This window comes from Natator depressus, chromosome 6 (genome assembly GCF_965152275.1).
Source record: "Natator depressus isolate rNatDep1 chromosome 6, rNatDep2.hap1, whole genome shotgun sequence".
Lineage (NCBI taxonomy): Eukaryota > Metazoa > Chordata > Testudines > Cheloniidae > Natator > Natator depressus.
The window spans coordinates 116196063-116268151 of NC_134239.1; the positions used below are offsets into that span (position 1 = coordinate 116196063).

A 72089-nucleotide genomic window follows, 5' to 3' on the forward strand; every position below is an offset into this window, starting at 1 on the left:
AGGCATGTCCAGCACAAGAGAAATCCTGCTGCACCAGGCAGGAAGGAGCACCATGTGCCAGCTTAGCACACTCTGAGGTTCCCCCCTGTAAGCACAACAAAGTTATTATTGGTCATAGGGTAGCATGTCTGCTCAGATTTTGAATATACCCTGTTGTTTTTGATTACAGTGCACCTCTTGTTATGGAAGTCAGATGGACCTGCTAGTGCACTTTTGTAAATCATGGCAGGATACCTTCAGGTTTTCACATACTGCTGCTGCTTGAACATAATGAGCTGTGGCTGCAGACAGACATCAGAGAAGGGATGGAACCCAAATCCTTTCCCACCAAAACCACAAGCCTTTGCTACCTGAACTAAAGGAGAACTTGTTGAAATGTGACTAAGCAGGATGCTGTTGTAGTTGCTGGAACCCGCCACTAGAGAGAGACATGATCACACAAACTAGGTGTAGTCATGTATTACACAAAGATTTGTGGTTGTTTATACATTTTTTCCTCTTTGAGCTCCTTCAGAGAGGTGGGCAGGATTTAGCCCTGAATATGAAATTGATACATTTGTAAACAAGCAGTTTGGTCCCATTGTTGCACAACACCATTTAGAAGGAAGATCTTTGCCTGTGTTGAAGTGACAGGTAACTATAACAGTTAGGAATTCAGTACAGTGTATTTGTGGTCTCTTTAGAAACAAGTCACACCCTGTCCATAATATCACAGGGTCAGTGCACCTCTAACAGTTTCTCTAAGAAACTTGGTAGGCAGTGACAATCTGGCAGAAGACCATACAGCAAAATGTATATAAAGCTGTTGTTCCTCTAGACATTGCTTGAAAACTTGCACACTTTGAGTTGCCAGAAGAATGTAACTTGTATTATCACAAATTTAGTTTAGTGCTTCCTGAGTCATGTCAGATCTTCTCGAGTTTGTAAACCACTCAAATTCAGGATACCTCCTGAATGCCAATGAAGGCAAAAAGCTACGTGAGGATGGCCAACCAGCAAATGGATCTCTGTCTTTTTGTCAAAGTATTTCAGAGGTGAGAGACTCCAGGGATTTATGTGTGAGTACCAGAATGACTAAGAATCCTTTCCCAGTTTTATAGTTATATCAGTGGCTGCTTTAGAATCATAAGTTTTGTAACACTGTATTTTCATGACATGCTAAAGTGGTCTTTGCATTGCTTTTAGTTTGTTGTGCTGTGTTCCGACGAGGGTGAGAAATGGAAAAAGACAAGAGGATAGAGCCACCCTACTTCCCAAGCCATTTTATTTTTAATGAATAATTTGCCAAAAAAAAAAAAAAAAAACATAGCAGGGGCCTCTCAAATGCTCAGGGCAAAGTGGGACCTGAGGTTGTTCTTGGTAGGAATAGTGCTCTGTCAAGTAGGATTATGCGCTGGCAGGTCAGAAGAAGGTATTTGAACTTTCATGATGGCATAGGGTAAAAGTGCTCGGTAACTACGCTACAACCACAAAATTGTGTGCTCTACCCAGGAAGTAGTGGGCCTTGAATAGCTGTTTAATGAAGGGTCAAGAAGTCAACAAGTGGAAGGAGGGGCTGGGCATTATAAAGAGTGTCAACTGTAGGGTTGCTACCCATTCTGAAATCGACATTGGGTCCAAAATGACAGGACAAACAGAGTCCATAATTTGTTCTCAGTGTCACAATGTCATGCCACTGTGTCACAATGCAGTGTCCTGGTGCAGTGCTGTTATGCCTTGATGCTGTGACTTTGCCTCGGTACAGTATGGCTGAAATCTTGGCCCATTGAAGCCAATGGGAGCTTTGCCATTGACTTCAACAAGACTAGGATTTTGCCCTGTGATTTTGTGTCAGCATCCAATGTTGTCACAGTTGATGCAACACTGTGGCATGAAGCACAAATGTCACAGTGTGGATATTTGGCCACCGCTATGAAAGCAAACAGCAACCCTAGCAGCCAGCCAAGAAAAACAAAGAGTTGGCAGAAGATGACAGGGTGCGCCTAACTTTTTACAACTGTTCAAAATGCTTTGAATACAAACTAAATTTTTGTGCTTATGGATGATCGTCTCATGGCCTGGAAGTGGAATCTGAAAATACTTTTAAAAGATTGAAAGGCTATGTCGGGCACAGCAATAGCCCTCAGTAAATCACAGCGGATATCCGTACAACTCCAACAGTGAGTGGTGTGGGAGAGACTATGTTTCCTTTCTTCTTCAGAAGTGTAGGAACACCAGTGGTACAAAGGGGTCTTGTAAATCAAACATAGGCTCTGCATCAGATATTACACGTAGCGATACTGGAGTATCAGAAACTATGGGAATGGGTGCAGCAAAACAAAATGTATAGAATAGAACAGACATCTCACAAACAAACTGCATTTAATAAGAGTCATTCTCTCCACCCCACAAAAACAACAACAACCCTACATTTAAATAATCCTGATTGAATGACTTGATCCGGCATCATCACTGTTGCTAGCTTCCCCATATGGGGGTGTGGAGTGGAGCTTGGGGATGAAGTCTTGCCCCTCCCACATCAGTGAGAGCACATGCTGTACCCATCTACAGAGCTTCAGTTGAATCGTGCACTCCTGTGAGCCTCAAGAGAGTGGCTAAGTGAGTCAGAATTTCTCCTAGGTCTTCAGCTGCAGCACAGGCCTCTCTGCATTCCCTGGTTGTGGGGCTCACTCCCTTTTAGCCACGCCATCAGGGGCTCATTCACCTACACATCTACCAAGGTGACATATGCCATCATGTGCCAGCAATGCCCCTCTGCCATGTACATGGGCCAAACCAGACAGTCTCTACACAAAAGAATAAATGGACACAAATCTGACATCAGGAATCATAACATTCAAAAACCGGTTGGAGAACACTTCAACCTCTCTGGCCATTCAGTAAAAGATTTAAGGGTGACAATTTTGCAACAGAAAAGCTTCAAAAACAGACTCCAACGAGAAACTGCTGAGCTTGAATTAATATGAAACTGGATACCATTAACTTGGGTTTGAATAGAGACTGGGAGTGGCTGGGTCATTACACATATTGAATCTATTTCCTTAAATTAAGTATCCTCACACCTTCTTGTCAACTGTCTAAATGGGCCATCTTGATTATCACTACAAAAGGTTTTTTCTCCTGCTGATAAAAGCTCATCTAACTAATTAGCCTCTCACAGTTTGTATGGTAACTTCCAACTTATCTGTATATATATAAATATATATATATATGTTCCATTCTATGCATCGGATGAAGTGGGCTGTACCCCATGAAAGCTTATGCTCTAATAAATTTGTTAGTCTCTAAGGTGCCACAAGTACTCCTGTTCTTTTTGCAGATACAGACTAACACAGCTGCTACTCTGAAATATGACATCACTGTTGCACAAGATCTCTTGCGCCCCTGCCTGTCAAGAAACATGACCTATCAAGGCACTTTTGCATCTCGACACCAAGGGTGCCAGATCCCACAAGTGGGAATAGACAGAGGCATCTCTAGAAGAAGAATCCTAGATTTTGTAACCTCACTGGATATATGAACCATCAAAAGTTTTCATTAGCAGCTGGAAAAATTCAGGACTATATATCAGGCTAAACTGTGCGGCCCTATTACATGTCAGTGAGCACTTTCCCCAGGTACAGTCCTACGGAGATCTATGATGTTCACTAACATGGGTACAAGTTGCACAGTCTAACATTTTGAGTTCTAACACTTATGACTTTGGAGCCCTGGGATCAAAACTTTCCTGGTATAACCCAAACAGAAATAAATGGCAGTAATGGGAATTTGTCTCCTATGATTAATGCATCTTTCAATGGTCATTTAGGCTACACATGTAGACTATATGTCTCCATATTATTATTAAATCTGCATTTATATTTCTCTTCAGAATGTATGGTATAGTTGTAAAATCAGAAAATATGCTACACGCTATGGACTCACTTCTCATCTAAGTTATCCCAGCTTTACAATGTTGTAACACCATTGACTTCAATGGGTATACTGACAGGTTTCAGAGTAGCAGCCATGTTAGTCTGTATCCACAAAAAGAAAAGGAGTACTTGTGGCACCTTAGAGACTTACAAATTTATTTGATACTCTTGATTTACATTAGCGTGAGGAGAACCAGGCCCAGAGTCTGCAGAATATACTCAGATTTACCGCTAAAGCAGTGCTACTCTCAACTTGAACAACAGAGGGAGCTTTGTACCAAAGAAAAAGAAGCTGAGACTTGTTTGTGTTTTTATGAAAGGAGTCAGGGCAGGAGAGACAATAAGGCAGGGAATGGTTTAAGGTTAGACTCATGCGCTTAAGCCACAAACCTCACCTATGTTTGATTAATTTGGCTGAAGAAAGAACACTTGCTGAAGAGTCAACTAAAGTTCATGCAATCAGCAAAATAATAGGAAATAGGTGTTTATTACTGACTTTCAGCCTGCTAAACTGCTAATCTGTGTGGGTTTTCCTGATCATGAAATTACAGCCACAGTTATGTTTGGATTGGTAAGAATCATTTTCACTTCAACATGCACACAGCTGCCTTCATGCATGTACAACGAATAACAGTTAAAAGAGAGATAATCGTGCCTTTGCATGAATAAAAAACACTCATATGTTTTCACCTTGCATTTTACTTGTATATAGAAGAGGGAACTAAACTATAGAGCCACTCATTCCATCCAATTGTCCTGTGAGCAGGGATGAAAGGAGAGGAAAAGTTACAGCTTTGGCCCAAATTTTGTTATGGGGAGAGTCACTCAATACAGGATCATTCACCACTTTGTCCAACCCTGTACAAGACCTTCCTTGTGCTCTATTACCAGGGGCATGAGCAGGAATTTAAATTTGACCCTTTTTGGAGGTGCATATTCTGTGCCCCCGCCACAGCCTTGGGGCCAGAAGAGCTCTTTGAAACCTTGCTGCAGCCCTGGGGCTGGAGGAGCTTACTCTTCTCACAGTGGGCCTGGGGGCCGGAGGAGCTCTCTTTCCCTGCTATGACCCCAGGGCCAGAGAAGCTTGCTCTCTCCACCACAGCCCCAAGGGCCAGAGAAGTTCTGTGTCCCCCTGATTATTGGGGAGGCCCAGCTGTGCCCATGCTTGCCCCTCCTTGTAGACACCCCTGTCTATCACATTTGGGACTATGCAGTTTTGGCAGACCATAGCTGAGGCAGAGAACGGTAGGGCTTAGGTACAGCCATTTCTCATGTCATCATCCTCCTCTGAACGCATGGAAATTTCCTCATGTAAAATAATTCTGATGTTCTCATGTGGGCTCCCACTATAGACCCTCAACTGTCCAACCCTCAAAAGTGGTTTTGGCCCAGAAACAGAAAGCCATTGAAACCACAGCTTTCCCTTAACCAGGCCACTATGGAGGAAGTGGCAAATGGGGAAGTAGCACAGAAGACCCCCTTCTGTGAATTCTTTCAGAGCCAGAATATTCTCCCATTTATGAGTCAGGTGCACTACATCTCCTGTACAATCCCTATGCTTCAACTCTTTGCCACAGTGCCATGATTTGTAAGAAATTCCCTGACCTTGAAGCTGTGGAAATTTCCATCTAGCTTTTGCTCTCCTGGAAGTTTTCACATGGAATGGCATCATTTGTCTTATAGCTTGTTTCTGTAAAAAAAAAATCCTTGGCGCTTTTGTACCGGACTTGCGTGGTGTAGTCAATTGCAATAAACCTGTGGACTGCCAATAATTTTGTAAAGGGAACATTATATTTACACATGGAATCATCCAGTGCTTAGTGCACTTTTATTGTATGCCTAATCTGCTCAGTTTTCCTCCATATAATAACTATGCAGCAATCAAGCCTTTCTCTTGAATAATTTTCACTAAGATTGCAAGTGATAAAGTACATTATATGCCTTTCCAGGTTTCTCTGGGCCCAGTGCTAGAATAAGATGCCTCCAGATACCAGCTGATTCGCTACAGAAAAGCACCTAATATAGCACATTGTGAATATGCAGCTCTGCTGGTGAAAAACAGCAGCCTCCAAACTGAGGTGCAGAATAAATAAACTGTATTACTGTATCCTGCGGCTTACTGATGCTTTGTTTCAGTCACTGTGAAAAACAAAACAGTATTAACCTAGGGTTTTGTGATTTTAGTTCTATTGCTGACAGCTAAAGTGCTGATCACTAATAGTTGTTCATTTGGATTGGTCTAAATCAGTGGTTCTCAAACTTATTTGATCGGGCCCCCCTTCTTTGTCTCTCTAGTAATTTACGCCCCCTCCACAAGTACATATACCGCCACCCAGCTCTGAAGGCAGAGTGGAGAGCAGCAGCTGCTGGCTGGCGCCCAGCTCTGAAGGCAGCACCAGGCCAGCAGTAGCACAGAAGTAAGGGTGTCAATGTGAAAAGTGATAGCAGACTTAGCACCCCACTGCCACACTTACTTCTGCACTGCTGCAGCCATCCCGGGGCTGACAGTCAGAGCCCCGCTGCCTCCAGGTGAGGGATTGGGGAGCGGGGGAAGGAGACCCTGAGCCTGGGTGGCAGGGCTCCAGCTTTCATCTTTATCCCCATCTCCTGGGTGTGCATGGCCCTTCTGGATGAGCCGCAGTCACACAGGGCTGACAGCCAGAGCTCTTAAAACAAGACAAAACAAAACAAAACAAAAAACACAACTCCTGTTTCCCTTGACACATTCCTGTTCCTCCCTTGGGAGACCAACCCCATAGCTTGAGAACCGCTGGTCTAAATTGTTCTGCCAAAGAAGGGCTTTTTAAAGCACGCATGCTGAATGGTGGCCTTCATCTGATTCTGGGATAAAAAGCAGCATGGTGAAATTGTTTGCTTGCTTGCAGCCAAAATTATAATTTACTAACTTAATATTTCATGTTTGTATTTAGCAAGAAGAGCACAATCAATAAAAAAGCAGCCTATTAGCTTCCGTGGATATAAAAGCCAATCTTGTACAAAAAGCATTTTATCATCAATTAAGGTACTTTCATGCCCTTTCTCTAGAGTTGGGGAAATGTATGGTTTGGACAAAGAGCGATATGTAGGACATGAACACAAGGTTAGGCACAGCTAGATGGCTGTTCACTTGCAGGTTTCTCAACTGCTGTCTTCTTGATAGTAGAGCAGGCTCAAGTTTTAAGAAAACCCCCCCACAATTTGTATCCATTGCCTTCAGAGTCTTTTTCTGGCTGTAGTTATCAATTTTCTCCCTGCATCTGAGAATCAAAACTTCTTAGTGTCTAGCCTCTCAGCTGAGTTAGAATTTTGTCATTACTTGCTCTGTCAGACCACGAGCTTTCTTATACTCTGATATTTCTAATATTCCAAAGGTAGCTTGTGAAACCTTTATTAATGTCCAGAAACACCTTAATCCTCTGTTGTCCCACTGAAATCAGTGGGACTACTCTAGGAATGAGGTATTACTCAATGTGAGTAAGGGTATCACAATCTGGGCCAAAGTTTTCTGGCTCTAGAAAACACGTCCAGGACCTGTAATCAGCAATTAGTCATGACTGTGTTATGAGCTAGTGAAAGCTTGTTATGTGTTGAGTTAAAACCTCACTGAAACCGGTAGGTGTGAACTCACCCTTCAGTTAACATAACTGTAAGAATAAGTCCCGCCCAAGACAAAAGAGGGGGGTGGGGATGTGTGTGGAGAGAGATCTCCCAAACTTAGGTCAGACAAGAACAGATGGAGTAAGAGAGGCAGCCTGAAGGAGCAGCTAAAAGCATGAGGCTAACCCTGAGGAAATCTAGAGGGGAGGTTTTTTTGTCACAGGTGCAGGCTGAAAACAGTGCTCTTGGTGCTGTGAGCAAAAGAATCTGTTTCCTGCTATTTTGTGCCTTCTGTGTTCAGAGACACAGTACTTTGTACATTCTTTAAAAATGAGCAAAATTGCATCAAAGAAATACCTAATTACCACCAATTTCTACACCCCAATGGAACACCCACAGAGCCCCAAACTTTGACTAGCCACTCAAGTCAAAAGGGGGCAACAACTCCTTGTTTAACTAGCACTTTTTCACTGTAGGAATCTTTCCCATCATTTTGCTTTGGGCATAGTACCTTTTTTCCAAATATGCCTCCACAGTGTATTGTGCAGCAGCTAGGGCATTGATTTACATGGTAAGTGCATCAGAACTTCCCCTTTGGGTACAGTTCCTTGCCTTTTGTCCATTTTAGCTCCCTGCATTTCGAGTAATTTACAGACACAGAACTCCTGTGTCCTGAGACAATACTGAGGAGTCAGGGTCCTCTGGCTCCTTTTACAGAGAGTGGAAGAATATTTAGGGAGTTAGATACTCATTTCCCTTCCCTACCCCCCAGGACTCTTTGGTATTATTGCACTATTGATATTGACTAGGAGTTATTTTGGGGAAGTTTTATGGCCTGTGTTATACAGGAGGTCAGACTAGATGATCACAATGGATACTTCTGGCCTTGGAATCTATTAGTCTATATACTCTTGATAGTTAAGAAGCTGTAGTAAAATCAAATAGCCCATTTCAAATCACTAGGTCTCATATAATAAGTTTATATGTCAGTGCTGGAATCAGAGCTTCACAGGTTTTCAATGTTGCTGCTAGATAGTGGTTAGATTGCACCATCATCTGATCTATTTATTTTTAAGTGACCAATTACAGTAGCAGATTTCTTTTAAAAATTGTAAGCCTGAGAGGCCACTGATTACTCTTCATGCCAGAGTTAACATGGGTCACTTGTAGCTACTTGTCATTCCTGTAATGAGCACGATATTTTGACAGTGACTGTACCGAGCTTGGCTACAGTCTTTTTCAGTTGACTCACACATGACTCAAAAGTACTAGATAATCTATTACTTCTAATAGAAAGTGTTTCATACTCTGCTTATATATGACAATGATTAATGCTATATAAATACCTTAGACAGATAGAAAATAATTGGAAAGACCAGGTGGGTGAGGTAATATCTAACAGAAGCTGGTCCAATAAAATATATTACCTCACCCACCTGGTCTCTCTAATATCCTGGGACCAACATGGCTACAACAACAAAAAATAATTAGTAACATAGCTGATTAGTTTTTGGATTCAGTACATGTAACAGATTATGTCATAAATATAAAGGGAAGGGTAACTACCTTTCTGTATACAGTGCTATAAAATCCCTCCTGACCAGAGGCAACATTCTGTTACCTGTAAAGGGTGAAGAAGCTCAGCTAACCTGGCTGGCATCTGACTCAAAGGACCAATAAGGGGACAAGATACTTTCAAATCTTGGGGGAATGTGTGGGGGGGTGCCTTTTGTTGTGCTTTTTGTTTACGTGGTGGTTCTCTCTTGGGACTGAGGGAGGCCAGACAGAAATCCATCTTTTCCAACCCATCCTAATCCAAGTCTCCAATATTGCAACCAGTATAGGTAAGCCAGGCAACGCGGATTAGTTTATCTTTTGTTTTATGTAAATTTTCCCTGTTTTAAGAGGGAGGTTTATTCTTGTTCTCTGTAACTTTAAGGTTTTGCCCAGAGGGGGATCCTCTGTGTTTTGAATCTGAATACCCTGTAAAGTTTTTTCCATCCTGATTTTACAGAGATGACTTTTACCTTTCTTTTTTTTAATAAAATCCTTCTTTTAAGAACCTGACTGCTTTTTCCATTTTCCAAGATCCAGGGGTTTGGGTCTTTGATGATTTTGTAACAAATTGGTTAGGTTATTATTCTCAAGCCTCCCCAGGAAAGGGGGTGTGTAGGGCTTGGGGGGATATTTTGGGGGAAGATGTCTCCAAGTGGTCTCTTTCCCTCTTCTTTGTTTAAAATGCTTGGTGGTGGCAGCATACTGTTGAAGAACAAGGCAAAGTTTGTACCTTGGGGAAGTTTTTAACCTAAGATGGTAAGAATAAGCTTAGGGGGTCTTTCATGCGGGTCCCCACATCTGTAACCTAGAGTTCAGAATGGGGAAGGAACCCTGACAGATTACATGTTCAAAGTCATTTTAATAATTCTGACTGGCACACAAAATTTCATTTATAGAATGGGTATTGGGAAAGCAGGCATCTTGGTATTTGGGGCAGGTAACAAGCATGCAAAACAGATTGGGTCTTGTTGGACGTTACCTAAATTACTGCACTGACAAAAGGGCAAAGAAATAATAGGAGGTAAAACATCTGCCAGAAGCTGGATTGCCAAAAAAAAGGTCTCATGAGTATAAATAATCCCTGTTAACAAAGGTGGTTTTTTTTTGAAACCGTGATTAGTTTAAGGCACAGACACCTGTTTCCATGAGAACAGGAACAGTATCCAGAAACCAAGTCCTTAGAGCTCTTGTCAATTGCACAGAGCTAATGCAGGAGGCTGCAAATACGTATTGCACATATGGATGTTAGGACCAGACAGAAGTCAACAATGGGTTATCTGGGGTGCGGGGGGAAGGGGGAGAGACAGATTTTATGATAACATTTTAAAATCTCTTACTATTTTTGAAAGATGAGGAACCTTTTAGTTTATGCTGATTTTTAAAAATAGAATGTTAATAGTTATTTCTTTTAAACATTTTAAAATGTTCATCAAGAAGTGAATTTATTCTGGAAAACTGCATCTTTTGAGTGGCTAAAGACATGAGGCCAAACCTCAAGCACACGGATATTCAGGATAACTCCTCATTAGCTTAGTCCTGTAGAATTGTTCCCACAATTGATTTACATTCACATATCTTTTCCTTTAGGATCTTCCACATTTGAGACTCTATCACATACTGTTTTAGTATATGGTAGCACAAGTTCTTTGTAACTGCTGATGAGTTGTATATTTTGGGTAAGTTATACATAGGGCCCTACCAATTTCACATCCATGAAAAACACGTCATGGACCTTGAAATAAGCCCTTCCCCTTGAAATTGATGTTCCCTTGTTCCTAGGAGCGTCCCAGTAAAGGGGGATCCTAGCTCCGGCTGGGTTGGAGACGGACAGGACTTGTCCATCCCCTGCACAGCTGCTTGGGGAGGGGAGAGGGGAGGAAGAGGAGACCAGACCCACCTCCGGGTGCCCCTCCCCGCTGCAGGACACTCTGGGACTGGGCAGCAGCCCCAGAGGTTCCTGCAGCTGGAGGAAGCTTGTGGAGTTAGATTCGATCTTTCCTGTGCTGCTGGGAGCACCCCAGCAAAGGGGGCTCCTAGCTGCTAGTCCGAGGAGGGCTGGGGCAGGACAGGACTTGTTCTTTCCCTGCAGGGCTGCTCTTGGGTATCTCTCCTTGCTGCAGATAGCTCTGCACACTCTTATCCCCACTCTGTCCAGCTCTGAAGGCAGGACAGAAGTGAGGGTAGCAATCCCCTATGACCCCGCTACAACAGATTTACGACACCCCCCCCCGCACACACACAAATAAATCCCTTTTGGGTCAGGACCCCCACAGTTACAACACAGTGAAATTTCAGATTTAAACATCTGAAAATGTGAAATTTACCAATTTTCAAATCCTATGGCTGTGAAATTGTCCATAAGGGACCGTGAATTTGGTAGGGCCCTAGTTATACAGGAAAGTCTTTTTATATCAGGTTTCCATATAATTTGCACAAATATTACCCAGGACTTAATAGAAAGCTGAGGGTTCATGTTTTCTAGAGTAAAAATAAATGTCCTTAATTGACACATTATACGTTCACTATCCATTTATATATTTCTAATGTGACCATCATCATAGCATGTGGCTCCATTAGTTTGAAAATACAGTAAATAGCCCTAGCTTGATATACATGGGGAACTATACATGCTGCATGGGGAATTATGTGCATGTATGAGTGGGAGACCTCTAGGGAAACAGAGGAGCTGAAGAAATTGATGCTTGCAGTTCAGTGAGTGACATTCTTCATGCTGAATAAAGCCCCTGATGTTATGTAGCACTGTACTCCTTTAGAAGCTCTCTTTCAGATGAGATGTAAAAGTCAGGACTGAACACTTGTGTGGTGATTTTAAAAAAATCAATTTTGGTTAAAGTAGCAATCTAACCCTAATTCCAATGGTGGCAATTACCAGAGATTGGAACAATTTTTGCATCAAAATCCCACACCAGACAAAACTAATCTGATTTAAAGTTTCATTGTGAAAGATGAACTAAATGGCTCACACAAACTCTACCCCAGGTTTGCAAAACTTTTAGAATACCTGGGCAGCCCTGGACTACCTAGGAAACCCCCCCTCCCCAACCATGTCCCTTCTTTCCCACACATAGTCTCCTTTCTCCTGAAGGATCTAGGGCCCTTCTTTCACCCAGGAGTTGGCTCAACAGGGCCCTGCCCCCTAACTTCATCTTTTATGTGTCATCTGGTGGCTTCATGGCCTCTATTCATTCCTGTCTCAAAGTCTTTATGAAACATAGGGATGATCTGCTCTCTGCAGATCAGCTGTCTCCTGGCTGCCATGTTAGAAAGGAAAACCATTCAATTCCTGATACTGCATCTGAACTCAAGCAGGGGCCTGAGACATCACACACAGCTCTACTACAAAAGTTTAGACAGTGTTTTAACAAGAACAACGAGGAGTCCGGTGGCATCTTAAAGACTAACAGATTTATCTGAGCATAAGCTTTCATGGGTAAAAAACTCCACTTCCATCTGAAGCAGTGGGTTTTTTTACCCTTGTGCCCAAATAAATCTGTTAGTCTTTAAGGTGCCACCGGACCGCTTGTTGTTTTTGTGGATACAGACTAACACAGCTATCCCTCTGATACTTGTTTTAACAAGATTGCTTGGCACTGCAGGGTTAAATAAACCCCAAACTCCAGGCAAACTTCAATTATAAATCCTTAATATTTATTATGTAAGTCACCGTGCAGTAAAATAACTGCCCAAGAACCATCACACCATGTCTCTCCCTAGATGTGGCTGTACTGTAAATATAATACTCAATTGTGCAGTCCTTACTCATGGGACTAGTCCTGCTGAAGTCAATGCTTTTACACATGTGAGCAAGGGATACAGGTTCAAGTTTAAAAAGCCCTTTGCTGCTGGAAGAAAGGTGCTGTATAATGTAAAATCAATACCCTTAACCCTCTTGCAGAGCAAGTTAACAATAAATTATACCCAATGCAAAATATTCTGCTAATTGTATTAATGTTACCTCATGGCAACTTTGGAAAAAATATTTTGTTAAAAAAGGAAAAATCCACAATGAAACTAGAAGCAAAAAACTCAGGCTGCAGGTAACTGGTGTGCATGATGCTTTTGCAGGATGATCATAGGGCTTGTAATTGATGCAATTTCTTGCAATAACAAAATGTTCCTGATCTTTTGCTGGTCACAAAGCAAATGTACTTTTACTATGTCAAGTAAAATCAAATATCTCTCCTTTCCACTTCCTGCTAGTTCTCAAGGATGCAGTTATATTCTATCCAGCTTAATAAGAAATTTGAACTAAATCGATTAGATTAGAACATAATAGTTTAAGATGTTGATGGCCACCAAAATGCTACCTCAATTTTCCTTCTTCAGTACTTTTCCTACATCTATTCAGATACAAGGAGCAGAGAGTGAGTGAGTAAGAGAGAGAGAGAGGGATTTGAGTATGGCACTAAAGAATCTAGTGGTTTTATTAAATGTAAAGTCAGGAAATAAAATGTGGGTCACAGTCATTTCCCCCTGCTGATCGGTAGGTAGTTCCTGCATCAGGCACTGATGATCCCTATCAAAATATCATGCTGCCATAGAAAGAATTCAGTATATTATGCCGTACGTTGGAGCCACAGGCAGGCAGGCAGGCAGATGGGCTCTTGTCCTTCTTGGAAGTATTAGCTTAGCAAAGTCCCACTCTACTGTACAGAATGCAGAGGGCTGAATCCTCATCTGCAATAGAGCAGAGCTCAGCATAGCTGAGGGAAGAGGGAAGTGGCTCTAAGGCACTTCGCTGTTGTTCCGTGCACCTTAAAGCTGGCTGTGGACCAACCTACCCCCGCAGTGTGTGGCCCCCTACAGGCCACTACACTGACAAACAAGGATCACCAGAGTGCAGTGTTCTCCTAACTTTCCCCTGAAATGCCCCCAACATGCCCATTATGTCGGAGAGGAGGGACAGGAAAGATCTGCCATGGAGCTGGCCCTATAGGATATCTTTATGCTGGACAGGGATTCCTTAACATGGATCTGGCCCACAGTATTTTACTTTCTTTGCAGAGATTCCAGAATTAATTAATTCATGTTTATAAAACACTTTGTGAAAAGTGCTATATGAATACAAGGTATTTTTATTTTTATATCTCATATTAGCCAACGGTGTGGTGTGCAGCTTGGGGCCCTGTGACAAGCTTTTGAGGGCCCTGAAAACCCCTAGATTTTGCTTGCTAACTTATTCAGGTCACTAAATTTTAGCCAACATAGAAGAGGGTATCATATACCATCATGGGTTGTTTTTACTTCTGACGTATGCAGTTAACATTACAACAAACATTACAGCAAAATCCAGCAGAAAACACTTTCACTTCTGAGTATAAAATCTTCACTTTTCCCAAGTTACTAATAACTTGTACTGTGCCAGGTCTCTTGCTAGTACAGGTGCTATTATCTTTCTATTCTTCTTCTTAAGAGCCAGCAGCTCCAAAGCCAACTGGTAACAAAAGAAGCTTCTTTGCAAGAGATGAAATCAGAGTTGGAAATCTACAAAGAAAATAATACTAGACCGTCCTCCAAAATTCAGACCCTAAAAGCTCAGGTCAAGGAGCTGGAAGAAATCGCTACATCTGTAACCCGTGTAAAGTCACAGTCAGGGGCCTATATTTATACTCTCAAAAGGAAGAACCAAGAGTTAAGTGAAAGAATCTCAGAATTAGAAAAACATCTGAGGTAAGGTTCCAAGTCCCTTTCAAAAGTGTCAGTTTTACCAGACACCAGGTGTGTTAACAATTTGACTGTAATAGACTAATGCATGATAAAACTCAAAAAAAGAGAAACATTATTGTCTCCCAATATCCAATGCACCTCTGTTACTCACCACAATGAGTATCTATGTACTGAATGAAAAGAGGGCATTTAGGAGCCATTGGGTCAGATTCTGACTTGAGTTACATCAGTGTTAGTCCTGAGTAGCTACATTGAATCAGTGGAATTACTCAGGAATTACATTAATATGAGTTCAGAATTTTGCTCAAAATACTATGTTTAAGTTATTACTTTGCTTGCTGTTTCCTTTATTTTAATTCACGCCCCTCACTCCTGGGGCTCGCTAGATTAAAGAGTTTATCTAGGCCTGCTTCTACAATCCCATTTGAAGTCTTAAACTTCAATCATATTCCATTCTTCAGCTGTATTGTGGGAGGGTCAAGGGCCTTGTTATAAGTGTTGAATGGGAGGGTCTGGAAACTGGGAGAGATCTTATCTGCATAGTCCCTCCTGTCACTCTACTATCTTATCTTGCAGTGATCTCTGGTCTCCTTCTAACCTTAAAATACATCGGGGGCCTGATTGTGCCCATACCTGTTTTGGGTCCCATTGGTTGTTTGTACGCTCTGGTGTACAATGGAATCTGGAATACTTGTAGCCCTGGAGATCTGGATCTGATCTAGCCAGGGCCTTGTCTACATTAAGATGGTTCCCATGGTTGCTACCACTGATTCAGCTCCACTGGTGGCAATAATAGGGGGAGTACTAAAATACACATAGTGACCACCACATCCTCTACAGCTGCTCTCAGGAGATTTAGACAATACAATGGTTAAAATGCTGGCAGCTGCCTGAAGCCCTGTCTATAGTAGCACTTCCAATTATTTTAATGAAAAGTAATTAGTGTCTTCAGTAATATATAGCATATAGGGCCATCACTATAAAAGTCTATCTTTGGGGGTGTTCCTCTATCACTGATATTCAGGCTGCTCTTTAGTTAGTGAATTTTTTTTTTAAATGAATCTCCCTCAATAAAGAAGGTGGGTTGAAATCACGGGGCAAAATGTTTTCCTAACTTGAACCTGCTTTGAGTCCAGAGAATCCAAAATATACTCTGAGAGATATGTGAGTCCTCAAGCTCTGTGACATTTGCTTATCCCTAGCTATTGCTTTTGACCGTGAGATTTTGGTTTATGGAATGTTAATATGTTTTATACAGGATGCTTCTGGTGAGGAGAGAAAAAGCAGAGCAAAAAGCAGCTAGCTTGGATAAGAAGTTGGCAGAAGTCACAGACAAGTTATCCTCTTCCATGAATATAGATATCAAAGGACAAGAAGATCCTTTGGGATTTTTAGTAATAAAGGTAAGATTACCCAACTCTTCATTTATTTGCAGAGATTATGGGGATCGTTGCAGTGACAGTTTCTATTGCAAGTTCAATTTTGACTGCCCTGCTTTTCTGAGCACTCTGAGAAACGAAGCTACTGCCTAACATTTTCAATGGTTAGTCTCTGGCCAAGTGAGGAAGTGCTTTTGTCCCAGGTCAAATCCAAAACTGGAAGGGACCTTTCCAACTCTCACACAACAGTGTAAATCTCATGAGAACAGCTGTGTTTGTGGAATCTCTGTCATGCTTGGCACCTCTCTATCAAATGGCTACCAGAGCTCCTACCTCAAGTACCTGAAGTGCAGCATCTTCCCCCTTGCCCCAACCACGCTATTGGAAGTGGTATAGGCAACAGTGGAATCTACACCCATGGCACACTTCCCATGGAATCCTACTCTCAGCATCAGCAGCTCCACTAAGCGAAACAAACAGCATCTCTTCCACAGGCCTGGAGCCCCCACTGTTTCCCTCTATTCATATCCATGGAGATGGAGTTTGGCTGACTGAGGTATTGTGGAAGGGGTGTCTCCTGCAGGTACTCCCGTGTGCTGAAAACAAAGGACTCCAAAAAGATGTGCCATCCCACCTGCAGCCCTCAGCATGTTGCGGGAGGGGAATGACAAGATCACCACTGAGCTCCAGAGATCTCCAACTGGTGGAGAGCCCTTGGGAGTCACAGCCAGCTGATGTACATTAGAGCAACCAAAGCCTTCTCAGATGCAATAATACTACTTGCAGGAATTGCAGTGCATTACTTGTCCATGAGACTGCATGCCTGGTTGGGGACTCCAGGGGTATATTAATGAGCAGAAGGGATGGAGTAAATAAAGAAATGAGGCTGCTAAATTTTTCTGTTGAATGAAACTCATGTTCCAACACCACATTTTAAATTTGTCTCTCTTCAGTATTGGTTTTTATTCCCCGGTTAAAAGCATAACAATGGCATAAAATGTTGAAGCTGTGTCTGTAGATGATTTGCTTTTATTATGCAGTTTCCAACGCTCTTGAAGGAACATTCACTAGAAAAGACAAGAATTGCACTTCTTGAAAAAGCCTTGGCTACTCAAGAAATGGAGCTTAAAGCTAGTAGGGAAACAATAGTGAATCTTGTTTCAGAAATGAAAAAGGATAAAAAAACAGCAGCTGGTCACACTGAACAACTGGCAATACTAAAGAAGGTAAGGGCAATACTTTCCATTAATCTCTTTTCCCAACTATCAGTGATATAGCATAGTGGATAAGGGCCAGATTGCCTGGTCATACAAGGGAGAGCAAGATGCTCCCTTATTCCTTTGCATTGGCTGCCTGTGTTGTGAGTAACAGTGCAGGGTGCGGCTGCTATATGTCTTCATTGTTCCAGCTAGCATAGACATGCAGGTGTGCTGGGGGAAGTACCCTGCACCCCTTGTTGACCTGGTGCAGAGTAGTTTCTACGTTGAGCAAGGTGGAAGGCAGATTGTGACTCTCATTGTCAACAATAGATAATTTTCCTAGAGTAAACAGGCTCTTTGGTGTTGGGCCTTACTACAGAGGCTGACCCATATTAATTTGGGGGCCTAATGGATGACTCAGAGAGGGTCCCAAAGCAGACACCACAATGACGAGGGCAGTGATCATGCACCATGCTGGTGTGAGGCTCAAGTAAACAATTCGAGTGGTGGCCTGACAAAAGACACTCCTTTCCCTATTTTGGGATGAACAACTAAGGAGAAAAGGTATGACTTCTTTGCATTATGGAAATATTGGCAGGATTGAAATATTTCATTTGCACAACTGCACCTGGCAAAATTGTATCCATCCCAATAAGAAAACAATAACCCTCTTGGAATGCTTTAGCAGCACAGATATTATTTAAAGAGGTTGAAAAACCTATCCTGGATTCTTGTCTGAATGAAACAGAAGCCCCCCCCAAAGAGGCCGTGCTGACAGACTGAGAAATATTGCGTTACTGTAATTTTCTTGCCTTTAGGAGAAGGATGAGGCTGTATTGACCAAGAACACTGTAGGATTCATACAAGGTTTATGCGCTTGGCAACATTCAGGGCACACCCGGAGTGTTGTGCTGGACCTGTGCACACACAGCTCCTCTCAAGGGCATCAACCTTGGAATCTCGCCCAAATGACATGAACCGTGGGAAGCCTCCCAGGACTGGGCTCAAGGCCCGAGAGCAAGGAATGCGGTAGATAGAAATTGGTAAATAAGAATGTTAAACAAAGCCAGTGTATTCCTTTTATCTGTTGGAGAATGTAATGCGCGGGGGGAGAGAGAGAATAAAGGGGAAGGTGGAAAGCTGACAGGCAGAAGCCTGTTAGCAGACCAGCCTGTTTGCTCGCTAAAAGCTGTGTTCTGTCTTGTCATTGAACCGCCACAAACACCTTTGAAAGGAATAACACCATTCTCTTAGAAAGATTGAAAGACAAGCAAATAGCTTGGGATAACTGTTGCCAAGAATTGCTCCATAAAGAGAAAAAAATCACTGAGTTAGATAGAGCTCTGCATGCCTCCATGTATGAGACTAAAACTACACAGATTCTATATCAAACCTTCATCAGTCAACTGGCTACACTTCTGAGCAACACCTTCATAACTGTGGCTGGGACAGAGGAAGCTATTAAAGAAAGGATACAAGAAATCCGTGGCAGTGAATATTCTTGGAAATCTGTGAGTACAGTACTATCAAACCTAGCCTTTATGACTACAATTTTGGTAAATCTGTTCTGAGAACTGTGCTGTTCAACATATTCATAATTGATCTGAAAAAGGGGGTAAACCATGAGGTGGCAAAGTTTGCAGACAATACAAAATTACTCAAGATAGTTAAGTCCAAAGCTGACTGCGAAGAGTTACAAAGGGGTCTCACAAAATTGGGTGACTGGGCAGGAAAATGTCAGATGAAATTCACTGTTGATAAGTATAAAGTAATGCACATTGGAAAACATAAGCCCAACTATACATACAAAATGAAGGGATTTGAATTAGCTGTTACTACTAAAGAAAAATTTTTTGGCATCATCGTGAATCGTTCGTTCTCTGAAAACATACACTCAACGTGCAGCAGCAGTCAAAAAAGCTAACAGAATGTTAGGAACCATTAGGGAAAGGATCGATAATAAAACAGAAAAGTATCATAATGCCACTCTATAAATCCATGGTACACCCATACCTAGAATACCGTATGCAGTTCTGGCCATCCCATCCTCCCAACCCTCGCAAAATATTAGAATTTGAAATTGAACAGAGAAGGGCAAAAAAAATGATTATGGGTATGGAACAGCTTCCATATTATGAGAGATTAGAAAGACTGGGACTATTCATTTTAGAAAAGAGATGACTGACTGCCAGAAGCTGGGACTGGATGACAGGAGATGGACCACTTGATAATTGCCCTGTTCTGCTCATTCCCTCTGAAGCATCTGGCATCAGTCATTATTGGAAGACTGGATACTGGGCTAGATGGACCATTGGTTTGACCCAGTGGTATGGCCGTTCTTATGGTCTTATTTTATTTTGTGACTAAAAACAATGGGACAAATTCATCCCTACTGAAACTTTGCTGACTTTAGTGGGATGACAGCAGGGATGGATTTGGCCTATTATTACAACAAAACAATATTATAAAGAAATATACTTATATTTCTTATATTTTAGGAACAGTTCAAGAAAGCAAACAAATGGATTTCATTATGTAAAATGGAAGGCTGAGAGGTAACATAGTGTTTCAACAATTTTTTACAGCTAGAACAAAATGTTTACCTGTACACTAATTTTGATTCCCACAAATAGTGTATTGAAGACTTGTAGAATGCAGAAAACCCCATTTAATTTTTTTGTAAAAGGAGAGAAGATCTCATTTGAAAAGCATTCTCTCCTCCACCATGTGATCACTGCAGGAAGACAGAAAGTTGTACAATTCCTACATACACAAAAGTGAAATTGTCTCCCTTTGTGCTCAGTGAGGGGTGAAAATCTATAGCCTTTGTTTTCAGGAGGTCATACTAGATTGTCATAATGGTCTTAAAAATCTATCATTTTTTTCCTATGTTGGAGCTTTGCTCAGTGTTTGTGGGGGGGCAGAAGGGAATCAGGGAGACAGTTATGAAAAGAAGTGGGGAGCCTAACTCCAGTAGCTTCTGTAGAGTTACTCCAGATTTATGCCAGCATAGCAGAGGATAAATTTGGCCCATTGTGTCTCTTTACTACTAGAACTTATTTTTAGGCCAGAGCTAACTAAAAAATAATGCACGTTAGCAGAAATGCAAGAATTAATTTTATACAAATAGCTTAGCAACACTAACAGTATGATATGCATAAATAAGAATGGAAAGAAAATAGCCTTTGACAACATAAACTCACTCTTACTGAAGCAACAGAGAATCATATGACCTTGCTTTAAATTACAGATGGATTAATATTTTTATTTTGTGACTAACCCTATAACTACAATGGGCCCATTTCATTCCTAGTGAAACTTCACTGACTTTAGTTTAATCTGTAGATCACAGATGTACTGAATTTGAAAAGTCAGCCTTAAAACAGCTTGAAGCACTTACCTGTTAACACTTTGGTGTGCTGCTACAGCCACCGTGGTCTCCCTCTTACAATATGTACTGCGTATTGAGACTGGGGATTGTCTCACTCATTGTGGCATTGAATAAGATGAGAAAATAATGAACTGCCAATGCTATATCTGATCTGGGAGAAGATCCATCCATTTCTAAATTAAGAGAAAAAATTGGAAGCAACATTTGCAGTAAGTTTTAAATATTTCCCCCCACTACATTGTAAAAGAAAGGTAAATGAATAATTTTGTAAACAAATATTAATGAAACGGCCAGTAAATGTAATGATATATTTAGCAACATGTTTGCCATTAGGTCTGTAATATTTAGTCTCTTCCTCAAAAATTTCAAACTAGAAACAAACTCTTAGCCAAGATTCTTCTGTGAAATTGTGAAGTAAAATACTCTCCAATATGAATTAGAATAGCATCTGCTGTCACACTATGTAGCTAAATATTATAAGGTTTTTTTCATACATCATGGCATAAGCAATTGGTTTCAAGAAAGATATTTGGCATACTATTGCTCTATGGCATAATGTTTATTCCTGGGGGAATTGTGCATCACTGCGCGTGTGCAGAATTCATGGCCCCCACAGATTTCTTTGCTTACCGACAGAAAAATGACTTCTGATGGGGAAGCAAAGGGAAGCTGCAAGAATGGTCATGTGCCCACTCCCTGTCAGTGCAGACTGGTCAGTTTGGGTACCCAGAGCAGCTGGTAGAGACGTAAATCACCACCTGTGTGTGTGTATGGGCGGGGGGGAACTTGGTAGTCATGTGTGAGAGAGAGAGAGACACTCTTTCTCTCTTGCTCGCTATTGCAGCATTCTCAATGTGGCGGGGCAGGGCTTTGGGGTATTTCTGAAGAGGTAGGTGTGGGGCAGGCTCTGTTCCCACAGGCAAGGGAGAATGTAGCAACCTGCATGCTTAGTGAATTGTTCCCATTGTTCTTAGTGAATTTCCCCAGGAGTATAAAACAGGTGTAAACATTTTTAGGCTCCTTTACATTGCCAGAGTGGGTTAAAGGAGCCTTATTGTAAAGGACAGTATGGCCTTATAAAGGTTTATGGTGTTTTAGTGATTAGAACTGGTCTAAAGTTTTGGACTGAAAAAAATTTCCTATCAAAATGTGCTCTATGACCTGTTTGTGACTGACCTTTCTGGAGATGGTCCGTAGCCAGTATAAATTGTGAGTTTGAGTCCCCAGCCCTCACTTGCTCTTCAGTTGTCAATGATGTAACACTGAGCATATGGCTGCATATATTTGTTGACTAATAATTAGAAGTAAAGGGTCAATACTAGTTACATTACTGTTAAACAGAGAGGGTTTGGTGATTTCCTCCAATGCTCCCCATTCCCATTCTCCATGCATTGTATTGTAGTTTAAATAAATTACCAAAATAATTGAAACGAGCTGGATTATATTGCATTATTTTGACATAAAATATGCAGAATTTTAAAATATTGTGTGCAGAATTTTTATTTTTTTCTGGTGCAGAATTCCCCCAGGAGTAAATGTTGCACAATTGGCCTGAAACATTATGGAGGATTTCATCTCCTCAAATACATCACATATTGGCTATTGCTGGATGTGGGATACTACACTAGATGGACCATTGATGCCTTCCAATATGGCAGTCCAATGTTCTTAAACTACCTTGGATTGTAATCCTCTGGGACAAAATAGCATTGGCTTTATTATGATGTTTGTGACAATATATAGTCCAAATTCTGCACTGTTCTGCATGGGTACATTAGGAGAGGTAACCTCTTTCTTCCAGTTCTTTAGCAGGGTGGCATTCCTAACTAGCCCACAATAGAGGGCTTGGGAGGGGGATGGACTCCTATGATGAAACATGGCCCAAAATGGGGCATGATTGGCTGACTAGGGGGTATGGACAGTCCCTCAGCCATCAGTGCACATTCTGCCATTGGAAGCATGCATTAGCCTCAGATACACATTGGTCCTTTTCAAAAGAGCAGCCTGCATCCTGGAATGTTGCATAGGATGGCAGAGCGCACACTGGGCTGTATTTCTGGTTATCCTCACAGTGCTGGCAGGGATTTGGCCCCAAGAAGAGTAGTTCTGAAACTCTCTTGAAGGTGGATTTATCAGAACATAAGGATGCCAGGAAGTAACAAGTATGTCAAAGTGCCAAATTGCTGTCTTTTACCCATAGAAAACTGATGAACTGCAGCAGAAAGTTGTGTCACTAACCAGTCAGCTAGAACAGCAGCATGATCTATATCATGAGGCTCTGAGTAAATCCTATAAAGCTGAAGAAGTGCTTCAGAAACAAAAGGGATCCCTAAAGCGCGTGGGGAAAAAAAGCTTGCTGCAGAAGATTTGTTCTTAGAGAGATTTATCTCCGAAAGGAAGAAAGTAAGGAGACTTCTTTAAAGTTCACACCGACGTCTCGCAACAGAAACACTGACACTGCAGAGTCAAACTGCATTTAGCTCTGATGGGGCAGAGGAACTGGGTAGAAAGCAGGAAGGGCCCAGTCCTGCAAGGTGCTGACACAGCCCTCAACTTTCATTGACTTCATTGGCATTGAGGGTGCTCAGCACTCTGAAGGAGGCACTCACAGGTTCTGCAAGGGCAGACTCCAGGAAAAAGGCCCAGTGTGTAAATGTATTGGCAGGTTTCCAGTGGTAGTGGCCAGTGAGGAATTAGGGTCCTGCGAGAGATACAAACAACATACACTTCTAATCTTACAACTGTACATCATTTCTTTTCTTTTTACCTTCCATGTTATCCCATTCTCTTCTTCACTCTCTTCCTCTCCTCATCGTTCTCCTTTTTACATTCTCATCTCTTCCTGTCTGTCCCCCTATCATTTGCTCTCATGCTTTCTCAGATGGATCTCTACATTTTCCTCCTCCTCTATCTTCTATCTCTCTTTTCTTCCCATTATCCCTGCATAGCTTCTTCCCTTCCCCAGCTTTCTAATTTTGTGGGTGGCAGCACCCCCTGTTTTGAAGTGGTTTCCATTATATGCAGGGTTTACTATTTTGTTCAATGGCTTTCAGCATTCCCACTCTAAAAATTGTTCCAGTGCCATTGCAACCATGCGGTGTTTGTATGGAAGGTCTGCCCTAGGGGAAAGGGAAGCAAACAGCACAACTTCTCTGCTTTTCGCTGGTTTCAGGGCCTTCCATCCTTTCTCCCCGATTTTGCTCCTCCTGCTGCTAGGTAGCATCTAGCTTATAATACATCTAGGCAGATGATTCTCTAACCTGCTTTACCTGATTGTGACTAACAAACACTCCCATAATGCACCAGCTGAACAAGTAAGGGGAGAAACTTAAAAATTGGAGCAGTAGGTATGTCATTTTGTAATATGCGTTTCAAAGCACTGGAATACAATTTAAAGAGTCTTTATGGACTGTAGCAGGGCGCACTTTGCTCCTGGTCTAGCACCACAGATGCTGTTCAGACTTCACTGGTTAGGTATTCACGCTGTGCAGTTTATTTAAATTCCTTCCATCAATATCTATACAGGTTTCAGAGTAGCAACCGTGTTAGTCTGTATCCGCAAAAAGAACAGGAGTACTTGTGGCACCTTAGAGACTAACAAATTTATTTGAGTATAAGCTTTCATGGGCTACAGCCCACTTCATCAGATGCATAGAATGGAACATATAGTGAGAAGATATACATACATACAGAGAACATGAAAAGGTGGAAGTTGCCATACCAACTCTAAGAGGCTAATTAATTAAGATGAGCTAATATCTTTACAGTTCATGCAGCAATACTATTTACAACATCCCTTGTACCATCAGCCCTTTCACCCAGAGCCCAAGAGGAGGAGAAGTCTCCCTTCCTTGTGTGCTCTCTAGGGCCTGGTCTACACTAGAAAATTAGGTCAGTATACCTATATTGCTTAGGGGTATCCCTGAATGACACAGTTAAACCGACCTAACCCAGTGAAGACAGCACCTAGCTTCTGCCTCTTGGGGAGGTGGATTACCTACACTGACAGAAGAACCCTGCCTGTCAGCATAGGTAGCATCTTCACTGAAGTACTGCATTCGTGCCACAGTAGCAGTTCATGCGTAGACAAGCCCTAAGCCTGAGCTCAGGCAACCCTGCTCCTCTCTTCCTGCACTTGCTTCCTGTGCCTTTTTATCAGCACTCAGCTGATGGGCTAATGAATCCTTAGTGCAGGAGCCTGCCAGCCTGATTAGATAGTTCAATCAGACCTCTCTGGGGAAACAATTAGTGCCAGAGTGATCAGAGTTCTGGCTCAATTCCTAGCTTACAGCACTCTGTCACATGAACATTTTTTTATACTTATACAGAAAAATGTATAAATGTCTTTGTAGAAAATGTATTTCTAATAACAAGGATGTGAAGTAATAAAAGAGGGGGGAAAACAAGTAAAAAGACACTAAAAAGAAAATGACTCTTAAATGACCTGTTTGTAACCTTGACTAGAATCATGCTAAAGATTGTTTAATACATTTTACTCGCTTGCTTCTTATGTAGCACATGGGGTTTCTGCAAGAGCTGACAGAGAAGCTACAGATTAATCAGGTTAGCTCACCAGAAAGTCTGCACTGCCAATATGAAATGCTCTTGGACAAAGCAGAACAGCTTAGTAAACTGGATACAGAATATCTCATTGCGAACAAGAACTGCATCTTTAATTTGCAGAAGGTCAGTGTAAATTCTCATTTTCACATTTTAAAGACCATTTCTCTTGTTGAGAATGGCTGATCAACATTACTAAGCTGCATGAGTCTTGTAGTAATGTCTGCACTTCTGTCATAAACCCCTGTAGGAACTGGATGAATGACAATGTCCACTGAAAAATACATAGATAAGTAGATTTTCATTCAAATGAAATCAAAATTAAGCCTAATCAAAAACAGAAAATATATTCTTCTTCCAATTGACCTGTAAACCTTGGTAACTGATACAGAATTTGTTATTTTCACCTGAAAATGCCAAAGATATCATATTTCAAATAACTTGCTTTATGATTTCAGTACTTGGTTATAAATAGGAATTCTGGGCAAGTTTTACACCTAATGAATGTTTGTTCCCTGAAGTCTGTATATATTAATGTATAAACTTACTAAATAAAACTGCTTACGCAAACTTAATAATTAATCCAAAGTAACATTTTGCATGGGGTTTAACACTTTAACTCCAGAAAACACTTTGGGTTAAATTCAGGGACAAGCACTCAGCCCAAGTAATGGGTACTTTTTTGGAGAGAGAAGGAAGGAAGAGGGAATTTCATGGATGAAGTAGCCATCTGTGGTACAACATATCCTGACTGCTGGGATGTGTAAAAAGGAGGGGAACTGAAGATATGTGCAGTGATGGGTTTGTCCCAATCTTTCCTCCTCCTTCAGCCTACTCCTGCCCCACCCTCTCTGGTCTTCTGCTTTAAAGGGTGCCCCCACAGAGTTGGGCTCCATGTCACACAGAGCAATGCAATACAAAGGACAAGCCATGGTTGTAATGTTTCAGTATTCGGTCTTCTTCAAGTAGGAGATGGGATGAAACAAGAATAATATTTTTAAAGGCTACAGCCAACAATGTTCCAGTACATATTTAGGGGTTCTTCTGAAGCAAATACTGGATGAAAAACTCTGGTCGGCACTGTTTAAAATAGGGTTTATCCTTGGCAGTCATGATAAAGTGCAGTGGCTAAACATGTTAAGTGCATCACACACAGATGTTTTATGATGATTTTTTTTTTGGTAAGTTTTATTAAACAAAGCTGGGTCTTTTCCCTGCTTCACAAGTGAAGAGGAAGGGTCTGTGATTTAAAAAAACCCAAAACTATTAGAAAACTGGAATATTTTCAGTGCTTAAAGAATCTTAATAGACTTCCCAAACATCAGCTAAAGCATTAAGTCACCCTATTAAAATGATAACCTAATACATGCATGAAAGACTTCCCGAATAGCAATATACATGCTTAAAGGCAACCGTGGCTTAGACAAATCAGGTACTATGTCAGCCTGACCTCTCACTCAAAGCTACTCACCAGAGTATTTTTGTTTTAGGTAAGAAGAACTGTCAAATGTCAACAGCAGGAATTCAAATCTTTTATAGCATATCCTGTAAAAAAACCCAGCCCTCTCTTAATGCAGGTAAATTCTCAAAGGGAAAAAATCAAAATGAAGACTTGGCAGATAGAACAACTGACAGAGAAGATCAAACAGTTTGAAAAAGGAAAAGAGCAACAGGTCTGCTTGAATACTGGGCAGGATCCACAGAGCCTGAAAGCCCAGAAAGAATCTGAGAAACTTCAGGAACTGCTTAGTGAAATGAAAATGTCAAATCAAACTCTCCAGGCAAAATTTGTGAGTGTAAATGATCTCAAAGTAAGTATAGCTATCTGTAAAATCAGATGAGAAATGGCTACTAATTAAATTCTGGGAATTCAGCCTTTTCTCTTCTATTTCTAAAATTTTTAGGCTTTTTAAAAAACATTTTTTTTGCAGAACAAAACCATAGAAGAACTCAGTAAATCTTTGGAAAAATTTGAAAAGATTAAGGAGAAAGCAGCTAGAAAGGTGGTCAGTTTGAAAACAGAACTAGACTACACAGAACATGAGGCAAGGAAGGAGAAAGAGAGGGCCCATCATATGTTGGAAGCAGTCACTAATGAGCTCCACATAGCAAAAAGAGCACTTGAAAAAGTAGCAAGAAGAGAAAAACAGGTACTTTCCTCCCATTGCTATTAAAGCAAATTATTAATGTCTTTTTTGCAACTCTTAAAAAGCTGATTAAATAGTTTTTAGTGGCTCTGGCCCATATTAGTTGCAACTCAGTTCACACAGTGGTAGCTCAAGGAGTTTTTAAGAGACTTATTCAACAACCTGAAAAAAAAGATTTTTATCCCAAAGATATCATGAACTGTGTTGCAGAAGAGAATAGGAATATCACAAGCACCATATTATTCCCTAAAAGGTCATTAGACGTTATCTCATCCAGATTTTTTAAAAGAGGGGGGAAAAGGAAAAAATTTCTAGGGCTTTAATTAATTAAAAATTTGTCTAGGTGTAGATTTTTTTTTACCCTAAAACTGATTCTAGCAACATTCTTATCACATCCACTGCCTTATTACAATTATTGTGTAAAAGTAAGTGATATTTTTTGCTTTTCTTATTGTGGTTCTTTGTAGCTTGTTGACTTTAGAGAAGCCATTACAAAAATTATGGGATTTTGCATAAATACATTGGCTATATCAGACAAGGAGGTCATCAGACAACTAAAGCAATTTATACAAGCCTATGAATTTTCTAAAGTTACTTCTAACAATGAATCAAAACTTTTGTGTGGTTTTACAACTGGATTTGAGAATCAGTAATGTGTATTTTGCTTCTTCTCAACACAACCTAGATTTTAGTGAGGATTTCTAGATTTCTGTAATATCATAGGTATAATCTAGTAATCAGTGCACAAGACTGGAAGTCTGGATTATATTCCTGGTTCTGTCACTTAATTGCAATGATACCTTGGGCACTCGCTGGCTCGTGTTCCCTAGACAATACTTATCTGCCATAAAGTAGTATTCTGAGCCTTAATTATTTGTTTAATGCTTTGAAATCCATGGACGAAAGACACCATGTAAGGATTATATAGGCTTGAATAGAGACTGGGAGTGGCTAAGTCATTATGCAAGATAATCTATTTCCCCTTGTTTTTTCCTACCTACATCCCCCCCCCCCCCACCCCGTTCCTTAGACGTTCTTGTTAAATCCTGGATTTGTGCTGGAAATGGCCCACCTTGATTATCATACATATTGTAAGGAGAGTGATCACTTTAGATAAACTATTACCAACAGAAGAGTGGGTTTGTGTGTGTGGGAAAAAAGGAGGGGGGGAGAAAACCTGGATTTGTGCTGGAAATGGCCCAACTTGATTATCATACACATTGTAAGGAGAGGTTTCAGAGTAACAGCCATGTTAGTCTGTATTCGCAAAAAGAAAAGGAGTACTTGTGGCACCTTAGAGACTAACTAATTTATTTGAGCATAAGCTTTTGTAAGCTACAGCTCACTTCATTGGATGCATACTGTGGAAAGTATAGAAGATCTTTTTATACACACAAAGCATGAAAAAATGGGTGTTTACCACTACAAAAGGTTTTCTCTCCCCCTACCCCACTCTCCTGCTGGTAATAGCTTATCTAAAGTGATCACTCACCATCACAGGGCCTAATAACATCAGCCACACTATCAGAGGCTCATTCACCTGCACATCCACCAATGTGATATATGCCATCATGTGCCAGCAATGCCCCTCTGCCATGTACATTGGTCAAACTGGACAGTCTCTACGTAAAAGAATTAATGGACACAAATCAGATGTCAAGAATTATAACATTCATAAACCAGTCAGAGAACACTTCAATCTCTCTGGTCACGCGATTACAGACATGAAAGTTGCGATATTACAACAAAAAATCTTCGAAACCAGACTCCAGCGAGAGACTGTTGAATTGGAATTCATTTGCAAATTTGATACAATTAACTTAGGCTTGAATAGAGACTGGGGGTGGCTAAGTCATTATGCAAGGTAACCTATTTCCCCTTGTTTTTTCCCACCCCCCGCCCCCAGACGTTCTTGTTAAACCCTGGATTTGTACTGGAAATGGCCCACCTTGATTATCATACACATTGTAAGGAGAGTGATCACTTTAGGTAAGCTATTACCAACAGGAGAGTGGGTTTGTGTGTGGGGGTGGGGTGGGGGGGGGAGAAAACCTGGATTTGTGCTGGAAATGGCCCAACTTGATTATCATACATATTGTAAGGAGAGTGATCACTTTAGATAAGCTATTACCAGCAGGAGAGTGGGGTGGGGGGAGAGAAAACGTTTTGTAGTGGTAAACATCCATTTTTCCATGGTTTGTGTGTATAAAAAGATCTTCTATACTTTCCACAGTATGCATCCGATGAAGTGAGCTGTAGCTCACTGAAGCTTATGCTCAAATAAATTGGTTAGTCTCTAAGGTGCCCCAAGTACTCCTTTTCTTTTTGCGAATACAGACTAACATGGCTGTTACTCTGAAACCTGTCATATAAGGATAAAGTATCGTTATATTAACCTTCACAAATCATCAAACGGTTGTTGAAGAGTACCACCTACTAAATAATTTAAGTGTATTATTTTCACCATGATCTATAGTACTTAATAAAAAAAAAGGCATGCACTATATCCTCAGCTGCCGTAATTCATGGCCCCATGAATTTTTTGTAGATTAGCCTGGATTTGTCAGAAGTTAGAAATAAATATCAAGGGCCACAAATTTTTAAAGGGGAGGCAAAGCTCTGCGAATTAATCCAAAAACTGTACATGCAAGTTGTGGGCCATGAGCAAAATTATAACATGTGAACTACCAGTAAAAACATTTTCTGATTTAGTATATTTCCAAAAGCATGGCCTGAATTTTACAAGTGTTATGCAAACACAACTCCATATGAAATCAATGGGAGCTATACATGCTCAATACCTCTGAAAATTAGGCTTTTGCCTTTTAACCCACTCTTAGTATTTTTATATAAATTTTACTGTTCTTAGTTATTACTGTTGTTTTTACACCATTGTATTTTATTTAATCTCTCATGACAGTATTTCTGTTATTTGTCTCTCAATTGTTGATTTTATTTTTATAAATGTTATGTTAGATTCTCTTTCATATATTCCTTTACTCCCCATTATTTATTATTGTTATTTAGATAGTGGCAGTATTCCAAATGAGCTAGGGGTTCTCCAAACATCTGAGGTCCCATTTCTTGCCCTTAAGAGTCTACAGTGTAAAAAGACAAAGACAGACAAAAGTTGTGGAAAACAGACATGACATACAAGTAGAGCAAGCAGAGTGATAATAAGAACGAGTATTTTAGTTTGTTTAATTTAAATAACTCCATTCCCCCCTATAATTCAGCTATTTTATCTTCTTCTCACACAAGTCCCAGCTTCATTTCCCGTGTCCCATGCCCTTCCCCCTAACATTCAACCTCCTCTCTACATATAGATGAGCAGTTCATTCATGAGGTAAAATAATAATTAATAATAATAAGAGAAGGTTACTCACCTTGTGCGGTAACTGAGGTTCTTTGAGATGAGTGTCCCTGTGGGTGCTCCGCTCTTGGTGGGACGTACCAACACCTGGAGTGGAGCACCCACAGGGACATTGCTCGAAGAAGAATAAAAAATACAAGAGATGAATTACTCAGCTAATTTCTTGTAAGGATTACTGAGAAAATGGGAATACAGGAGGGATTTAAATGAGGAGAGGTTGGTGACATTGTAGACTAGCTCAAGCAGGGTGTTCAATGTGTAGGGTGTAGCATGAGAAGGAACCCTGAAGACAGTTGTGCATGAACCAGGCAAATGGCATAACTCTTACATATCATTAGGTCTTATCTTTTCATTTTGTCTTGCTGCCTTATTTCCCATGTTTATAAGATACCTCTGACTGTTATAGATACTGTGTTCCAGTGACATCTTCTTCCACAAATCCACTAGTGTTCATTCAAAACTGCAGGGATCCAATGAAGATGGAGACAGACATCTGGATTTTTGGCACACCTCAATTTGCCTTTTAAAATATTTAACTTGAGCCCATGTGTTCTTCTTATTAAAGAAATTAATGTGGGAATATTGGTAATTTATGGTGAATCCTAGAGACTCTAGCATTCTAATCAGAAGATTTCTCTTCTTCTCCTCTGGTAGTATTCTTCATCAACCAACCATCTCATGAGTTCCCAACTCTGCAGTGCCACAACACTGTAATCACAGATATGTATTTTAGGTGGGTGTGACATTCCCCAGGATACAATCTGGACTGTTGAACAGCTCAATTCTCAATTGTCCCCTCAATTCTCCAACCTGGGGTGCCTTTTATGTTGCTTTGCTATGAGAGCAGCCATTCCTGGCTTGTTCACACACAGCCTCTCATGATATCAGTGCTCTAGCCAGTCACTCCTGAATTATATTGCAGGATGATCAGTGAATTTGCAGTCCCAGACTTGTCCCCAGAAATGTGCATCTTGTATTGCCTAGCAACCTCCTGGACAATACAATGCTTATAGAAAGTTTGTAATTTCATTAACAGAAAATGGTATGCACAAACCCTGTTATCGCAAATGGAGGTTCCCAAACGCTTCAGTTCAAACGCACACTGGTTTAGTTAAAACAATAGAGCAGGTTTATTAACTATGGAAAAATAGATTTAAGTGATTACAAGTAACGATGCTTAAAAGTCAGAATTGGTTACAAAGAAATAAAAGGTAAAGGGAAACTAATTCCTAATTTAACAAGCTAAGTGAATTTAAAAGCAGAAGGTTTCTCTCACCAAATGCTTACAGCAGTCTGGCTGGATTCCTTCAGCCAGGACCACTCCCCGAGTTCATTGATGCTTCTTTTGTCTTTCAAATGTTTATCTGTGAGTAGATATGAGGGAAGAGAGGTGATTTGTGTCCTCTGTTCCTCATTTTTATATCTTTTCGTCCTCTTTGAGAATAATTTCCAGCTGGGGTTCAGGCAACAGCCATTCTGTTTACACGGGAACCCTCCAGCTTTTCCATTGTCAAGATGTAAATTTCTCACTCACACCCTTTTTCCTGCCAAAGAATGGCTGCTTACCCAGATGATAGTCCATTTGATTGTTTTGACACATGGATGAGGCATCAGTTTGCCTTTTGTCTCTGAGGAACTGGTCTGGACTGCTTCCTCAGATTTGGAGTATGCCTTAGTAACATCATAAAGTAGAATCTTATAGTTTACACATATATTATACTTGCCACACATATTTTACCAGGACAATAATGATCAGTGAATTAGGAGTTTTCATAGAATCATAGAAGATAAGGGTTGGAAGAGACCTCAGGAGGTCATCTAGTCCAACCCCCTGCTCAACTCAGGACAAACCCCAACTAAATCATCCCAGTCAAGGCTTTGTCAAGCCTGACCTTAAAAACCTCTAAGGAAGAAGATTCCACCACCTCCCTAGTAACCCATTCCGGTGCTTTACCACTCTCCTAGGGAAAAGTTTTTCCTAATGTCCAACCTAAACCTCCTCCACTGCAACTTGAGACCATTACTCCTTGTTCTGTCATCTGCTACCACTGAGAACAGTTTAGATCCATCCTCTTTGGAACCCCCTTTCAGGTAGTTGAAAGCAGTTATCAAATCCCCCTTCATTCTTCTCTTCCGCATACTAAACAATCCCAGTTTCCTCAGCCTCTCCTCATAAGTCACGTGATCCAGCCCCCTACTTATTTTTGTTGCCCTCCCCTGGATTCTTTCCAATTTTTCCACATCCTTCTTGTAGTGTGGGGCCCAAAACTGGACACAGTATTCCAGATGAGGCCTCACCAACACTGAGTATTTACAAGGCAATTGTCCAGTTAAGATCATATAAATCATGTCCTAGTAACACAGATGTAATGGGCCTAAATTCTCCTTTCACACTAGGGTAAATCAGAAGTAACTCAGTTGAAGTCAGTGGAATTACAACACTCTAAAATTGGTATGAAAAGAGAATTAGGTCAAATGTGCATAGTTTAAAATACAATAACAGTTTTTGCTAAAAATGTATCTTTTAGCAAGAGGTAGGTCAAACCAATATCAAGAGGTGTGGTAAGGCATGGTATTACAACATTGTGTTGCCCCAAAGACAAGTATTGTGGCATCTGTGGCACTTTGCTAAATTTTTGCTCATGTGCAAACTTAAAAGGCCTGTTTTTTTCTCTGTTTTCTAGCAGTTCATACCAACCCCAGAACTACTATTTCACTGATAATATGACACTATTTATTACACTAAATCTCAGCATTAAGATAAAAAGCTAACAGCTTTTTTGAACATGTTTGGCTTTGCTAGTGGTCTGCTTAAAATGATCTAAAACTTCTAGAGCCTGATTTTCAGGTTTGACCTGGCTCTTTTGTGCTGGTGGAATGGCAAAAAGGGTCATATAGCCAGAGGATCTGACTACCTGGGAAATCTACAGATCTCCACCAACCCACTCCTGCAATTCCTGGCATATGGGGTACATTCAGGAGAAAGAGGAAGTGGCATCATTGTCTTTGATTATTCCTGACTGTTGGAATGGTACCTTTAGGATGTAGGTTAGAGAAACACTAAGACTGCTCTAATTTATGCCAAGCACTGAACTGGCCCCCCAGCCAGCCTCCAAATCGTGTTCCTGGTAAGGTGGCATAAAGTCTCCTGTGCCCCATCCTTAGGTCCTGTAGTGAGCACAACTAAACAGATTCCACTGTTGGGATCCTAAGGTACTGTATTCCAGCATGTTTTGTTTTTGTTTTATTATTTTCAGCACCGTGTGCTAGTGAAACCTGTTTAGTGAAAAATCGAGTGTATTAAAGGTTTGGATACTAACTTTCCTACAGCTTCTTCATAGATCAATACAGAAGGTGCAATCCTGATTCCTAGCCTCACTGAAGTCAATGGCAAAACTTTCATTGACTTCAACCAGGCCAAGATCTCACTTAGAGTCCAAGCATGTCGACAGTCCTCAGTTTATACAGCTAAGAGTTTAGAAACTATACATAAAAATATCCAGAAAGGAGGTTCCTTTCCCAGGGAAATCAGTGAAGTAGTTTTGAAGATGAATTTCTAATACTAATAAAGAAAATGTAATAGGCCATTGTATGGACCTGTTGTTAGATTGTACCTTGTATCATGATCAACATAAAAGAAAATGATATTTTCTTGATTACTCATTCAAGCAGGAAATGAGGTCTCTTACCTGCAAATTGAGATGTTTCCTAAGTAATTGGATAGCGTTTGTACATCTTCAATTTTTGATGTTATTGAGTAGTTTATGGCATTTACTAAGATGTTTTATCCTAATCATTTTTTGATGGGATAAAATACCACTATTACAAGATGGAACATTTTCCTGAAAGAAGAAACCATTTAACAAAATAGATTCTGAATTACAATTACTGGTCAGTGATACATATACTGTACAATACAGCTGCAAGAAATATTTAAAATATCAACCCGGAACTAACTATATAAATTATTCAAAAATGTTTAATTATAGTGGTTTTCTTTCTTCTTTTAACCCGAAAAAGGCTCTGGCAGAAATGACTTTAGTGCTACAAAACATTTTTGTAAAGACATATCTGTTGCAGAATTACAGAATTTTTAAAATGTTCTAAATATGATTCTAAAACAGAACTGATTTAGGAGCATAGTTAATGAAATGGTAAACAGAAGTTAATGCAATATTGGTCTCCTCTGTGATGTGTTAGATGAGAAAACTGGAAAATTTACTGTTCATCTGTCCTAGAAAGCATTTAAGCCAACATTTTCTAAAATGTCCACTAATTTTGGTTGCTTTAATTTCTGGTTGCTCAATCTGAGACACCTTGGGCTAGATTTTCAGAGGTGTTGAGCACCTTGCATAAATTTTTCAAAGCACCTAAATAATGTAGAGACAGATTTTCAAAGGTATTTACATGCCAAAGGAAGCAGATAAGTACCTAGTTGGATTTTCAAAAGCATCTAAGCAGGTTAGGCACCTAACTCCATGGAAGTTAGACACCTAACCCATTTAGGTGCTTTTGAAAATCCCACTTAGGTGCTTTTGAATTTTTTACCCCACATACTCTAGTAACGATATTTGGACCTGTGGGTGCTCCACATTTCTGAGAATCAGGCTTTAGCCTTCTCAGGTTTAGCACCCAAAATTAGTGAAGACTTGAAAATATTGACCGTAACATCTGTATTTTGTGGTGGTTAATTATGTGCTAGATTGTGCCTGTAAGTACAAGCCTGTGTAAGGTGTGGCATGTAGCCACAAAATCCCAGGAAGAGCCCAGGGATCTCTTCTTCCTCTTTTTACTAGGAGAGAAATAATCCATTAGACCCTCTACAAGGTGTATAGAGGACTCCCTCCTCCACTTCTCCCCATTGCACACTCCTTGCTACCTCACTCATGGGCAAAATAGTCGCTTGCTCTTCCCCAGACACCTGGAGCAAAAATTTGTGGTGGGGGTGGGGTAGGGAAGGCCATAGGCCAGTCTGTGTTTATGTGGAAGGGTCTTACTCCTCCTCACTAGTAAGAAGCAAATCCATCTCCCTCACTTGCAGCTGTGGATTGCTCTTTTGGGCAGAATCTTCGTGGTTCTGCTCTGCAAGGATGGGGTGTGGGGCTTAGGCACTGAGCAATTCCTATGGAGAGCCCAGCTGCATGTACATTCTGTATAAAACATTGCACTGGGGCAGGGGAATGGGTAGGCTGAAGGATCCCATTACACAGATTCTCCCATGTAAGAACTCAAGGAGATACTCTAGCCATAGGGCTACAGTAGTCTCATTGGAAAGGCTCCATAGCTTGAGGAAAGGAGGAGGATTGATTCTTCCACTCCCTATTCCTCTGTAGCTAACTCAGGGTTGGCCTCTAAATGTAAATATGTAACTTTCCACACAACAGGTTTTTAATATATGCTTAGTTGAAATTAAGGTTAGGCAGTTAAATCCCTGATCATATACAAGAGTCCATTATAATGTTGCTAGGTAAAGATTTTAAATCTGTTTTGCTTTATGACACTAGGAATTTGAGTAAACATAGCATATATTGCGTGTTGCATTTTGCAACTATGTTCAAACCAAAAAACTGGGATACAAGACTTTTTTTTTCTCATCCCTCTTCCCCTGCCCTGCTGTTAAGTGTATATTAATCTTTCCATCCCCACTTTATTCTCCTGCCATTGCTATTTAGTATTGTTCACTGTCCTTCCAACAGTAGATCCTGCTCTCTTCTGGATTCTTAATTCCCCTGCATCCTTACTGAGTGTATACAATTCCTACCTTATTTCTTGCTCCTTTTGTCTGTAACCTCTTTAATTTTTATGTATGTTTTTCTACCTCACTCCAGGTCTCCTCTGTCTTTCCCACACATCCTTCTCCAAGTTTCTTCTATATGGATATAGGGCCTTCTACAGAAAAATACAGTTATAAGATATTTTTAGTCTGCATGTTACAAAGTTTTCATATGCATGGGATACTCATGGGATACTCAGAGAAGAGTAAATTGTGTAAATTTTGTTCCATCCTGGGCCTTTGTAGATAGGAAGTATGAAGCTGAGAAAAGATCCTCACTTCATGATACCACTGCAATGAATACTGCCGCCCAAGCAGACATGGGGCATATGAAAAACTTGCACAGTGTCTGCAGTGTTCACGATCTCTTGACCATTCAAAGTCAAAGCAAAATAGCCTTGAGATATCATTGAGGGCAACAGCTGAGTAGGATTTAACAACAACAACAACAACAAAATAGACAATTGTGTAGATAATGAGAACATCTACAGTTATATCACATAGGATTAAAAATAGCTCTAGATGCTTCAAAGCACCTCCAACTGACAGGGATGAGGAAGAAATCTCCCCGATAGGCACTTTATTCTACAATAACTGTAGGGGGTTTTGCATCTTAGTAAAGCAGACAGTACTGAACCACTGATCTGATTGATTATAAAAATTGTATGTTGAGAAGAGATTATTTTGATTACAAAATAATACTACTTCAATTCTCTGTTGTGCTGTACAGAATTGGATAGTTATGGGTCATGATGAATTATATAATTTAGTCAAAGAAAATTAGAGAACTGCTAGATGTGACACTAAATTATAATCCACAATTTCACACACAGTTCAGTTCTACATCCAGAATTCAGTTTTCATATTTTTTGAAGTTGAGAAAAAGCTTATTTTCATATCAGGTCATACAGAACACACTAGATTGTGAAATTAGGTCAACAAGCAGACTAGAATATGTGCAGTCATAACAGATGAGACCAAGAACTCTAGCAAAAATGTTTACCTATTTTCTGCGACATTAAGGACAAAAATCTATACAAGTTTTTTGTATTTTTCATGCCAAACAATTTAACATTAGCCACTGAAATCTCTTTGAAAGACCAATAGAAGACTCTAGTATCTTGCTAGAGCCCTGCTTAATGGCGGGGCGAATAGACTGCTACCGCTCTGCTGGGTTGAAGGCCAGAGCCCAGATTGTTTAGGGCCCTACCCCACCTGAAGGCTGCGGCCTTGTGAGAACCGCTAATTCCCCCCCTTTTTTTCTTTACTTGTAAAAGACTCTAACAGATCAAACTGCAAGGAGGTGTGGCCTTCCCCAGAGGTGAAAGTGGAGGGATGGACATGCAAGCTTACACACACGTGGCTCTGGGAAGAAGGATAAAGGAGTTTGAGGCGCAAGTGGTGTTCTCGTCCATCCTCCCCGTGGAAGGAAAAGGCCAGGGCAGGGACCGTCGAATCGTGGAAGTCAACGAATGGCTACGCAGGTGGTGTCGGAGAGAAGGCTTTGGATTCTTTGACCATGGGATGGTGTTCCATGAAGGAGGAGTGCTGGGCAGAGACGGGCTCCATCTTACGAAGAGAGGGAAGAGCATCTTTGCGAGCAGGCTGACTAACCTAGTAAGGAGGGCTTTAAACTAGGTTCACCGGGGGAAGGAGACCAAAGCCCTGAGGTAAGTGGGAAAATGGGATACCGGGAGGAAGCACAGGCAGGAACGTCTGTGAGGGGAGGGCTCCTGCCTCATACTGAGAATGAGGGGCAATCAGCAGGTTATCTCAAGTGCTTATATACGAATGCACAAAGCCTTGGAAACAAGCAGGGAGAACTGGAGGTCCTGGTGATGTCAGGGAATTATGACGTGCTTGGAATAACAGAGACTTGGTGGGATAACTCACATGACTGGAGTACTGTCATGGATGGTTATAAACTGTTCAGGAAGGACAGGCAGGGCAGAAAAGGTGGGGGAGTAGCACTGTATGTAAGGGAGCAGTATGACTGCTCAGAGCTCTGGTACGAAACTGCAGAAAAACCTGAGTGTCTCTGGATTAAGTTTAGAAGTGTGAGTAACAAGACTGATGTAGTGGTGGGAGTCTGCTATAGACCACCGGACCAGGGGGATGAGGTGGATGAGGCTTTCTTCCAGCAACTCGCAGAAGCTACTAGATCGCACGCCCTGGTTCTCATGGGTGACTTTAATTTTCCTGATATTTGCTGGGAGAGCAATACAGCGGTGCATAGACAATCCAGGAAGTTTTTGGAAAGCGTAGGGGACAATTTCCTGGTGCAAGTGCTAGAGGAGCCAACTAGGGGGGGAGCTTTTCTTGACCTGCTGCTCACAAACAGGGAAGAATTAGTGGGGGAAGCAAAAGTGGATGGGAATCTGGGAGGCAGTGACCATGAGATGGTCAAGTTCAGGATCCTGACACAGGGAAGAAAGGTAAGCAGCAGGATACGGACCCTGGACTTCAGGAAAGCAGACTTCGACTCCCTCAGGGAGCGGATGGGAAGGATCCCCTGGGGGACTAACATGAAGGGGAAAGGAGTCCAGGAGAGCTGGCTATATTTCAAGGAATCCCTGTTGAGGTTACAGGGACAACCATCCCGATGAGTCGAAAGAATAGTAAATATGGCAGGCGACCAGCTTGGCTTAATGGTGAAATCCTAGCGGATCTTAAACATAAAAAAGAAGCTTACAAGAAGTGGAAGGTTGGACATATGACCAGGGAAGAGTATAAAAATATTGCTCGGGCATGTAGGAATGAAATCAGGAGGGCCAAATCGCACCTGGAGCTGCAGCTAGCAAGAGATGTCAAGAGTAACAAGAAGGGTTTCTTCAGGTATGTTGGCAACAAGAAGAAAGCCAAGGAAAGTGTGGGCCCCTTACTGAATGAGGTAGGCAACCTAGTGACAGATGATGTGGAAAAAGCTAATGTGCTCAATGCTTTTTTTGCCTCTGTCTTCACTAACAAGGACAGCTCCCAGACCGCTGCACTGGGCATCGCAACATGGGGAGTAGATGGCCAGCCCTCTGTGGAGAAAGAGGTGGTTAGGGACTATTTAGAAAAGCTGGACTGCACAAGTCCATGGGGCCGGACGAGTTGCATCCGAGAGTGCTAAAGGAATTGGCGGATGTGATTGCAGAGCCATTGGCCATTATCTTTGAAAACTCGTGGCGAACGGGGGAAGTCCCAGATGACTGGAAAAAGGCTAATGTAGTGCCAATCTTTAAAAAAGGGAAGAAGGAGGATCCTGGGAACTACAGGCCAGTCAGCCTCACCTCAGTCCCCGGAAAAATCATGGAGCAGGTCCTCAAGGAATCAATCCTGAAGCACTTACACGAGAGGAAAGTGATCAGGAACAGTCAGCATGGATTCACCAAGGGAAGGTCATGCCTGACTAATCTAATCGCCTTCTATGATGAGATTACTGATTCTGTGGATGAAGGGAAAGCAGTGGATGTATTGTTTCTTGACTTTAGCAAAGCTTTTGACACGGTCTCCCACAGTATTCTTGTCAGCAAGTTAAAGAAGTATGGGCTGGATGAATGTACTATAAGGTGGGTAGAAAGTTGGCTAGATTGTCGGGCTCAATGGGTAGTGATCAATGGCTCCATGTCTAGTTGGCAGCCGGTGTCAAGTGGAGTGCCCCAGGGGTCGGTTTGTTCAATATCTTCATAAATGATCTGGAGGATGGTGTGGATTGCACTCTCAGCAAATTTGCAGATGATACTAAACTGGGAGGAGTGGTAGATACGCTGGAGGGCAGAGATAGGATACAGAGGGACCTAGACAAATTGGAGGATTGGGCCAAAAGAAACCTGATGAGGTTCAATAAGGATAAGTGCAGGGTCCTGCACTTAGGACGGAAGAACCCAATGCACAGCTACAGACTAGGGACCGAATGGCTAGGCAGCAGTTCTGCGGAAAAGGACCTAGGGGTTACAGTGGACGAGAAGCTGGATATGAGTCAGCAGTGTGCCCTTGTTGCCAAGAAGGCCAATGGCATTTTGGGATGTATAAGTAGGGGCATAGAGAGCAGATCGAGGGACGTGATCGTTCCCCTCTATTCGACATTGGTGAGGCCTCATCTGGAGTACTGTGTCCAGTTTTGGGCCCCACACTACAAGAAGGATGTGGATAAACTGGAGAGAGTCCAGCGAAGGGCAACAAAAATGATTAGGGGTCTGGAACACATGACTTATGAGGAGAGGCTGAGGGAACTGGGATTGTTTAGTCTGCAGAAGAGAAGAATGAGGGGGTATTTGATAGCTGCTTTCAACTACCTGAGAGGTGGTTCCAGAGAGGATGGTTCTAGACTATTCTCAGTGGTAGAAGAGGACAGAACAAGGAGTAATGGTCTCAAGTTGCAGTGGGGGAGGTTTAGGTTGGATATTAGGAAAAACTTTTTCACTAGGAGGGTGGTGAAACACTGGAATGCGTTACCTAGGGAGGTGGTAGAATCTCCTTCCTTGGAAGTTTTTAAGGTCAGGCTTGACAAAGCCTTGGCTGGGATGATTTGATTGGGGATTGGTCCTGCTTTGAGCAGGGGGTTGGACTAGATGACCTCCTGAGGTCCCTTCCAACCTTGATATTCTATGATTCTATGATTCTATGAAACCTATATTTTGAGAGGTGGTGTTCCTTATTTTCTGGGTGCGGGGTGGGGGGAGGGATCTGGATGTACAGGGGCTTGTTGGGCAGTTCTGGGTGCAACGGTAATGGGACTCTGCAGGGGGGTCCAAGGTGAAGGTGGTTAGGGCTCAGCGGGATGGATGTCTGAGTCTGTGAGGGGATAGAATTTGGTGTGGACGGCTCATTGTGGGGGCCAGATGCTGGGAGTGGGGCTCAAAGGGGTGGGGATCCAGGTGCAGCTGGATGGGGCTCAGTGGTGTGGGGATCTGGGTGCGGGAGGCTCATTGGTGTAGTTCAGGTGCAGGGGGAGTGGGGCTCATCAGGGGGGTTCTGATTGAGGGGTGGGGATGAGGCTTAGCGGGAGGGTCTCAGTATGAGGGGGTCAGGATGCCTGGGGGTTGGGTGGATGGGGGGAGCAGTTCCCTATACAGGAGTCCCTCCCCCTGCAGCTGAGGAGCAGTGGGTGCTGGAAGCAAGGGTGTGTGTGGTGTGTTTGCAGAGCTTCCTGCAGCTGGGGGAGAAATCTGGGGGTGGGTCTGACCTGGCCCTGGTTGCCATGCAGGGGAAGAGGAAGTCCCTTTCTCCCTAGCCCAGTTGGGACTAGCAGCTGAGCCCGGCACAGGGTAGGAGCTACCAGCTGGGTCTTCCCCAGTCCCGCCCCCTGCCCTACACTGATTTACCTCTCTGCCGGCTGCCCTGGACACCTGAAACATACGGCTGGGGAGGGTCACATGACTGCTCTTGTGTCTTCCCTTTGCTTTCCTGTCATAAAGTCATTTTTCTGCAGGGAAGCAAAGAAATCTGTGGGGGACATAAATTCTTCACATGCTCAGTGGCCCAGAATTCCCCCCAGGAGTACTTTCCCTCCTGCTCCTATCCCTGCCTCTTGACTCCTGATCCTGAGCCCACGTTCTGCTCCTATTTCCCCTCCCCTGGAATCCTGTTCCCCACCTGTTCCTATTACACCCTCTCCCAAACTGCCTCCTATCTCTCCTATCTCTGCTCATCTCCTCCCACCAGTTCCTGTTCTTGCCTCCTTCCATCTGCTCTTTCTTCATCCTGCTTTCAAACCAGGCTGCTTCTTCCTTCTCTTCTTTGCTTCCTGGGATCCAGCAGGTGCTCCCAGTTCTGGTGCACAGCATGGGAAGGTTGTCCCAGCACCCAGGAAGAGCAGTTACAGGGTCACAGAGTCAAAGTCACAGAGTTTAGGGCCAGAAAGGCCACCAGATCATCTAATCTGAGCTCCTGCCTATCACAAGGGACTAAACACCAACCAGCCACTCCCAATCCAAGCCAACAACCAGAATTAGACCATAGTATAACAGTCCTCAGGAGACTAAACTATTGTGTGACACAGACAAAGAACAGGAGGGACCGAAAGGCATGTTCAGCTGGCTGCAACTCTGAGAAAGAGCATGCTTAGTAGTCTGTGGGGATGGCAAATACATAGTCTCGTTGCTATGCCGAAGCTGTGAGGGAATGGAGAATGCTCAATGGAGGTGGAATCTTCGGAGAGTTTGGCTGCACTAACAAACCTCTAAGGTTTGATCCTGCTCCCACTGACGTCAGTGGCAAAATTCTCACTGACTCACTGGGGCAAAATCAAGATCCTGCTGGGCATGTTGAAACTACAATTTTCAGAATCGTATATCTTGGCCAAATGTGGATAGGTTTTCATAGGGATAACGACAGGCGCATTCCTGGTACTAGGGCAACCTCCCTGCCAAATGTCAAGTTCCTTCTGTGAGCATGTAGGCGGAACAGCTTCCCAGTGAAATGGTTGTACACACTTTTAGCATGGGAAAAACAACATATTTTCCTCTAACGTCATTCTGAGAAATGGCTGGACCCTTTTTGATGAAGTGTTTAAAAAAAAAGAAAGGAAAAAAAAATTCAGCCTGAGGCAGACACTCAGCAAATGGCTGAAGTTTTACAAAGTGATAAGCAACAGAACATAGGCCCTATGTTCAGAACTATAATGGAAAGTATTAGGCAACTTTAACGCTAGGAGCAGCTACCAACTCTGCCTATAATACTGCTTGAATCTATTTTTTCTTGATATTTGTACATCAATACAACCAACAAAGTTCTCGGGTTTGTGTCTGTTTGTTTTCACTCATGAGGTGAAGCAAGCTTTTCTTTACATCAGCTGTTCACATACCTGCCAATGAGTTATTGTCAGAAAAACATCCTCTTCAGGCAACATTGGGAACTTCTAAGCAGTGGTGCAAGTAGAAATCATTTCCTGACGGTACTGCACGCATGGGAGGGACACAAGGGGGCGGGGGCACATGACCTCCCCACGTGACCCTCCATGTGACTCCTCCCCGCCCTGCCCCCAGCCCGGGGCCCCCACGCTCTCCCTGTTCCCTCTGACACCCCCCTTACCTGTCTAAAATTTTACAACTGCATCTGTTAAGCAGATGCAGTTGTAAAATGATGCTTTGGGCCCCGGCCCTACCTGTACTCCCAGGTGTCATTGAGGATCCAGCAGCACCCCAAATTGAAAACTTCTTAAATGAAAGAAGGAAAGGAAGGACAATCACCCCACTTTCCCTGAACACACTATTAGTGCCTCTCTTATATCCAAACTAAGCTTCTGCCAGCTTGCCTTTATCTAAGAATTACTCTCTGCCAGGCACTAGGAAAGCAAAGATGCTGCGCCATCTAGGTTTGATGGAAAAGAGACATAGAATTGTGTGTGCCATGTACATCTTGATAGAACGACAACCCACGTTGTTTTATTATTTTCCTCAGCATGACATACAGGAGGGGCAATCAAAATCAGCCTGGCAGAACATGCATGAGAACTGTCTCTGGACACATAAGCAATTGACCAAAATCATATTCTCTGATCTCTTGGGGCCAAATCCTGTCCCCATTGAAATCAAAAGGAGTTTTGCTATTCAGTTCAATGAGAACAGGCTTTGACATTTGGAGAGGAAAGAACAAAACCAGTCAAGCAAGCGCTATGTTGCTTATACCACAGGTATCAAAGGCTGCTGACTCATGTGAGAAAGTCAGCAGACATTTGATCTTTGTCCATTGCAAGGGAGAAATCAGCAATCAATGTGTCTAGAACAGTCTGTGTACTATATCCAACTCATAAATCCATCTGCAAAGGATCAAGGAACTATTAAAGCTCCAGATTACCTTAAAGTCCTCAGTCCATTGGTTAGAATGCTCCCATTAGTAATGTTCATAGTCCAGAGGCTGGAGCAGGAAAGAGGCAAAATGGAGATGTTTCCAGGCCAGGGCCTTTTAGCTTCTGCCAAGTGCCAAATAAAGGAAAATCTGTTCTCACTGTGAAAGATGGTGTTTGGAGTCACAACCCCACCCATATTCTAGTTAGAATGTTCACAAAAAGTCCATTAAGTGTAGACAGGCGTTTTCCAGGGTCCACTGTGAGCTAAGTGTTCCTTAATGAGCCATTCAACTTGACTTGTCCCTTCATGTGCTGGCTAAATACCTGGTGGGCATTACCACAGGAGCAAACATGTAGTAAACATAGTTAATATTCATAACTTCAGATACCAAGATGAATATACATGCATAGAAATAGCATAATCATAAGTACCAGCTATTTCACGTACATGACTATTCCCAAAAGAGATTTTGAAAAATCACACCACATACCTGAGACCCTGTGTGCCAGCACCATGCCCCACTGGAGTTTTGTTATCTGTTTCGTAACAATAGAGATGGAGCCAGTGACATGACTCTGTTTAGCCTAAAAGGGCAATGTTAATTTTTAGCTGTTCAGGTGTGACTGCACCTTTAGTCAATGAGGGCATACTGGCTGTTACACATTCAGATTAATGGCTTCAATGTGCCTTTGCAGTTAACTTTTTAATGTTCATAAACCTGGTATGTGCTGAGGTGGTTTAAAGCATAACACAGGTTTTTAGGTTTTCAAATCTGTGAACCTCTGCCTCTTTGAGATTTTATTAATTATTAATTAATTATTATTATTATTATTTGCTGGTCATAATGTGGGAGGGTATATTCTCCACCCTCTGCTCATGAGGTTATGTATATGTCTTGTAGCACTCTTCTGAACACCAGTTGGAAGGAATATTTTTTCCAGTAAGTGTGGACTGATTCTTTTCTCTTAGAAGGCATGTAATTTTTTCAGGTACATACTGATTAACACAGAAAACAATTGGGGCTGTTAAACTTTCTTCAAATGCCATAGAAAATTCAGTTCAGCTATATTTTCCAGTACAGTGAGGAAATGGGTGTTTGTATATACAAATATCAACATGCTTAACTACTCACTTTCCCCCCAAATATGTAGTATGTCAGTCTGTCTCTTGTGTCTTCTGAAACTAATGACTTTTCAGATTTATAATAATAAAATAAAATAATACGTCTCATAGGCGCCGACGGGTGCTCGACCCCCCTCTGCCCTCGATCCCGCACCGACTCCACCCCTGCCCTGCCTCCTCCCGCCCCTGCCCCTCCCCCATTCCAACCCCTTCCCCAAAGTCCCTGCCCCAACTCCGCCCCCTCCCTGCCCCATTAGACTCCTTCCCCAAATCCCCAGCCCTGCCTCTTCCCCGCCTCCTCTCCTGAGCACACCACATTCCTGCTCCTCCCCCCTCCTTCCTGGAGCTTGTTACATCACGAAACAGCTGTTTTGCAGCGGCAAGCACTGGGAGGTAGGGAGAGAAGCAGGGATGCGGCATGCTCAAGGGAGGAGGCGGAGGTGAGCTGAGGCGGGGGTGGGAGGGCAGGGAGCTTGGCTGCCAGTGGGTGCAGAGCACCCACTAATTTTTCCCCATGGGTGCTCCAGCCATGGAGTTGGTGCCTATGATACGTATTACACTAGTGCCTAGGGACCAACTAGGAACAAGGCCCCATTGGGCTAGATACTGTACAAGCACAGAATAGTAGTAAGTACCTGGCCTGAAGAGCTTCCAGTCCAATAAACTAGACAGACACAGGATAAGGAAAATGGCTATAACATACAAGAAAACTGAACAGTGTGGTGGTACATGGTAGCAAATGTCAAGTTAGTGCCACAATTTTTTGGGGAGGAGTGGTGGATTGAGTTAGGCAGGAATACACTGACCAGAAAGACAAGGAACAGGGGATGGCTGAGTGGGACACAGCAGATGAGGAGAGGGAGGCGAGGAAGGAAGAGAGGATGAGAGACAGGATAAGGAAAATGGCTGGGACAGATATAGAATGACTCTGAGGATATGTCTACTACACAACATTGTAAGTCTAGGGTTAGTAGGATTTGAGTCAGCTGACCTGTGTCAAGGAATGCTGGGCTTGAGGTTAAGGATTTTCTGACCCATACTTGAACTTGGGGCTCTGGCATCCACATTGCAGTGCACAGACCCATAAGGAGCATATGAGGACAGAAACTGTATACTTAGCTCCTTTGATGGCTGTCTCAATAGAATGACTGCAGTTTGAGAAGGCTTTATACTGAACTACCTTCTAATCTGAGAATTGGGCTCTCTACCTCTAGGCTGAGTCACATTGGCAGGAAAATGCCCATTTGCACCCGTTCTGAGGATAATTAGGGCTGACAAACTATTAAAATGAAACTTTGCAATTCTTAATATTTAGAAAGGGATGTTCAATGAAGGTGGAGTTTTTTGGTCATTTTTTAATTTATTTTTATCTGTTTGTTTTGAAGTTTGACAAATAATGTAGGTTTCAGAGCAAAAACACATACACACCAAAGCATGGCTGCTGCGCGGTGAAGTGCATCCCCAGGCGTGGGGTGCAGTGTGCTCCAGCACTCTTCAGTGATCCCTTATCCCTTTCCCTGCCGCAGCCCAGGGAAAGTTTTTGGGCCTGGCTCCCACTTGCTGCCCTGACAGTGCATACAGTCTGGGTGCCCCTGCACACGCAGCCCAAGGCAGCGGAGGCTAGGGAACAAGGGACGGAGAGCGGAGCAGGGACCAAGCGGCTGCCCTGCAGGGAGAGCAGGGCTTCTGGCTCATCACGGCCAGGGGAGGGATGACCCCCAACATCCTGGCAGCCAGGAGCCACATCCTGCCTGTCGGCTTTGCTCCCTGCTCCAGCCAAGCTCCATGCAGCAGCAAGATGGAGCTGGAGCAGGAGTTGCTGCCTCCACGAGACTAGCAGAGGCACACACTCAGCTAGACAGTAATGGCACTTCTGGCCACTGCACTGGCTGCCTGCCACTGGGAACTCTGGGATACATCCAGCGGACTTCCAGGACCCAAGTCAAGCCGGGGCTGCATGCACACAGGAAAGCAATAGGGCTTCTTGGACTCTAGTCCCAGCTTAATATGGGCTTGGACCCTACAGCCCTGCAGGGTCCTGGGACCCTAGGTCTGAACCCTAGGTTAGCACAACTGGTGTGTGGCTACAAGTGGGGTTAAGCTTGAGACTGGGCTTACATTGCTGTGTAGACATACCCTGAGTGAAGAGACTGTGGGAGAGGGTTTGGGAGGGTCTTGGAGCAAACAGCCAATCTGCAAAGGAGAGAGACTGTCCAGTCAAAACTTTATTAGAAAATACTCTGATGACAACATCAGTGCCTGTGGTTCCCTGCTTAATCTGCTTCTGAAGCTGCTCCTCAGGCAGTTTCTTTTTTAAATATATTCGGAACAAAAAGAATCGTGCCAATAGCATTGGTCCAATACTAGATGGAAATAGTAGAATTATCAATAATAATGCAGAAAAGGCAGAAGTGTTCAATCAATATTTCTGTCCTGTATTTGGGGAAAAATATGATATAGTCTCTTCATATGGTGATGATAACACTCTTTTCATTCAGCTAGTATCTCAGGAAGATGTTAAACAGAGACTACTAAAGTTAGACATTTTTAAATCAGCATGTCCAGATAATTTGCATTCAAGAGTTTTAAAGGAGCTGGCTGCAAAGCTCTCAGGACTATTCATGTTGATTTTCAATAAGTTTTGGAACTATAAGGTCTGAGGCCTTCTTCTGCAGTAAAAACAGCAGCTGTGAGCTAAGCTGCAAGAGTGACATCCTCATGTTCCATCTAAATTGCATCAAAACAATGTAATATCGGGCTGTTAAGAAGGCACTCCTCTCCTAATAGTACCCACCATCATCAGATAAAGAAACAGATCTTAAGATATTTAAAGAAAAACAGATCTTAAGACGTTTGATAACATTTTGTCTGGCAAGGAGCCACTTAACAGTTGTGATGGTGAAATCTATACTTCTCTCTTGTTTGCCTTTATGGTCCCTACTTCTCTATTTTTATCCGTATAGTCTCTGGCTGATTCTTTAATTGTTTCTGTCTGTTGCATAACTAATTTCACAAAATGTAAATCAACTAAGGTGGTGGGGTATGATTGGTTAAAGAATTGTTTCATAATCATCTAGTATTGGTGAAAAATACTGTTTTGTAATATTTTAGTTCAAAATGATTGGTTAAGGTATAGCTGAGAAGAACCCAAGTTTTAACTATATAAACTGGGGTCCAAAAGGAAGTTCTTTGGAACTTAATTCCAGGACAGTGTTATACTCTTGACTCATATTTAGCTTTTGATTCACTATGGCCCCCAAATCTCTTTTCCCCAGTATTCCTTCATAGGCAGTCATTTCCCATTTTGTATGTGTGCAACTGATTGTTCCTTTCTAAATGGAGTACTTTGCATTTGTCCTTATTGAATTTCATCCTATTTACTTCAGACCATTTCTCTAGTTTGTCCAGATCATTTTGAATTTTAATCCTATCCTCTAAAGCACTTGCAACCCCTCTCAGCTTGGTATTGTCTGCAAACATTATAATGGTACTCTCAATGCCATTATCTAAATCATTGATGAAGATATTGAACAGAACCAGACCCAGAACTGATTCCTGCAGGACCCCACTCCATATGCCCCTCCAGCTTCACTGTGAATCACTGATAACTACTCTGTGGGAATGGTCTTCCAACCAGTTATACACCCACCCTATAGTAGGTCCATATAGGTTGTATTTCCCAAGTTTGTTAATGAGAAGGTCATGCGAGACAGTATGAAAGGCCTTGCTAAAGTCAAGCTATACCGTATCCATTACTTCCCCCCATCCACAAAGCTTGTTACCCTGTCAAAGAAAGCTATTAGGTTGGTTTGACATGATTTTTTCGTGACAAATCCATGCTGACTGTTAATTATCACCTTATTATCTTTTAGGGGTTTACAAATTGATTGCTTAATTATTTACTCCATTATCTTTCCGGGTATTGAAGTTAAGTGGACTAGTTTGTAATTCCACGGGTTGTCCTTATTTTCCCTTTTATAAATTGGCACTATATTTCTGCCCTTGGACACAATGGATAAAAAGCAGCTTGGGAGCTTGTGTCTGAAATATGGTTTACTGCACAAGGGGAAATCAGTACAGGATCTGAAAACCTCACTCATTAAGTATTTTGAGCAAGGAGGAGATTGAGGAGGGAGATGACGCAGGGTTGGGAAACCAGCCAGGCATTACTTCCCCGCAAGATATGGCTGCTTAGGTAGAGCTGACCAAACTACAGATCGGCAAAGACAAGGAGGCATACAAGCACTAGCTGCAGATGGCTGAGCTCAGAATGTAAAAGGAAGCCACCAAAGAAGCAGGACCACCAGAGATGAATGGAGGTGATCCAGACAGCCCATGCTAACGAGGAGGCAGAGGAATGGGCCCACCAGCGATGACTGAAGGTGATCAAAGCAGAGAAGAGAGCATATACGTGTCAGATGGAGGCACAAGAAACAGAGCTCATAGATCTGGAGTAACAGAAAGGTATTCCCCAGCCTGTGGGCAATCCCCCCACCCGCTATTCACCCAGCTGGGACAGACTGTGTCCACCTTTTCAAGACTGAGAACACATAGAAGAATACTTAATTGCTTTTAAAAGAATATGCCAGGCCAATGGCATCCCTAAGGAAAAATGAATGTCTGTACTGATCACTGAAACTTAGGGAAAAGCTTTCTAGTATGTTTCTGGCCTGGACCAGGAAAAAGCAATAAACTATGATAAATATACAGAAGCTGTATTGCTAAGCTTTCAAATTATGATAGAATCATATTGAGTAAAGTTTACAAATCTAAAGAAGCATGACAAAATCAGTCATGAACAATTTATGCATAAAATGTGTGATTATAGGAAAAATGGTAAAAAGTAAAGGGGCAGAAGGGCATTATCAGAAATTGTTTGATTTATTCATCCAAGAACATTTCTTTAATGCTTGCTCAGATGAAATCAGAGCTACCATATAAGAAAAGAATCCTGACACAGTGCAGGTAGCGGCTCAGGCTGCTGATTTGCACATGCAGGCCAGAATGGGTATTGAAAAAAAGCCCCAAAGGGAACTACACATTGTAAAAGGGGGTCCCAGATCTGTTCACAGGAGGAAGGATGCAAGGCCAAATATACCTCAAACAGGTACCCTCTAAATAACCCTACTTACAAACATCCAGCCCAGGATGCAGGCCCAAAAAAATCTTTGAGTGTGGCTCTTCTGACACACATTAAATGGATGAAAAGCTGGCTAACCAAGAGGTCTAAAAATGTAATTGTAAATGGGGAATCGTCATCAACAGGATTTGTTTCCAGTGGGGTCCCACAGGAATTGGTTCTTGGCCACACACTATTTAACATATTTATCCATGACCTGAATAAAACATAAAATCATCACTGATAAAATTTGCAGATGACACAAAACTTGGGGGAGTGGTAAATAATGAAGAGGATAGTTCACTAATTCAGAGTGATCTGGATCACTTGGTTAACCGAGTGCAAGCAAACAATGTGTTTTAATACAGTTAAATGCAGATGTATAATTCTAGGTACAAAGAATATAGGCCCAATTTACAGGATGGGGGTCTTGATCCTGGGAAGCAGTGAGTCTGAAAAAGATTTGGGGCTTGTGGTGGATAATCAGCTGAACATGAGCTCCCAGTGTGATGCTGTGGCCAAAACAGCAAATGCAATCTTGGGATATATAAACAAGGGAATCTTGAGGAGTAGAGAGGTTATTTTACCTCTGAATTTGGCACTGGTGTGACTCCTGCTGGAATACTTTGTCCAGTTCCGGTGTTCACAATTCAAGAAAGGTGTTGATAAACTGGAGAGGGTTCAGAGAAGAGCCAGGAGAATGATTAAAGGATTAGAAAACATGCCTTGTAGTGATAGACTCAAAGAGTTCAATCTATTTATCTGAACAGAGAGAAGGTTAAGGGGTGACTTGATTACGGTCTATAGATATCTACATTGGGAGCAAATATTTAACAATGGTCCCTTCAATCTAGCAGAAAAAGGTATAACACAATCCAGTGGCTGGAAGTTAAAGCTAGACAAATTCAGACTGGAAATAAGGTACATTTTTGAGAGAGAGAGTAATTAACCATTGGAACAATTTTCTAAAGGTTTTGGTGGATGCTCTGTCACTGACAATTTTAAAATCAAGATTGGATAGTTATCTAAAAGATCTGTTCTATGATCTATTTTAGAGAAATTCTCTGGCCTGTATAGGTCAGATTAGATGATCATACTGGTCCCGTCTGGCCTTGGAATCAATGTATCTATTAATCTTTCCCTAATGCCACATGTTGGAGGTATTGGGGGGGGGGGGTGGAGTGACACTACATGGGCCGCCCACAGTGGAAGGATCTTCACTGCACAATTCTGGGTCTGGAGGTTAATGGTGGGCAGCATGTAACGTCCTCCAACCAGGGGCATGAGTTCAGATTTCAATTGGGGGTGGGGGCAACTTTCAGCGGGGACTCTGAGGCCACTTTGGCCCCTGGAAGCTCTTAGATCTTTTCTGGCCCTCCCCATGCGTTCAATACAGCTTTTCCACCCAAGAATCCTTCTCCTTTCTTGCAGGGCTCCTTTTCCTCCCTCCCATAATCTTAGTTGATTTGGGAGATAAGGGCACTGGGGGTTCTAGGTAATTTTGTAGCATGGTTAAATGAGAGTCCTTCCAACTGAAGACTCAGACGTATAGACTTTAGGTTCAGTTAGTTTTGTGCTTTATACACTTGCTTCAACCTGCACAGCCTATGCCAAACAATGGGATGTGAACACATCTTTGGCTTTAGGGGCAGGGGATGAGAAAAAAATTCTAGTAAAATTATGTAAATGCAGTCTAATCCCTGTGTTGTGATCCAGAACAGCATTTTGTTTTTTTAAAATGTGTTCTGATGTTAAGATATTCATTTAGGTTCATTTTCCTATGCAAAGATATGTGAAGTTATTCAGATATCTGTTCTGCTGTAAGGACATACCAATATCTTTTGATTTGATTTTGATGCATAACTTTATCCTTTGTTATAACAGAATAATTAAAATCCAACGTTATACTCAGCGTTGCTAAATTAGACACTTTCCCTGCAATAGTCTATCTGAGGACAAACACTAACTGTTGCATTTCATTAATACCCTTGATATATTGATTTTTAATATCTGTATTAAAGATGGTGTAAAATTGAACTAATGTGACTTGCATAGTATTTTCTAATACAACTCCTACTTAATTGATATGTTTTTATCCTGGAACATCAGTTGGAAATAGGCCAGGAAGAGAAAAATTCTCCATAGAAGGAAGTAAAGGCTGTATTTGGGTTACAGCGAACAGCAGAGAGGCTAACAGAGCGAGTTTGCCTGGGATCTGTCTGAGACGAGGTACGCTAAGGGCTGCATTAGGGAGGCTGTGTTGGTGAGTATCTGAGTGTCTGTTGTGGGGACAGTTTGACCGTGTGCTTGATTGGTTCTTTGAAAAGCGTGAATTGGGAGTGCTTTGTTCCAGGTGAGCCTTGAGTGGGCCTGACTGTTATAAAAAGCCAGTCAGCTGCGAACCAGCCAAGTGGCCAATAGCAGAGAGGCTAACAGAGGGAGTTTGCCTGGGAGTTCGCCTGGGGAGAGCCCACTGAGGCTTACATCTTGCCGGCTTCTCTGAGTACTTACTACAACTCCTGAGGAAGCTCGTAGAAGGAAGGTAATATGGATGGGGAGTGTTCAGCTGTTGTGACCTGCGCTGGATGTGCCATGTTTGTCCCTCTTCCACCGGACAGAAGCGACTTTGTCTGTACAAAGTGCAAGCTGGTCTCCATATTGGAAGAGAAGGTTCAAGGTCTGGAGAAACAAGTATCGACCCTGCATTGCATAAGAGAAACTGAAGATTTCCTGGACAGACATCAGGATATGCTTCTACGGACACAATGTTCTGAAGATTCAGAGCAGGCCGCGCAGTGGGGACAGGAGGACAGTGAAGAAATTTGGCAGCATGTGACCTCCAGAAGAAGAAAGGGGAGCGTCCATGTACCAGCAACGCAGATACAGGTAAGCAACCGTTTTCATGTTCTCTCCACAGGTACTAATGCAGAAAGTGGACTAGATGATACATCTGAGGGAAGGGAACAGAAGGAGACTGCCAATTGGAAGGCATGAGATGCACTGTCCTAGGGATGGGGGTTCCACGACCACCGCTCCCAAGAGAAGGAGGTGGGTGGTGGTGGTCGGGGACTCTTTCCTCAGGGGGACTGAGTCATCTATCTGCCGCCCCGACGGGGAAAACCGAGAAGTCTGCTGCTTGCCAGGAGCTAGGATTCACGATGTGACGGAGAGACTGCTGAGATTCATCAAGCCCTCGGATCGCTACCCCTTCCTGCTTCTCCACATGGGCACCAATGATACAGCTAAGAATGACCTTGAGCAGATCACTGCAGACTACGTGGATCTGGGAAGAAGGATAAAGGAATTTGAGGCGCAAGTGGTGTTCTCGTCCCCATGGAAGGAAAAGGCCTGGGTAGAGACCGTCGAATTGTGGAAGTCAACGAATGGCTACGCAGGTGGTGTCGGAGAGAAGGCTTTGGATTCTTTGACCATGGGATGGTGTTCCAAAAAGGAGGAGTGCTAGGCAGAGACGGGCTCCACCTAACAAAGAGAGGGAAGAGCATCTTCGGAAGCAGGCTGGCTAACCTAGTGAGGAGGGCTTTAAACCAAAGCTCTCAGGTAAGTGGGGACGTGGGATATTGGGAGGAAGCGCGAGCGGGAGAGCGCGAGAGGGGAGGGCTCCTGCCGCATACTAAGAAAGCAGGACAAACAGCAAGTTATCTCAAGTGCCTATACACAAATGCAAGAAGCCTGGGAAACAAGCAGGGAGAACTGGAAGTCCTGGCACAGTCAAGGAATTATGATGTGATTGGAATAAGAGAGACTTGGTGGGATAACTCACATGACTGGAGTACTGTCATGGATGGATATAAACTGTTCAGGAAGGACAGACAGGGCAGAAAAGGTGGGGGAGTTGCACTGTATGTAAGGGAGCAGTATGACTGCTCAGAGCTCCGGTATGAAACTGCAGAAAAACCTGAGAGTTTCTGGAGTAAGTTTAGAAGTGTGAGCAACAAGGGTGATGTCGTGGAGGGAGTCTGCTATAGAGCACCAGACCATGGGGATGAGGTGGACGAGGCTTTCTGCCAGCAATTAACGGAAGTTACTAGATCGCATGCCCTGGTTCTCATGGGAGACTTCAATCACCCTGATATCTGCTGGGAGAGCAATACAGCGGTACACGGACAATCCAGGAAGTTTTTGGAAAGCGTAGGGGACAATTTCCTGGTGCAAGTGCTGGAGGAACCAACTAGGGGCAGAGCTCTTCTTGACCTGCTGCTCACAAACCAGGAAGAATCAGTAGGGGAAGCTAAAGTGGATGGGAACCTGGGAGGCAGTGACCATGAGATGTTTGAGTTCAGGATCCTGACACAAGGAAGAATTGAGAGCAGCAGAATACGGACCCTGGACTTCAGAAAAGCAGACTTTGACAACCTCAGGGAACTGATGGGCAGGATCCCCTGGGAGAATAACATGAGGGGGAAAGGAGTCCAGGAGAGCTGGCTGTATTTTAAAGAATCCTTATTGAGGTTACAGGGACAAACCATCCCGATATATAGAAAGAATAGTAAATATGGCAGGCGACCAGCTTGGCTTAACAGTGAAATCCTTGCTGATCTTAAACACAAAAAAGAAGCTTACAAGAAGTGGAAGATTGGACAAATGACCAGGGAAGAGTATAAATATATTGCTCGGGCATGCAGGAGTGAAATCAGGAAGGCCAAATCGCACCTGGAGTTGCAGCTAGCAAGAGATGTTAAGAGTAACAAGAAGGGTTTCTTCAGGTATGTTAGCAACAAGAAGAAAGTCAAGGAAAGCGTGGGCCCCTTACTGAATGAGGGAGGCAACCTAGTGACAGAGGATGTGGAAAAAGCTAATATACTCAATGCTTTTTTTGCCTCTGTCTTCACGAACAAGGTCAGCTCCCAGACTGCTGCACTGGGCAGCACAGCATGGGGAGGAGGTGACCAGCCCTCTGTGGAGAAAGAAGTGGTCCAGGACTATTTAGAAAAGCTGGACGAGCACAAGTCCATGGGGCCAGATGAGCTGCATCCGAGAGTGCTAAAGGAATTGGCGGATGTGATTGCAGAGCCATTGTCCATTATCTCTGAAAACTCATGGTGATCTGGGGAGGTCCCAGACGACTGGAAAAAGGCTAATGCAGTGCCCATCTTTAAAAAAGGGAAAAAGGAGGATCCTGGGAACTACAGGCCAGTCAGCCTCACCTCAGTCCCTGGAAAAATCATGGAGCAGGTCCTCAAGGAATCAATTCTGAAGCACTTAGAGGAGAGGAAAGTGATCAGGAACAGTCAGCATAGATTCACCAAGGGCAAGTCATGCCTGACTAATCTAATTGCCTTCTATGACGAGATAACTGGCTCTGTGGATGAGGGGAAAGTGGTGGACGTGTTGTTCCTTGACTTTAGCAAAGCTTTTGACATGGTCTCCCACAGTATTCTTGCCAGCAAGTTAAAGAAATATGGGCTGGATGAATGGACTATAAGGTGGATAGAAAGCTGGCTAGATTGTCGGGCTCAACGGGTAGTGATCAATGTCTAGTTGGCAGCCGGTATCAAGTGATCAACTGACAGTGATCAATACCAATGTCTAGTTGGCAGCCGGTATCAAGTGGAGTGCCCCAAGGGTTGGTCCTCAGGCCGGTTTTGTTCAATATCTTCATTAATGATCTGGAGGATGGTGTGGATTGCACCCTCAGCAAGTTTGCAGATGACACTAAACTGGGAGGAGAGGTAGATTCGCTGGAGAGTAGGGATAGGATACAGAGGGACCTAGACAAATTAGAGGATTGGGCCAAAAGAAATCTGATGAGGTTCAACTAGGACAAGTGCAGAGTCCTGCACTTAGGATGGAAGAATCCCATGCACCGCTACAGACTAGGGACCAAATGGCTAGGCAGCAGTTCTGCAGAAAAGGACCTAGGGGTTACAATGGACGAGAAGCTGGATATGAGTCAACAGTGTCCCGTTGTTGCCAAGAAGGCCAATGACATTTTGGGATGTATAAGTAGGGGCATTGCCAGAAGATTGAGGGATGTGATCGTTCCCCTCTATTCAACATTGGTGAGGCCTCATCTGGAGTACTGTGTCCAGTTTTGGGCCCCACACTAAAAGAAGGATGTGGAAAAAATGGAAAACATCCAGCGGAGGGCAACAAAAATGATTAGGGGACTGGAACACATGACTTATGAGGAGAGGCTGAGGGAACTGGGATTGTTTAGTCTGTGGAAGAGAAGAATGAGGGGGGATTTGATAGCTGCTTTCAACTACCTGAAAGGGGGTTCCAAAGAGGATGGACCTAGACTGTTCTCAGTGGTAGCAGATGACAGAACGAGGAGTAATGGTCTCAAGTTGCAGTGGAGGAGGTTTAGGTTGGATATTAGGAAAAACTTTTTCACTAGGAGGATGGTGAAACACTGGAATGCGTTACCTAGGGAGGTGGTGGAATCTCCTTCCTTAGAAGTTTTTAAGGTCAGGCTTGACAAAGCCCTGGCTGGGATGATTTAGTTGGGGATTGGTCCTGCTTTGAGCAGGGGGTTGGACTAGATGACCTCCTGAGGTCCCTTCCAACCCTGATATTCTATGATTCTACAGCCAGGGAGAAAAAACACCTATCCACCCACACTTCAGGTTACGATATTTCAGGTTCCCAAAAAGAGGACACTGCTGGGGGTGGGGAGGGTGAAGGGGAGAGGGCTGCAGTTTCTACTGTATAGTTTCTTTCTACTTTGAATATCTAACATTTAGTGGAATGGCCTCAAAATAAATGTAAATCAAATTTAAATGTAACTTTTGGCATGCAGTCAGACCTTTCCTACTGTGCTTCTTCCTGTTTTGCTCTACAGAGAAATATGCATGGGTACATCTTTCTCAAGAGTGGGTGATTGCTCATCAAATAGCCATGAAAGTGTTTGCAAGATGTGTATCTGAAGTTGTACTGTACAAGCAGGATCCCTTTCAGCAACTCAACAGTCAAGTTGTTCCTTTCCTTTGTCCACTGGCTTTGCCTTAGTGAAAAAAACTCACTCTTCATTTGCATTGTGAAAGGGAACAGCAAAGAACTGTCTTTAACAGTTCTGAGTGACATTCAATGTTTTTGGACTTCTCAAAATATTTGGTCCATCTTTGGTGTGCTACCAAATTATTGAACCCTTCATCCCTATTGCAACCTTCCATAAATTTCTTGAGATTGCTGAACTGATCAACGCACTTAATGTCATCAATTTGCATGCACCCTGTTCTCTGTCAGGTATTTCACACAAAATTCCGTATCATTCCAATTTGGTGTCTCACTCAGGGCAAACCACATGGAACAAGAGAAGTCTTCCATGGGTACCTTCCACATCTCCAAATATTCTAAGCATGTGCTGTACAGTCATTCTATTTTAGCACAGAATACGTTATACTCTTCATCAAGTCCCTCCTTGTGCTTTTGTGCCAGTAGTCCCTTAACTTTCAGTGACACAAAGTTCTGGGTTTTGTATTCAAGAAGGACAGTGTGCACTGATTCAAGCTTTTCACCACTTCTACGACAGTGTTGTTTTCCGTTTCTGTTTCTTGAATGTGTGACTGGAATGCACTCATGGATGAGTGCATGTGCCAGAGGTAAATCTCACTGAACTCATCTTTGAAAAATTTCTTAATCAGAGTGGGTGGTCTGTCCTGTGACAGGAAGAATGACTTCAAGGCTGGAATTATCTGAAGCACGCTTGTAATACCTAGAAATAAGGACAGCCATTGTGTCTTCTTGTGATAAAGCAGCTTTCTGTATTCAGTGTCAACAAACTCAGAGTATTCCTTCAGAAGCTCAGCTTGGACAGTGTAGATATGAAAATAGTGGTAAAGTTTTAAAATAATGCTTTCAATATCAACATCAAATGTGTCTGCCCCATGATGGACACAATTGTTCAAAATGTGTGCTGGGCAATCCACATCGATTAAAGTCCCCTTCTGCAACAGCTTCTTTAAATTTGTAGACATGTTCTTACCTTCTTCATCATGCCACGATCTTCCAAACATTGTATTGCACTTGTTACCTGCGAATGCAATACACTTCTCAAACAAACCTTTCTTTCCCAGAGTTTCCTTGATGTATTGTGCAATTGTAGTCTCATTAGGTGTGTTCCGAACATCAATTAATTGGGACCCACCGTTTTTCCAGTCAAAATATTGAATTATTATTGGAAATATTTTCACAGCACCATGATTGCTTCCATCTGCAGCAACACCACAGTAAGTAATATCATTGTCCTCAAGTGCTTTCCGAGCAGTGTCAATAGAATGCGGTGCAAGCACAGAATTAATAATCTCTTCTGTTTTGGTGCGAGCAGTTGAAAATTTTTGGACTATCTCAAAATCAGGGAAGGTCTTTTTCAGTAAGACAGATATGCAATCCATTGAAACTATTATGATGCATGACAGCATGAAACACTAGAATGCCTTCTGCTGCACTAATAGCATCCTCTGATTGGCTGCCTAGTTTAACAAAATAATCGGTTAACTTTGCTGATGAGCTCTTTTCTCGAATGAACTTCTTGTGTTTCTCAGAATCTACATGACCTTGTTAATCAAGAACACCTTTATTTGCAACAGAGATATACATACCAGCTCTGCATATCAAGCTCTCTGCTTCCCATTCTACTTGACCACTACGAAAATATGGAAATTTTGTCTTTAGTTCTTCAGTAAATTTACATTTCCTTTTTGGCATTATGCTCAGTGGTAGGTCACTTCACTTCCAACTCAAAGGTGTTTACAACAAATCAAATTTAACAAAATTAATCAAACTCGAGAGGAATTAGATGTGTAGCACCCCAAGAAATTCCCCATTCCAGGGCTTTAAGCATCATTAAAATATGACATAAAACCAGCCGCTCCCTCCAAACCAAACAGCCAGGCAATGAGTTCCCGCCCCACAGGCCTGGCTGACCACATGGGCTGTGCAGCAGGTCCTGTGAGGCCTCACCCCCATGTGCTCTCGCCTCTATGATGCATGCTTGGGGGAGGACGTGAGTTCTCTCCTCAATGGGGATGGCAGAGGGGTAGGATGAACAGTGCATTCTGAGGACCCATTACAAGGACCCCATGCTGCAGCTGGGCTGCACACTGGGTACTTGCTCCACTCCGCATTTCCTGGCTGGCTGACACCAATCAGAGCAGCATAAATTGCCACATGTGCTTTGGAAATGTCTCCCAGTGGCTAGCCAGTTTAGTGAATGGCAAACATTTGCTGGTCCTGCCCCAGACAGCTGCTCACTACACAGGCACGTTCCCACCCACTGCTGCCAGGTCCCCAGCAAACCCCCCCCCCCCATTGGTTTGAAGGACATGGGCAGAGAGTGAACCCAAAGCACAGTGGCATCCTTTCTCCCACGGCACAAGGAGAGCAGACTCTCCAGCTGCCCAGCTCTGAAGGCAGCAGAGAAGTAAGGGTGGCAAGACCTTACCGTGCCACCCTTACTTCTATGCTGCTGCTGGCAGGTGCTGCTTTCAGATCTGGCTGCCAGAGTGCCTCTGGCAGCAGGGCTCCAGCTGTCATCCTCCCCCCCCCCGCCCCAGGCAAGGCAGCTCTGGCTCCAGCTGTCAGACCACCCATGCAGGGTGGCTGTGGCTCCAGCTGTAAGCCCCCCAGGTGGCCTGGCTGCAACTCCAGCTGTAAGCTCCCAGGGTGGCCTAGCTGCAGCTCCAGCTGCATGGGGGGGAAGAGGAGGGGAAATCCCGCACATTTGCTGATATTTCAAAAATCCATCCTGATGGAGATTGGCAGACCAAAAAAAGAAATCATGTCCAGCAAAGCCTGGACATATGGTAACCCTACCCATACTCCCTTCTGACAGCATTGTGCTGTGGGTCTGGCTGAGGCCCCCGGGGCATTTTAAATCTGCAGCCACTACCATTTTAAATCTGCAACCAGCCATCCTCACAAGACGAGGAGGCACATATCGTCAATTTCTTAAACTTTGCTGAACCTGGAGTTCTCCCTGGTATTCATGCTGCTCTCAACTCTCCTCCTTCAATTCCCTCACCCTCCATGTTCTTTCCCACTCTCTCTATAAACTTTCCCCTCTCCATCTTATGTCTCTCACCCTCTGGGTAATGTTTCCCTAGCAGCAGCAAAGTGATTAGAATTGGGACCTGTGAAGTAAGCACCTGCCACACAGACAAGAGCCACCAAGCTCAAGATGTCAGATAGTTTTACTCCATGGCCACCATCACATGATGCAGAGCAGAGGGGCAGGGAAACACAAAGTGGCAGAGATGGAAAGGAGAAGGGGGGAGAGAGGAAGAAAACAGGAGGCCAGAAGCAGTATCTGGCAAAGAGTTTGTGTATGTGGTGGTGCTTGGTTCCTTCAGTGAAGCACCTGACAAAATATTGAGTACTGCCATTGTTAGCAACTAAAATTAACAGGTAGTATGAAGCACAGGGAGGGGCAATTGCCTCCCCCCAGTCGTGCCCCCTGCCTCCATCCTTAATGCAGCAGTCTTGTTTAAGATCCTTTTGCAGATGGTCCTACTGGCTTGGCTCTGATTTGTGATCATGTTTAAGATGGGTGTTCTGGACAAACTTGCAGGAAAATGCAATTTCATGTGGACAGTGAAGACAGTAAATTAATAAAAGTGCAAGAGTTCTCTTTTGTAACTCAGTTTCTTACCAATTACAGTAGTGAAAGCAGTTGTTTCTCTTTTTAGTCCAACATTTTTAAAAACAGACCACTTAAAGGCCAAGTAGTTCTAAATGTTTGTATTGATCAAAGAACAAAACCCAACCGCTTCAATTGTTATAGATACTTTGGAAATCATTCAGCCACTTCAGGCAGCTTTGTAACTCACTTCTCTTTCCTCTTGTTCTCACAATAGCAGCGTTATCTGCATCTTGACCTTTCCATCTCTAGTCTGAATATGATTGAAATATACCTTCTTGCTCAGTGGGGCAGTTTTACTTAAGTACATTAGTTGTATTGTAAAAATAGACCTATTTGTCAACCTTGAATTGAATACAATCATTGACATTTATAGAAATGCTATTGATGAAGACAGAAAATTTAATTGGTCACACCCATTCCCACACCAAATTACTTTATCCATTACTAGTGCAAGTAGGCAGTGACTTCATACCTCCACTCTCTGTTCCCTTCCCCGCAAACTCCCTTGTCCAGATACTTATGAAACACATAATGAAAAAGTTAGAACATTTTTGTTGCTCTGTAAAGAATACTTAATAATATAAATTAATAAAACGTGTCTTCCATGGCTCCTACAAAAGAAAATTGTAATGGGTTGGATCAGAGAAACCCTCTGGGGGGTGCCAACTGATGTGCCAAGACTACTTCTGCCCCTGCTTTCCTGCCCTGGCCGCTTGGGACTTCAGGGCCCTGTCTGGTTTGAGCCAGACCCACTAGCCTGCTGCAAACCCAGACCCAGGTCTGAACCACGTCCCCTAACAGCTGTAGGCTTAATTGAAAGCAACTTAAGAAGTGTTCCTGTCTTTAACACTCAGATGCCCAACTCCCAATGGGGTCCAAACCCCAAATAAATCCTTTTGACCCCCCTATAAAGCTTATACAGGGTAAACTAATGAACTGTTCGCCCTCTATAACACTGAGAGATATGCACAGCTGTTTGCCCACCCCCAGGTATTAATACATACTCTGGGTTTATTAATAAGTAAAAAGTGATTTTATTAAATACAGAAAGTAGGATTTAAGTTGTTCCAAGTAGAAAGAGACAGAACAAAGTGAATTACCAAGCAAAATAAAATAAAACACACAAGTCTATGCCTAATACAGCAAGAAAACTGAATACAGATAAAACCTCACCCTCAGAGGTGTTCCAGTAAGCTTCCTTTTACAGACTAGTCTCCTTCTAGGCTGGTTTCAGAGTAACAGCCGTGTTAGTATGTATTCGCAAAAAGAAAAGGAGTACTTGTGGCACCTTAGAGACTAACCAATTTATTTGAGCATAAGCTTTCGTGAGCTAGAGCTCACTTCATCGGATGCATACTGTGGAAAGTGTAGAAGATCTTTTTATATACACACAAAGCATGAAAAAATACCTCCTCCCACCCCACTCTCCTGCTGGTAATAGCTTATCTAAAGTGATCACTCTCCTTACAATGTGTATGATAATCAAGTTGGGCCATTTCCAGCACAAATCCAGGTTTTCTCACCCCCCGCCCCCCCAACACACACACACAAACCCACTCTCATGCTGGTAATAGCTTATCTAAAGTGACCACTCTCCTTACAATGTGTATGATAATCAAGGTGGGCCATTTCCAGCACAAATCCAGGGTTTAACAAGAACGTCTGGGGGGGAGGGGGTAGGAAAAAACAAGGGGAAATAGGTTACCTTGCATAATGACTTAGCCACTCCCAGTCTCTATTCAAGCCTAAGTTAATTGTATCAAATTTGCAAATGAATTCCAATTCAACAGTTTCTCGCTGGAGTCTGGATTTGAAGTTTTTTTGTTGTAATATCACAACTTTCATGTCTGTAATCGCGTGACCAGAGAGATTGAAGTGTTCTCCGACTGGTTTATGAATGTTATAATTCTTGACATCTGATTTGTGTCCATTTGTTCTTTTACGTAGAGACTGTCCAGTTTGACCAATGTACATGGCAGAGGGGCATTGCTGGCACATGATGGCATATATCACATTGGTGGATGTGCAGGTGAACGAGCCTCTGATAGTGTGGCTGATGTTATTAGGCCCTGTGATGGTGTCCCCTGAATAGATATGTGGGCACAGTTGGCAACGGGCTTTGTTGCAAGGATAGGTTCCTGGATTAGTGGTTCTGTTGTGTGGTATGTGGTTGCTGGTGAGTATTTGCTTCAGGTTGGGGGGCTGTCTGTAGGCAAGGACTGGCCTTTCTCCCAAGATTTGTGAGAGTTTTGGGTCATCCTTCAGGATAGGTTGTAGATCCTTAATAATGCGTTGGAGGGGTTTTAGTTGGGGGCTGAAGGTGACGGCTAGTGGCGTTCTGTTATTTTCTTTGTTAGGCCTGTCCTGTAGTAGGAGACTTCTGGGAACTCTTCTGGCTCTATCAATCTGTTTCTTCACTTCCGCAGGTGGGTATTGTAGTTGTAAGAATGCTTGATAGAGATCTTGTAGGTGTTTGTCTCTGTCTGAGGGGTTGGAGCAAATGTGGTTGTATCGCAGAGCTTGGCTGTAGACGATGGATCGTGTGGTGTGGTCAGGGTGAAAGCTGGAGGCATGTAGGTAGGAATAGCGATCAGTAGGTTTCCGGTATAGGGTGGTGTTTATGTGACCATCGTTTATTAGCACTGTAGTGTCCAGGAAGTGGATCTCTTGTGTGGACTGGACCAGGCTGAGGTTGATGGTGGGATGGAAATTGTTGAAATCATGGTGGAATTCCTCAAGGGCTTCTTTTCCATGGGTCCAGATGATGAAGATGTCAAGTAGAGTAGGGGCGTTAGGGGACAAGAGCTGAGGAAGCGTTGTTCTAAGTCAGCCATAAAAATGTTGGCATACTGTGGGGCCATGTGGGTACCCATAGCAGTGCCGCTGATCTGAAGGTATACATTGTCCCCAAATGTAAAATAGTTATGGGTAAGGACAAAGTCACAAAGTTCAGCCACCAGGTTAGCCGTGACATTATCGGGGATAGTGTTCTTGACGGCTTGTAGTCCATCTTGGTGTGAAATGTTGGTGTAGAGGGCTTCTACATCCATAGTGGCTAGGATGGTGTTATCAGGAAGATCACCGATGGATTGTAGTTTCCTCAGGAAGTCAGTGGTGTCTCGAAGGTAGCTGGGAGTGCTGGTAGTGTAGGGCCTGAGGAGGGAGTCTACATAGCCAGACAATCCTGCTGTCAGGATGCCAATGCCTGAGATGATGGGGCGCCCAGGATTTCCAGGTTTATGGATCTTGGGTAGTAGATAGAATATCCCAGGTCGGGGTTCCAGGGGTGTGTCTGTGCGGATTTGATCTTGTGCTTTTTCAGGGAGTTTCTTGAGCAAATGCTGTAGTTTCTTTTGGTAACTCTCAGTGGGATCAGAGGGTAATGGCTTGTAGAAAGTGGTGTTGGAGAGCTGCCGAGCAGCCTCTTGTTCATATTCCGACCTATTCATGATGACAACAGCACCTCCTTCGTCAGCCTTTTTGATTATGATGTCAGAATTGTTTCTGAGGCTGTGGATGGCATTGTGTTCCGCACGGCTGAGGTTATGGGGCAAGAGATGTTGCTTTTCCACAATTTCAGCCCGTGCACATCGGCGGAAGCACTCTATGTAGAAGTCCAGTCTGCTGTTTCGACCTTCAGGAGGAGTCCACCTAGAATCCTTCTTTTTGTAGTGTTGGTGGGAGGTCTCTGTGGATTAGTATGTTGTTCAGAGGTATGTTGGAAATATTCCTTGAGTCGGAGATGTCGAAAATAGGATTCTAGGTCACCACAGAACTGTATCATGTTCGTGGGGGTGGAGGGGCAGAAGGAGAGGCTCCGAGATAGGACAGCTGCTTCTGCTGGACTGAGAGTATAGTTGGATAGGTTAACAATATTACTGGGTGGGTTGAGGGAACCATTGCTGTGGCCCCTTGTGGCATGTAGTAGTTTAGAAAGTTTAGTGTCCTTTTTCTTTTGTAGAGAAGCAAAGTGTGTGTTGTAAATGGCTTGTCTAGTTTTAGTAAAGTCCAGCCACGAGGAAGTTTGTGTGGAAGGTTACAGTTCTGTGGTGACCTAGAATCCTATTTTTGACGTCTCCGACTCAAGGAATATTTCCAGCATACCTCTGAACAACATACTAATCCACAGAGACCTCCCAAATACTCACCAGCAACCACATACCACACAACAGAACCACTAATCCAGGAACCTATCCTTGCAACAAAGCCCATTGCCAACTGTGCCCACATATCTATTCAGGGGACACCATCACAGGGCCTAATAACATCAGCCACACTATCAGAGGCTCGTTCACCTGCACATCCACCAATGTGATATATGCCATCATGTGCCAGCAATGCCCCTCTGCCATGTACATTGGTCAAACTGGACAGTCTCTACGTAAAAGAACAAATGGACACAAATCAGATGTCAAGAATTATAACATTCATAAACCAGTCGGAGAACACTTCAATCTCTCTGGTCACGCGATTACAGACATGGAAGTTGTGATATTACAACAAAAAAACTTCAAATCCAGACTCCAGCGAGAAACTGTTGAATTGGAATTCATTTGCAAATTTGATACAATTAACTTAGGCTTGAATAGAGACTGGGAGTGGCTAAGTCATTATGCAAGGTAACCTATTTCCCCTTGTTTTTTCCTACCCCCTCCCCCCCAGACGTTCTTGTTAAACCCTGGATTTGTGCTGGAAATGGCCCACCTTGATTATCATACACATTGTAAGGAGAGTGGTCACTTTAGATAAGCTATTACCAGCATGAGAGTGGGTTTGTGTGTGTGTGTTGGGGGGGGGTGAGAAAACCTGGATTTGTGCTGGAAATGGCCCAACTTGATTATCATACACATTGTAAGGAGAGTGATCACTTTAGATAAGCTATTACCAGCAGGAGAGTGGGGTGGGAGGAGGTATTTTTTCATGCTTTGTGTGTATATAAAAAGATCTTCTACACTTTCCACAGTATGCATCCGATGAAGTGAGCTCTAGCTCACGAAAGCTTATGCTCAAATAAATTGGTTAGTCTCTAAGGTGCCACAAGTACTCCTTTTCTTCTAGTCTGGGTCCAGCAATCACTCACACCCCCTGTAGTTACTGTCCTCTGTTCCAGTTTCTCTCAGGTATCCTTGCGGGTGGAGAGGCTATCTCTTGAGCCAGCTGAAGACCAAATGGAGGGATCTCCCATGGGCTTAAATAGACTTTCTCTTGTGGGTGGAGACCCCCTCCTCTCTCCTATGTAAAGTCCAGCTCCAAGATGGAGTTTTGGAGTCACATGGGCAGGTCACATGTCCATGCATGACTCAATTTTTACAGGCAGCAGCCATTACCCACATGCTATCTTGAATGTCTCCAGGAAGACTTCTTATGTGGATTGGAGCCTTCTAAGATCCACTGTTCGTTAAGTGTTTCTTGATTAGGCACTTAATTTGCACATTCCTTTCTCAAGAAGCTGACCAAATGCTTTACTAAGGCTACTTAAAAATCAAGCAAGTACACAGCCAATATTCATAACTTCGAATACAAAAATGATACATGCATACAAATAGGATGAATAGATTCAGTAGATCATAACCTTTACAGAGATATGTTACATGGCATATGTAGCATAAAACATATTCCAGTTATGGGGACTAACATGAAGGGGAAGGGAGTCCAGGAGAGCTGGCTGTATTTCAAGGAATCCCTGTTGAGCTTACAGGGACAAACCATCCCGATGAGACGAAAGAATAGTAAACATGGCAGGCGACCAGCTTGGCTTAATGGTGAAATCCTAGCGGATCTTAAACATAAAAAAGAAGCTTACAAGAAGTGGAAGGTTGGACATATGACCAGGGAAGAGTATAAAAATATTGCTCGGGCATGTAGGAAAGATATCAGGAGGGCCAAATCGCACCTGGAGCTGCAGCTAGCAAGAGATGTCAAGAGTAACAAGAAGGGTTTCTTCAGGTATGTTGGCAACAAGAAGAAAGCCAAGGAAAGTGTGGGCCCCATACTGAATGAGGGAGGCAACCTAGTGACAGAGGATGTGGAAAAAGCTAATGTGCTCAATGCTTTTTTTGCCTCTGTCTTCACTAACAAGGACAGCTCCCAGACTGCTGCGCTGGGCATCGCAACATGGGGAGTAGATGGCCAGCCCTCTGTGGAGAAAGAGGTGGTTAGGGACTATTTAGAAAAGCTGGACTGCACAAGTCCATGGGGCCGGACGAGTTGCATCCGAGAGTGCTGAAGGAATTGGCGGCTGTGATTGCAGAGCCCTTGGCCATTATCTTTGAAAACTCGTGGCGAACGGGGGAAGTCCCGGATGACTGGAAAAAGGCTAATGTAGTGCCAATCTTTAAAAAAGGGAAGAAGGAGGATCCTGGGAACTACAGGCCAGTCAGCCTCACCTCAGTCCCTGGAAAAATCATGGAGCAGGTCCTCAAAGAATCAATCCTGAAGCACTTACATGAGAGGAAAGTGATCAGGAACAGTCAGCATGGATTCACCAAGGGAAGGTCATGCCTGACTAATCTAATCGCCTTTTATGATGAGATTACTGGTTCTGTGGATGAAGGGAAAGCAGTGGATGTATTGTTTCTTGACTTTAGCAAAGCTTTTGACACGGTCTCCCACAGTATTCTTGTCAGCAAGTTAAGGAAGTATGGGCTGGATGAATGCACTATAAGGTGGGTAGAAAGCTGGCTAGATTGTCGGGCTCAACGGGTAGTGATCAATGGCTCCATGTCTAGTTGGCAGCCGGTGTCAAGTGGAGTGCCCCAGGGGTCGGTCCTGGGGCCGGTTTTGTTCAATATCTTCATAAATGATCTGGAGGATGGTGTGGATTGCACTCTCAGCAAATTTGCGGATGATACTAAACTGGGAGGAGTGGTAGATACGCTGGAGGGGAGGGATAGGATACAGAAGGACCTAGACAAATTGGAGGATTGGGCCAAAAGAAATCTGATGAGGTTCAATAAGGATAAGTGCAGGGTCCTACACTTAGGATGGAAGAATCCAATGCACCGCTACAGACTAGGGACCGAATGGCTAGGCAGCAGTTCTGCGGAAAAGGACCTAGGGGTGACAGTGGACGAGAAGCTGGATATGAGTCAGCAGTGTGCCCTTGTTGCCAAGAAGGCCAATGGCATTTTGGGATGTATAAGTAGGGGCATAGCGAGCAGATCGAGGGACGTGATCGTTCCCCTCTATTCGACACTGGTGAGGCCTCATCTGGAGTACTGTGTCCAGTTTTGGGCCCCACACTACAAGAAGGATGTGGATAAATTGGAGAGAGTCCAGCGAAGGGCAACAAAAATGATTAGGGGTCTAGAGCACATGACTTATGAGGAGAGGCTGAGGGAGCTGGGATTGTTTAGTCTGCAGAAGAGAAGAATGAGGGGGGATTTGATAGCTGCTTTCAACTACCTGAAAGGGGGTTCCAAAGAGGATGGCTCTAGACTGTTCTCAATGGTAGCAGATGACAGAACGAGGAGTAATGGTCTCAAGTTGCAATGGGGGAGGTTTAGATTGGATATTAGGAAAAACTTTTTCACTAAGAGGGTGGTGAAACACTGGAATGCGTTACCTAGGGAGGTGGTAGAATCTCCTTCCTTAGAGGTTTTTAAGGTCAGGCTTGACAAAGCCCTGGCTGGGATGATTTAACTGGGAATTGGTCCTGCTTTGAGCAGGGGGTTGGACTAGATGACCTTCTGGGGTCCCTTCCAACCCTGATATTCTATGATTCTATGGTGTCACAGAATGGAAGGCACTAGGTTGCGGCGGCTCCAGTCAGCACAGCCGACCAGGCCATTAAAAGTCCTGTCGGCGGTGCTGCCCGGTTAAGGCAGGATAGTTCCTACCTGTTCCCTCACCGTGCTGTGCCCCGGAAGCAGCTAGCAGCAGGTCCGGCTCCTAGGCATGAGGGCCAGGGGGCTCTGTGCGCTGCTCCCACCCCGAGCACCGGCTCCGCACACCTATTGGCCAGTTCCCGGCCAATGGGAGCTGTGGGGTGGTGCCTGCAGGTGAGAGCCGTGCAGAGCCACTTGTGCACCTCCGCCTAGGAACCGGACCTGCTGCTGGCTGCTTCTTGGGTGCAACGCAGTCTGTGGTGCCAGGACAGGCAGGAAGCCTGCCTTTGCAACCCGGCTGCACCGCTGACTAGGAACCACCAGAGGTAAGCCCATGCCCCAACCCCACATCCCAATTCCCTGCCCCACTGCTGAGCTCCCCACCTCAAACCCAGAGCCCCCTCCTGCACCCCAAACCCTTCATCCCTGGCCCCACCCCAGAACCTGCACCACCAGCCCAGAGCCTTGACCCCCTCCCACACGCCAACCCTCTGCCGCAGCCCAGCACCCCCTCCCACACCCTGAACCCCTAATTCCCGGCCCCACCCCACAGCCCTCACTCCAATCCTCTGCCCCAGCCCTGAGCCCCTCCCATACCCCAAGCCCCTCATCCCCAGCTCCGTTGGGTCGTGGGCGTCAACAATTTTCTTCGACTGTGTCACCAGGAAAAAAGTTTGAAAACCAATGCTCTAGGGCTCTTGTTATCTCATTGGGGCTCTGGATTGTCGTAGGAAGAGGGCCTGAAACAGAAGCCCTTGTATCAGAGGCCTGGTATGAGGCCTGAGGCCTGGGCTAAGTCGTGGTCAAAGCTTTGCTAATATAAAGTAAAGTCAGGCTGTGAACTAGAGGCAGGCCCTGCCCACAGAACCTGGCAAGAACAAGGCTGATATTGCAAAAACACACATTCCTAAATAGTGCTAGGCACAAGAACATACAGGCAAACACATTTCAGAAGGATGGCACCTGAACACCTCAATACCAACACATTTCCCAAAGATAACAGGAAGACGCTGACTAATCTTAAAGACAAGGTCAGTGTTAGGGGGCTTATTCCTTCACCCACTTACTTCCCTGGTCCTTCTCGCATGAACAGAGAGCAACAATACCCAAAGTCCAAAGGTGCAAACAATTCAATGTTTATTGGGGTGAACTTCCAGCAAGCATGATTTCAGTTTCCTTCCTTAGTGTCCCCCTTCCTAGCTCTGACACCACAGAGCCTTACACTTGTGTCCCTGCCCTTAGCCAAACATGATTCCAATTTACTTACCCCCATTCCCTGTTCCCATTTCCCCCTTTAGCCAAATATGATTCCAATTTCCCCCCCCACCCCCCCCCCCATTCCCTGTTCCCATTTCCCCTCCCCACACCCACCCACTCACTCACTTCCTGACTGACTGCAGACTATATAGTAAAACTTGAGTTCTGCTTAGCTATACCTTAACCAATCATTTTACTGAAATTTAACTAACCAATCCTAACATATTGTAACATGACTATGTAACCAATTATATCCCACCACCTTAATTAGTTTATACCCAGCAAAATTAATTATACAGCAGACAGAAACAATCACAGAACCAGACAGAGATTATACAGACAAACAATAGCAAAGTGGGAACTATAATGACAAAACAATACAGAAGTGAGGATTTCACATCCCAGCTATTGATAAGTGAGTTCTTGCCAGACAGGATGCTATCACACTAAGTTTCCTTTTACATCTTCTAGGCACTTCCCTTTCTCTGGAGGTGATAGGCATTATCAGGACAGGAGTGTATTCCTAACAGCCCAATAGCACCTTCTTTCCATGTGACTAGTTTGGAATGTGAGGATGTGACCGGTCGCTTCGCAGCTTATGGCTGCCTCTGTTGCTTAGCCAAAGGCCTTAGCCTAAGAACAGGGCCTCAGACTCAGTCACAGTAAGAGAAGGACCTTACACTGGCAGACAGTGATTTTGATTCTTTTTTTTATACCTCGAGAACTAGCCAAGTGATAAGAATACACCTCAATTCTTAGAGTATGGGCCTTTACAGACAGGCCTGAATATCTATATCCTAACAGTCAGGATGACAGTGTGATGGATAGAAATGTTTTGATCAGACCAACATGTACAAGGTAATGGGTGGCACCTAGATACGTCAGAGGGTGGTACCTAGACATGTCAGATGGGGCAACACATGACTTGTTTGTATCAGTGTATAAAGAAGTATCTCAGAAGGAGTGTCTTTGGTTGGCCTAGGGGATAATGAAAAGTCCCACCATTTACTGAGCTAGTCCATTGCAATGGGCATACATGTGTTAATGTACCTTTAATCATTGAGCCAGGACATTAGGACTGTGCTTCGTTGACAATAAACCTGACCAAGTGCCTTCCCGATGAACCAAGTCTTTGGTTATTGGGTAGATCGATCAAGGTCTGCTGTGCCAACTATCCGCGTAGAGCTGGGACAGCACGCAGCCAAACATCTAACAGCAAGCATAAATGAAATTATATTTGTTTTCCCACCAAGTCAGGATTTAACTTTTATTGGGACTCCCCTCGATTCCTGGATGGGACTTACCTTTCTACTTCAGCACCATATTTTGGAGTTGCAGAAAATGGTCCATGAAGTAAGGAATCAGCTGTCAGCTCTGGCTCAAGTATACTGTCATAATGTTTTTGCAACTTAGGTATGAGGCCTCTTCAATTTACCTAAATTCTCAGGCCCACCCTGGACTTCACAGCCTCAGTGTGACACTGTATAATCCAGACTCAGTAAAATACTGAACTGGTGGTTCCACCTCCAGAATATTTTCAAGGGATTTTTGGCGCGGGCTGAGGGATGTTTCTGGCCGCCGCTTCCCGCAGCTCCCATTGGCCTGGAACGTGGCCAGTGGGAGCTGCAATCGGCTGAACCTGTGGACGCAACAGGTAAACAAACTGGCCTGGTCTGCCAGGGTAAGTCCCCTGGCGGGCTGCAGGCCAAAGGTTGCCGATCCCTGGGTTAAGGTATAGCTAAGCAAGACTCAAGTTTCACTATATAAAATGGGGTCCAAAAGGAAGTTATTTGGGAACCAACTCCAGGACAC

General features: G+C 43.3%; 1 protein-coding gene across 1 annotated transcript; it reads left to right on the forward strand.

Annotated features, from left to right (window-relative positions):
* The first annotated feature begins 16015 nt into the window (after window positions 1-16015).
* On the forward strand, window positions 16016-28085 carry LOC141990209 (coiled-coil domain-containing protein 170-like). Its single transcript, XM_074957191.1, is given in 10 exon segments — window positions 16016-16159; window positions 17176-17361; window positions 18153-18178; window positions 18554-18845; window positions 22926-23066; window positions 23069-23128; window positions 25241-25417; window positions 26863-27096; window positions 27217-27435; window positions 27900-28085. Coding segments are annotated over 10 exon segments (1665 nt in total).
* Window positions 28086-72089: the final 44004 nt, after the last annotated feature.